Source organism: Cornus florida, unplaced genomic scaffold, assembly GCF_030987335.1.
Source record: "Cornus florida cultivar Cherokee Brave unplaced genomic scaffold, ASM3098733v1 CherokeeBrave_3.0.0_Hap2_Chr07, whole genome shotgun sequence".
In the NCBI taxonomy this organism is placed as follows: Eukaryota; Viridiplantae; Streptophyta; class Magnoliopsida; order Cornales; family Cornaceae; genus Cornus; species Cornus florida.
Window position 1 is genome coordinate 39,808,017 of NW_026775577.1, and position 72,089 is coordinate 39,880,105.

Genomic DNA, 72,089 nt, shown 5'->3' on the forward strand with positions numbered 1-72,089 from the left:
CATCTTGATGAGTTCCTTGAAATCTGTTCGACCATCCGGTTGAGAGGTTTTCCGGATAATGCACTCCATCTCCATCTTTTCCCAATCTCCCTAAAGGATAGGGCAAAATATTGGTTGAACTCCCTCGCTCCCAACTCTATTACTTCTTGGGCTCAATTGCAACAAGAATTTCTTAAGAAGTATTATCCGGTGAGTAAAACCAACCAAATGAGGCGTTCCATTCTAAGCTTTTCTCAAGTTGATGGAGAACAACTCCACAAGACTTGGGAAAGGTTACAAGATCTTCTTCGGAAGTGTCCTCATCATTTGATCCCAAAATGGCAATTAGTGCAAGCTTTCTATGCCGGCTTGACCAAAACCCATAGATTCAAGGTTGATTCTTCTTGTGGTGGGATGTTCATGTCCAAGAATGCGGATGAGGCTTGGACCCTACTTGAGAATTTAAGCGAAAATTCACTTCAACATAATTCTCGTAGGGCTCCGACCTCAACCATTGCAAAGAACACCAACCCTTGTCAACCAAAATTAATAAGGGAGGAATCATCTCAAGTGGATGCCATCGCTCATAAATTCTACCAATTGATGGCACCACGTCTTCCTCCTTCATTGTCTCAAAATTCGGCAAGTTCAGTTTGTACTTCATGTACTAGTCCATTCCATCTCTCGGAAGATTGCCCCATACCGGAGCAATTTCCCAATCACAACCAAGAGCAAGCTAATGCCATGTTCTCACGGCCCGGGAACAATCCATATTCCAACACCTACAATCCGGGTTGGCGAGATCATCCGAATTTCTCGTGGCGACAACAAGCCCCACAAAATTCCCAATTTCAAAACCAAGGGCAGCAAAATCAGCCCTCTTCTTAATATCAAGGTAGACCATTTCAAGCCTCTTTAAGCTACCGTCCTCCTTACAATCCAAATGTTTCCAATCAACCTCCTGTGTGTCCAACTAACGAGATAGTAGCTGCAAACAAGCAAATGATGGAATCATTGAACAAGCAAATCATGGATTCCAATAAGCAACTCTTGACATCTTTGCAGCCAACTCTCCAAATGGTTCACTCTCATACTCAATCCATAGCTAATCTCGAAAATCAAGTGGGCCAAATAGCTAACTCGGTGAATCAATTGCTTCAAAAGGACAAGGGCAAGCTTCTCTCTCAACCTTTTGAAAATCCTAGAGGAATGCATGTGATTGATGAAACCCCTCCTCCGAGTGGGCCGACTCATGAACAAGTTCAAGCTATCAACACCTTTCGGAGTGGTAGAGTGGTTGACAACAAGGTCGATAGAGACAAAAGTGAGGAAGTTTCTCCTTTGAAAAATCCAAATCCAAGCTCTTCTAATCCAAATCCAAGCCCTTCCAATCCACATTCTTGTCCAAATACCATTCACGGAAATCCCACACATGTCACCCCAAATGTGGAAACTACTTATGAGCCAAAAGCTCCATTTCCTCAACGTCTTCAAGAGTCGACACATTTTGGGAACAAGAATTGTAAAATTCAAGACATGTGGGAAGTTCTCAAGCAAGTGAAGATTAACTTGCCCCTCTTGGATGCTATCAAGCAAATCCCTCCCTATGCAAAATTTCTCAAAGATTTGTGCACTCAAAAGCGCACTTCTAAAAATCATTTTCCAAAAAAGGTGAGGTTGACTGAAAATGTTAGTGCTATCATTCAGCACAGCACTCCTCCGAAGTATAAGGATCCAGGTGCCCCCACAATCTCTTGCGTCATTGGTGACAGAAAAATCGAGAGGGCCCTCCTTGACTTAGGAGCTAGTGTGAATTTAATTCCATATTCAGTCTACCTACAACTTGGTTTGGGAGATCTTAAGCCGACTTCCGTGGTTTTGCAACTTGCCGATAGATCGGTCAAGCATCCACGAGGCATTCTTGAGGATGTTATCATCAAAGTGGACAAATTGTGGTTCTTGATACGGAACCGGTCCATGACCCAAAAAAGCACATTCCCGTAATCCTTGGTAGGCCATTTTTAGCCATGGCTAATGCATTAATTAATTGCCAAACCTGGGTGATGGACATTGCTTTTAGAAACATGCAAGTCAAACTCCACATCTTTCATGCAACTCAACATCCCTCCAATGAGGATGATTGTTTTCTTGTGGATGTCATTGATGAAGTGGTCGAAGAATCTCTCCCCTTCATTCTAAGCAAAGATCCTCTTGAAACTTGCATGTCCCATTTTGACTTCTCAAACTTTGATATTGATCAAGCCATTCAAGAAGTCAATTCCTTGCTTGATATTAATGCTATCATGGATGTAACTCCTTGGAAAATTCCAAAAGAACCACTTCCCCAACTTTCCACTACTCCTCCGTTCCCATCATTGTTATCTCCGCCACAACTTGAGCTTAAGCTGCTCCCGGCCCATCTCAAGTATGTGTTCCTTGGTCCAAAGCAAACCCTTCCGGTCATCATTGCCTCGGACCTTCAAAAAGACCAAGAGACCAACCTTTTAGCGGTGCTTCAAGAGCATAAAGAAGCTATTGGTTGGACAGTGGCAGATTTGAAAGGAATTGACCCCCTATTTGTATGCACCGCATTCATATGGAGGATGACGCAAAGCCTACTAGAGAGGTCCAGCGCCGGTTAAATCCAAATATAAAGGAAGTGGTCATGAAAGAGGTGATCAAATTGCTAGATACGGGAATCATCTACCCTATCTCTGATAGCAAGTGGGTGAGCCCCACACAAGTTGTTCCCAAGAAATCCGGTCTCACCATTGTTGAAAATTCAGCGGGTGAGCTCGTGCCACAACGGACTACTACCGGGTGGCGTGTGTGCATTGATTACCAGAAACTCAATTCGTCAACTAGGAAGGGTCATTTTCCACTTCCATTCATAGATCAAATCCTAGAAAGGTTAGCCGGCCAAAGCTTCTATTGTTTTCTTGATGGTTATTCCGGCTATAACCAAGTGGCAATCGCCCCCCAAGATCAAGAGAAAACAACATTCACATGTCGCTTTGGTACTTTTGCCTATCGACGCATGCCTTTTGGGCTTTGCAATGCGCCGGCAACGTTCCAAAGGTGCATGATGTCTATATTCTCCGATATGGTTGAAAAGTTCTTGGAAGTTTTCATGGACTATTTTTCCGTATTTGTCTCCTCCTTTGACTCGTGTCTCAAAAATTTGTCTCTGGTGCTCCAAAGATGCAAAGAGACGAATCTCATTCTAAGTTGGGAGAAAAGTCACTTCATGGTCCAAGAAGGCATTGTTCTAGGACATGTCATTTCTAAACGGGGGATCGAGGTAGACAAGGCAAAAGTTGAGTTAATCTCTAATCTTCCTCCTCCGAATTCCGTCCGTCAAATCCGTTCTTTTCTTGGCCATGCCGGATTCTATCGTCGCTTCATCAAAGATTTTAGCAAAATCTCATGGCCCTTGTGTAATCTTTTAGCCAAGGATGTTCCGTTTAATTTTGATGACGCTTGCATGGAAGCTTTCATTAAACTTCGCACTCTCCTCTCATCCGCCCCAATCATGAAACCCCCTAATTGGTCTCTTCCCTTTGAGATCATGTGTGATGCATCCGACTATGCATTACGGGTGGTTTTGGGCCAACGTGTGGATAAACTTCCGCATGTCATTTATTATGCTAGCAAAACTCTCTGCGATGCCCAATTGAACTACACCACCACTGAAAAAGAATTGCTAGCTGTGGTGTAAGCCTTGGATAAATTTCGCTCTTATCTTCTTGGCTCCAAGGTAATCGTCTTTTCGGATCATGCCGCTCTTAGGCATTTGTTAGCGAAAAAATAGACAAAACCCCGTTTAATTCGATGGATCCTCTTACTTCAAGAGTTTGACATTGAAATCCGGGATAAAAAAGGGACCGACAATGTTGTCGCCGATCATCTCTCTCGCTTGCTTATTGAGAAATCTTCAGAATTCGCAGCCATCCGTGATTCCTTTCCGGATGAGCAACTTCTTCAAGTTTCACATTCTACTCTTCCATGGTTTATGGATTTGTCAATTATCTTGCGGTTGGCAAAATTCCAGCTCATTGGTCCAAACAAGAGAGGGACCGGTTTTTCTCCCAAGTCAAGCATTTCTTTTGGGAAGATCCGGAACTATTCAAGTATTGCCCGGACCAAATCATCCGGCGATGCATTCCTGAAACCGAGGCCACAAGCATTCTAAATTTTTGCCATACTCTTGCTTATGGAGGCCATTTCAGTGCCAAAAAGACAGCTAGTAAAGTTCTTCAAAGCGGATTCTTTTGGCCTACCTTGTTTCGGGATGCATACAATTTTTGCAAATCGTGTGAACGATGTCAAAAACTTGGATCCATGTCCCGAAGAGACATAATGCCCCTCACCAACATTTTAATTGTTGAAATTTTTGATGTGTGGGGGATTGACTTCATGGGACCATTTCCATCTTCTTATAGCTATGAGTACATCCTTGTAGCGGTGGATTATGTGTCTAAATGGGTTGAAGCCGAGGCTACCAAAACCAATGATCATAAAGTCGTGATCCAATTCATTCAATCTCATATCTTTAGTCGTTTTGGTACGCCCCGAGCAATCATTAGTGATGGCAGATCTCATTTTCAAAATCGTTATCTCAAATCCGTCATTGCTAAGTATTCCGTCATTCATAAGGTTGCTACACCTTACCACCCTCAAACGAGTGGTCAAGTAGAGATTTTTAACCGGGAAATTAAGCACATTTTAAAAAAAACGGTTAAACCGGACCGCAAAGATTGGTCATTAAGGCTAAACGATGCGCTTTGGGCTTACCGGACAGCTTATAAGACACCCATTGGCATGTCGCCATATCGACTTGTCTTTGGCAAAGCATGTCATCTCCCGGTAGAATTAGAGCACCGTGCTTATTGGGCCATAAAAAGGTTCCATTTTGATCTCAAACAAGCCGGCTCTAATTGTGCGTTGCAATTAAATGAACTTGAGGAATTGCATAATGACGCATATGAAAGTGCAAAAATCTACAAGGCAAAGACTAAAGCTTTTCATGACAAACACATCGTCAAGAAGTCTTTTGCCCCCAGACAAAAGGTTTGGCTTTTCAATTCTCGCTTGAAACTCTTTCCCGGTAAACTCCGGTCAAGATAGGATGGTCCATACATTGTCACTACTGTCTTTCCTCATGGAGCAATCGAACTTCATGATCCTGCAAAAGGATCACTCTTCAAGGTTAATGGCCAACGGCTTAAGCCTTGCATTGATGGCACAATCCCAACCCGAAAAGTTGAGGAAGTCCTCTTGACGGACCCAATTTATGAGGATTAGTGCTAACTCTAACTTCGTCTAGCTATCGACATTAAATTTAGCAAAGGAAGGGAAGAAATTCTTTCGATGTTCCAAGCTTCCCTACCTTCTCAAATTGCTCGTGCCTTGAAATTTTCTGGGAAATGGTTTAGAAATGCCAAAAATTTGATTTTTCTGAAATGGTCTTCAGTTGTGTTCCGCAATTTTAGACTGGCCTCTTAGACCTTCTCAGCTCTAATTTTCATTCCCGGAAATTTCCATCGCTTTCTAGCAATTTCATAGGATCTTTGGCATGCAACTCATGTGCACAACCTCTCATTTTCAATGCATTGTTGGATCATGGTTCCCCAAAATTTCCCATGTATTGAAATGGAATGAATTTGCAAAGTTTAAAAATTTTTCTCCAGAAATTTCATTCATCCATGCTCTGTGTGATGTTGTAAAAGTTGGAAATTTTTCCATGCAATTGACATTCATACATGCATCATTAAAGAAAAAAATTTCAATGAAAAAAATTTTCTATGAAAAATTTCCATGAAATTTTTTTATTTTCCATGAAAAATTTCAATTTTTCCATCCATGCAAAATTTCAATTTTTCCATCCATGCATATTTCTTAAAATTCAATCCATGCATAGGAAAAATGCATGCATTCCATGCATTTCTATATTGCATGCCTTCTTTCATATCCGAGCCATTGTGGGTTGCATGTATTCCTTCATCTTGCTTGCATGGCCTCACATTGCAACATTCATTTTCCATGTTGCCTTATGTTGAATAATGATGCCCATTGTCAACTAAGCTCTTCTCATAATGTTGCTCACACTGCATAATTCGAGTGCTCGCAGCTGCTCGAAGCTTCATCCAACTCTTCTCACCTCACAGCCGAGCTCTCTGTCAACACTTTGAGCACTCCCATTTCCAGTTTGAGTGCTCGAAAATCCCTCCCATCATTCGGTTGCTTCTGCCTCCAGTTCGAGCAATCACAACTACCCTTTGGAGTGCTCGCGGTCCATGCGAGCACCCCAAACCCACACCTCAACTTCCCATGCAACCATCTCTCTCTCGGCCACACAAACCCACACCTCAACTTCCCATGCAAACCTCTCCTCTCGGCAACCCAACTACACCCACACCACCCCACCATTCCAAACCCACAACCACCCTCCACTCTCATCCACTTCCCCAAACCATCTTCTTCTTTCTCTCACCACTCAACACTCCACCCTCTCGGCACTTCCACAAACCCACCACCAACCTTCAATCACCCCCACCCAACGAGCAACAACCCATGCAAATCAACCTCAAACCATGCAAACCAATGCTTGCTCCCTCTCGGCTTCCTTTATCCCCCAACTTCACTCACCTCCTTCAACATCTATCTTCTCCACTCTCCAACACCAACGCACCACCACACTAACTCTCTCTCTCTCTCGGTAACTTCAAGCCCCATCAACCAAACCCAACACCATCCTCAACCTCAACCCATAACCCAACACCACCATGCTCGAAGCTTCACCACCATACAAACCTCCACTCTTGGCCATCACAACTCACAACACCATGCACCTCAACCCCACACAACTAACCTCATCCCTCTCGGCATCTCACCAAACCAACCCTCACCCTTCTCCTTCAACCCACAACCCATCCCCCAGACATGCATGCAAGCTCCATGCATGCGTGCAACTTCAGCACCAAACCAAACCATGAAACCACCACCTTTACCTCACCACCTCTCCCATTCTCGGCAACCCAACTCACCAACCTTACCCCCCCTTCCTCCCTCATCCACAAAACCATAAACCATACACCATCCCAACAAATAACTTCCTGCATGCATCAACCTCAAATCACCCTCAACCCCATCAACCATCTCGGCTACCTCACCCACAAGCCAACCAAACCATGCAAACCACAAACCCACACTCTGCCAACCTAGCAACCAACCACCTTCTCTCACAAACCCAACCACCATGCCACCCTCATCCCTCTCGGCATCTCACCAAACCAACCCTCACCCTTCTCCTTCAACCCACAACCCATCCCCCAAACATGCATGCATGCATGCAAGCTCCATGCAGGCATGCAACTTCAGCACCAAACCAAACCATGAAACCATCACCTTCACCTCACCACCTCTCCCATTCTCGGCAACCCAACTCACCAACCTTACCCCCCTCCTCCCTCATCCACAAAACCATAAACCATACACCATCCCAACAAACAACTTCCTGCATGCATCAACCTTAAATCACCCTCAACCCCATCAACCATCTCGACTACCTCACCCACAAGCCAACCAAACCATGCAAACCACAAACCCACACTCTGCCAACCTAGCAACCAACCACCTTCTCTCACAAACCCAACCACCATGCCACCCTCGTTTCCCTCTCTCGGCATCTCACAATACACACCTCCTCCGCATCTCACAACCAACCCACTTCCTCACTCATGCATGCCCATCAACCATGCATGACCATACAAACCCTTTATAAACCCCTCATCACTCTAAAATGACTTTAGATAATTAGGTTTCCTTAAGACTAGCGCAATCCCAGTGGTTCGAATTACCCGTCCAATAGCCCTATTTTACAATGATTCGTGCTATTACGAAGAGGGTTGATTTATAATTGATTTCGACCGTCGATCAATTTTTGGCGCCGTTGCCCACTGCCGGATTTTCGAGCACTCGAAGACACACTTCGAGTGCTCGAACCAAGCCTACCTCTCTCTTTTAAAACCAACCCACCTCACTCTCACTCACCCCTCTCGGCACCATCCCAACAACCACCTTACTCCCCTTGCATGCAAGCCCCATGCATGCATGCACCTCCATCTTCCCTCATCTCAAATCATCCACCCTCACCATCTCTCGGTTTTTCACCATTCCAACACCCATAATGCATGAACCACCCCATGCATGCCCATCTCGGTTCTCTCTCTTCAACATCAACCACCTCAACCATTTTCTCAACCCACATCATCAACATTCAAACCAAACCACCCCTTCTCTCTCTCATCCCCACCACCCCATCATCTCACCTCCCTCTTCCTGCCTTCCTTCTTGCTCTCGGATACACTAAAATTCAGGTCTGTGTCCTCTTTATTTGTTTTTCTTTTCCTTTATTCATTCATGGTGTTTTACAAAGAGGATGGGCTTATAATGTTGGAGTTTGGTTCTGTTGATGCTTTGTTGTTGATTTGTTGATGATAGAGCTTGATTAGCTTGTCAAAAATTTTGGGTTTCATCATCCACCCCACTCATTTTCACCTTCTCCTTTTTGTGGTGCACGCCAGGTGTTTGCTGAAATTCCTTAACCAAGTCCACCTCTCTAAATGTCTCGTGCCGGTCCTTCTCGCCCTCCTAGACCCTCTGCGGGTGCTCGTGCTGTCAATCGTGAGCGACCACGTGATCCTTGGGATTGCAAACAACTCAACTACGAGCTTTCTTTTCCGCTCACGGATGCTTTTGACATTCTACCCACTACTTCGTGGGCTGTAACCGAATTGACTAACCGGCGTCTGCAGCACATTTGCGCGCCCCTTGCCAGGGTTGCCTACCCCCGTGTAGTGCGCCTGTTCTACCAGAATCTCCAATGCCCTGAAGAGCCACCTATTTCTCTCACTACATCCATTGATGGTACCACCTATGCTTTCACTATGACTGACATCATTCAGGTTTCTGGTTGCCCCATTGAGTGCCCCGATGACATTGTCAATTGTGAGAATCTCCCTTTATATGAGGAGCCGGATACATTAACTGTAGAGCAGATTATCGCTGCCATTGGCAATGTTGACGATCCTAATAGGCCCCGGTCTTTTATCCGCAAAACCAATCTTTCGGAACGCCTCTGGTTCATTGGCACTATTTTCAAGCACAATGTCTGCCCTTTGGTGCATAGCACCGAGCGTAGGGGCCTCCTTTTGCAAGCCTTATATGCCATGGACCAAGGCCAATGGTTCTCCATCCCGGAGCTCATTTGGACCACATTTATGAAGTTTTGGCATGACGCTCATAATGCACGGGCTCCGCGAGTTGAAAATCGAAAATTGCCTTTGCCGTTTTTCATCACTCGGCTCCTAAAGCACAAAGGTTTCATTGTTCCTCCCCATGAACCAAAAGGTGAAAAGATTAAAAATTTTACCAAGCGCTGGTGGATCAATGTTCTTAGCCATTCTAGTACCTCTCAGCCTGCTGCCCCCCTGTTCATCCAAGCTCCACCTCCTCCTCTTTCTGAGGATGCTTCCACGGTAGCAGCCGCTGCAAGGGTAAAGCCTCTGGTCGACTCTCAGCAGGACCAGGCTTTCATCCGGGCTAGCATTGCTGGTATTCATGAGCGGATGGATCGTTTTGAGAATTCTTTGTCCGCGTACACTCGGACTATGTGTGAGACTTCTTCACGTGCCGAAGAAGATCGTTGTCTTGCTGCTGAAGACCACCGTATCGCAGCTGAGGAACGTCGTTTAGCTTACGCCGAACGGCGTAAGACTCAATCTTTCCTCCATTCCATCCTCGCCCGTTTACCCTCTGGCCCGTAGCTTGTTGCGAGTGTTGGACCTTATCTTTTTGTTCATATGTAAATATTTCTCTTGTATCTTTTGTTTTACTTTTGAACTTTCAAAATTTGCTATGTATAGGTTGCTCTAGTAAACATGATCTATGTACAGCTCTTTTGTAATCATGTAAACTTCCTTTTGAATGCAAATTCTCTCTTTTCTGTTAACTTTTTGTTCATTATTTTTTTTGTATTTATGCTTGTGCTATTAATGCTTTTTGTAGTTGTCTCTCTCTGTTTTTCATTATGCTCTCCAGGTTGCGCAGTCCAATTCAAGTTTGGGGGTTCTTCTCACCATGCCGTTTCCTCCCCCTGGGTATTTTTGTTCCTTTTTATACTCTTTGTCATTTTTGTCTTTAACTTACCTCCATATCCCACATTGAGGACACTGTGTATTTCAAGTTTGGGGGTGCAATATTGCATTTTTGGCATAATTTTGGTATCACTATTTTGTAAAGCAATGATAGTATAGCTTAAAACTTGTCGAAGACAAAGCATATGTTTAATACCTTGTGTATAGAAGCAATTGAGAATTTTTGAAAATAAAGAAATTTAAATTTGAAGTAATCATGTAAAATACAATGTAGTCTGTATAAATGCCTCAATTAGATTCTTGCTAGATTTACACTCTTTTAAGCTTCACAATGCACAGATGCACATTGAAAACTTAATTGTGAGGCATGCAACTTAATCAACCTTGACCTTGGCCTAGTTAATCTGATTTGATGAACCTAATAGATGAATATCTTTGGCATGATTCTTAAAAAAAAAAAAAAAAAAAAAAAAAAAAAAAAAAAAAAAAAAAAAAAAAATTGTGAAAGAAAGAAAATAATGACCAGTTAAAGTTCGTAGCCTTTTCAACTCGAGCTATTAAGCCCTATGGAGTGTCGCTACACTTAACACCCTAAAGCCATCTGGTTTGGGAGTTGTTGGCCTAACACTTGCTACATGGGTTGGTTAGAAAGCTTAAAGGACTTAAACATTGCACGGTCATTCAAAAAAATGTGTGTAATAAACATGGTTTGTTGGAATTCGTAGCCTTTCCAACTTAAGCTATTAAGCCCTAGGAGTGTCTTTACACTTAGCACCCTAAAGCCGTCTGGTTTGGGAGTTGTTAGCCTAACGCTCGCTATATAGGTTGGTTAGAAAGCTTAAAGGATTTCAACACTGCACAACCATTTTATGTTTCACTTTTGAGTTATAATAAATTCTTAACAGGCAACAAAAGTTGTCTTGAAAATAAAATCATGCCTTAGGGACTTCATGTAAAGGGGAATTCATTGATTTGAAAACTTGTGCCTTGCAATTAGAAAAGAAAGTAAAAGCCGCATGTTAAGAATTCAATTCACTTTCACTGGAGTTTAAGTTATTTCCATTTAAGAGATGACAATTGAGTTATTTATATGGACTATGATGTTGATGCATGCATGTTGAAATGGTTTTTGCCACTTGTTGTATCAATGCTTCATATATGCAAGGTAGTCTTCCCAATGATCCTGTCTCCAGCTCTTTATCTGTTTCAAGTTGTATTTGAGCTATGTTTATGTTTATTTTTGCCATGGTGGATATTTTTGTAATAGCATTCCCATATTTTTCATTCCATTGAGCTTTGCATTTTGGTTTTGCTAAGGGACTAGCAAAATGTAAGTTTGGGGGTGTGATAAGCGCTGAATACTGTATATTCAAGCGCCCTAAATTACATTAACAAAGTCCATTAATTGATTATTTTATGTAGATTATCTCCATTTGCATGTTCTTGTACATTTTCAGGTTAAAGTGCAAAAAGGAAGCAAAAATGATGCCTTGTGGAATTTTGAACAAAAAGGGTGCCAATTCTGAAATTCTGGCAGCAATAGAACCTGACTTTTGTCGCCATTTTTGACCTAGAAACCTCAAAAACTGGACTTCCATCATAACATGAAAGATTTAGAGCTATGAATCAGCTTTCCAAATCTTCAAGCGGTTTGTCATTCAGAGTTTGGAGCAGAGAGTTATGATCTTCTTAACAGAGGTGCGCAGAACTGCCTGGCAGCACTGAAGTACTGCTTTTCTCCCCATTTTAGACCAACCAGACTTAAGAATTGGGTCTTTATCAAAACATGAAGTTTTTAAAGCTCTGAATCAGCTCTCCAAATCTTCAAACAGATCATCATTCGGAGTTCGGAGCAAAAATTTATAGTCATTCTTCCACAGTGGGTCAGAGATGGGCAAGAATTGCATGTTGCTCATTACACTAATTTAGAGTGCTCGAGACCACCCTTCGAGTGCTCGAAATTCTGGCAGATTGCACTCGGAAATGGCTCAATTTCAGCCACTTGCACATTGGTTTCCTCAATTCCATCTTCCTTCTTTATGAAGTGGTTGGAGGTGTTCCTTGGAGGAGAGAGAGCCTTGACTTGAGCTTGATAAGAGAGAGGGAGGACCACACAAAAGGAGGATCCTTCATTCTACAAGATTAGAGGAGAGAGAAGAGAGCAAGGAAGAGGGTGTTCTTGAGTGCTACAGTAGGAGCTCGAAAATGGAGATGGATCCCTCTTCTTCTTCTTCCATTTTTGTATCAATGGAGAGCTAAACCTCCATCTAGGGAGGTGAAGAAGCTCCTCCCTTGTAAGCATGTGCTAGTGTAGATTTTATTTTGGGGAGAACAATGTATAGTTTTTGGTTATTTTATGATCTAGAGCATAATATTTGTTGTAATGAACTTTAATGTCTATACATGATTATTTTGAGTTATTCCTCTTGTCTTAGATGATTGCTTCTCTTAATCATAATGCTTACACTTTCACAGTGACAATGGAAGTTAGATCATGAAATGGTTTTATTGACATGAAGTTGGAGAACTTAGATAGTCCATTGCTTAGGATCCCCCTTTGATGGTCTATGCTTAATTCCTAATTTTATGTGCTTTCATCATTCCATTAAGGACTTGATAATCTTGGGCTTAGGGAGCATGTGAAGGCTACACCCTAGTTTAGGTGGCTTGAGTATGTGAACCTTTGATGGATTATTCTTGTTGTTGATTTAATGAACTTCTTGAAAATACTATAGCAACCAAGTGTTGCCATGTATCATGACCATCATTTGTGTTGTTTTTCCCCAATTTAATCTTAATCTAGCATGTGTATCGGGTTGGAGTGAATTCATCTCTCTAGTCTTTTCTACTTGTATCTCACTTCTTCAATTTCATTTCAATCTATTGTTTTATGCATTTTAATTTCTTAGTTTAGTGACAAACACACAAACCCTTTATAAACCCCTCATCACTCTAAAATGACTTTAGATACTTAGGTTGCCTTAAGACTAGCGCAGTCCCAGTGGTTCGACTTACCCGTCCAATAGCCCTATTTTACAATGATTCGTGCTATTGCGAAGAGGGTTGATTTATAATTGATTTCGACCATCGATCAACTCCCACATGGAGGGAGCCGGCTCTCAGCACCTTAGTGCTGGCTCCCAAGAGTGGGGAGCCGACTCCCAAGAGGGGAGAACTGGCTCTCAAAGTCCGGGAGCTTGCTCTCGCTCTGGAACGCGCAAAAATTGATTTTTAGAGTTCTGTTTGGCCGTCTAGGATATTCTTAAGTTGTTTAAATTGCAATAAATTAGTTAAATAACTGTTATGGACCTATAAAAATATTGGGAAGCATTATTACATTAATATGCTAAGGAATGGAACATCATGAAGTTAAACAGTAAACTTGCATGTAGAGTATTGGATAGTTGATTTAATTACTTACTGAAATTTAGCAATTCTTCTATACATGATTTAATATCATTTAATCATGTTTCAGCAGTGTTATAAGTGTAGTTGATTATCTGAAAATAACTATGCTTAGATTGGACTAATTGATATTTTAATTTATTGTAAATTGCATCAATTATTGGATTGTTTGGAAGATTTAAATGTTTAGTCTTATTCTAGCAATTTAAAGTACTGGAACATGATTTTAAAATCTTGTATTGGATGCATATTATGGTCATATACATATTAGACTTTATTTATGCTTATTTTGGGTTATGGTTGATGATTAAATTTATCATTTACTGCATCAATCATTTGCTTTGTGAATCGTATGCACCGGTATAGGACGGTGGCATACTAGGGACGGATTAGTTCAAAATACTAAATCCTACCTATTCTGAAATAAGTTGGGTTAACTATAAAAGTTAAGTCCTACTTATATATATGTATATGCACCGGTATGGGACGGTGGCATATTAGGGATGGATTAGTTCAAAACACTAAGTCTTACCTATTCTGGGGATGGATTAGTTCAAAATACTAAGTCCTACCTATTCTGAAATATGTTGGATTAACTATAAAAGTTAAGTCCTACTTATATATATATCAGGTCAATAAACAGTTGAATGACATACCTTGCTTTTGATAAATTAGCTATATATATGTTTATGCTACTGTGATATGAGCTTGAGTCTCAGGATCATGGTTAGGGTGCGTATATCACCTAGGATGAATAACTGGACCTAGTTGTTGTTCCCTAGTAGGTCTAGGTATACATGCCCACCATGATATGCGATTTGCATGTTACCTTCTACTCAGGCTGAGACAGACCTGTGGGTTAGTAAGCGTCCTATAGTGTGTATTTATATCTATATGGACTACTTTAGTTATTGCTGAGTTATCTATGATGTATCTGCATATCGGGTCTCTATATGGATTGTAGTAGAGTAGAGCTTGCTAGTGGGCCTGATCCACTCTTATTTTCAGGTGTTCATCAGTTCCAAGCTTAGAGTTTGATCGTGCTAAGCAGATACAGTCACTCACCCCTTCGACTACGTAGGATTTCCTTTCATGTTTTAGTTTTGGATTTTGTTTCTGTATTTTACTTTCATTTGGGATTTTATTAAGGGTCCACTAGATGGATTCCCAAGTTGTACGGATATTGAAAAGTTTGGATTTTATTAGTAATAACTTTTGAGGATTTTAATATTTAGAATTCTTTTCAGCCTTTATTATTTTATTCTTAATTCTTTTTGTATTCCTGTTTGTTTATATATGAATTGTCTTGTATCCCTCAAATCTGTACTCGGACTTGATCACCCGTGGCTCTAGAATCGAGGGGTATCACTCTTTACAAGGCCGATTTGGAGCCATCTTCAAGACAAATATCAATTCTGAGTTGCTACCATGGCATGGAGTCATCTGATCGCATGGGTGCTGAACCAGTGGTGGATTAGAAAATTACAAAGTTTAATTAACAAGCTCGTGTTGTCCACAACCATCTATCTTCTTTGGACTGAGCGCAATAATCGATCCTTCAAGGTCAAAGATGCTCTCAATTGATTGTTCTTAAACATATAATGGATATCGTCAGGCAAATATTCTCTTCCATGGAGCTGAAGGATTTTTCCTTCACAAAGAAAGTGAGAATTACCTGGGAACTACCGACCTCCTTCATCCGACCACTGGCGGAACCACAGGACTAGTTATTATGAGCCTATGCTCTGTGGCACTCCTTGTGTTACCTCTGTAACCAACGAATGCTTGGCTTAGACATCAATAGTCTAGGATGCCCTAGACAACAAATGTCTTGGTCCAATTGTTGAGCCGTTTGGGCTTGTTATCTGTATGGCTTTGGGCCTTTGTCTTTTGGCTTATGCAAGTTGTAAATTCTTTCATCCATACAAAATTTTACCTTCCTAAAAATATACATATTTATTAACACAAGATTTTTGTTTTTTGCTCTTTTTTTTATATAAGTAAAACAAAGTATAGCCCAATAATATATTGATTTGTGGCATATAGCCATTGGACAACATTCTGTAATTGTTGCTTAGCAAATAATTGTTCAGATAATCCAATACAGGGTTCGGAATGTTTCAACACCAACGTTTCCTTTTTCTCTCTAAGATTGAAACCCTTTTATTTCCCTAATCATTGTTCAAAGTTAGCTAGTTTAGATTCAGAAGAAGATGACACTGAGAGCACCCAAAGCAGTGTTAGGTATAGCTTCATTGCAGGTCCCATCTTCTAACAAGCTCAAGACACCATCTCTCAAAGCTTCTTTCTTTGGTCATCCATGGAGCTACTCAAAGAATTGTATTTTCTATGTGGATATATATACATATATAGATACACCATTGGTAGTTCTTACAATATTTTTTGTGGGTCTTTTGAAATCACCTAATTTGAACTTTTTATTCTTTAATCAGTTGGTCTATTACAATTAATTTCTTTAATTTTTGTTGAATTTAGAATATGGGTTTTCATAATATGCTATTATTTGAATGACTAAATTAATAAACTTGCAACTAATTGAAGAATTTAAAATATGATTTTTTTGAAAAACTAGCCATTGTGAGCAAGTTAACAAGTCACCGACTTAGCAGTTAAGCTATTACTCGTATTATAATTACTTGGGATTCAAGAAAAATGCTAATTAGGAAACTAGGACAATTTACTTATTTCCATCCAACCTCTAGTTGTTATAGTCGAGTACAATATTCATGTTGCATACGATTAATTACTTGAGGCAAAAACAGAGAGATTACTGAGAACTAGGGCAATCTAAGAATGAAAAAAATAGGAAAGTAAATAGCGCAATGAAAAAATAGGAAAGTAAATAGCGCAATCTAAGAACTGACGATTAATTCATCACAAAATTAAGAAAAATACAAATAAGAGAATGGAGAGATGGAAAGGGAGATATAGTGGAAGTGAGGAAAAAGATTGGGAATGGGTAGCTTTCGTGTCGTTTCATTAGCAGAGGCATATGATGAAGGTTGTTGCAATCCTCCATTGTTGATGGCTGTGAAAACTGCACAAGCGTCTCTCTCCGATTCACTTTGCAAAGAAAGAGAGCTTCTTTAGGAACTTGAAGGTTGTCCATATGTTCTTCACTATTTCGGGGATGAAGTTTCGACTGAAAATGGTGTCGAATATTGAAAGTATATTACATTCGTTTTCCTTTCTTTCCTAATTGATTTACTCCTTGTATAATATTGATTTACTCCTTGTATTATATATATTATACATATATATTATATTCGTTTTCCTTTCTTTCCTCCTTGATTTACTTATTGATTCTTTCCACCTTGATTTATTCCTTTTGTCTACAACTTTATTTCTTATATATTATGTGTATCAATACAATGTAAACATATCAAGAAATACAAGCAATAAGAGAAATGTAGCCTCAGTTGATGTAGGTCTTAGTGCCGAAACATTTATATGCTGCTATTATTAATCTTTCTCTGTTTTATCTTCCTATTTTACATCTTATATTTTCGCATCCTAAATTTAACATGCTATCAGAGCAACGATCCTAGATCGTTTCTTTTTTTTTTTCCTTTCCTTTACTAATTGCAGAGAGCAATGTAGGAGAAGACCTTTTTTTTTTTTTTCTTTCCTTTATTGATTGCAAAGAGCAATAAAGGAGAAGACAAGTAAAATCTGATCCGTTTCTAGTTCAGATTTCTCTTTGTTTTCCTTTTTCAATCAACCACGTGCTTCCAAGTGACTTCCCGCACCGTCACACACCGATGCTCCTGCGAAGTAGATCTGACTCACACATCACTGCCTACAGATCTAACTCGCGCTACTTGCACCGCACGCTCCTGTGGGTAGATCTCACTCGCGCTACGCGAGCCCATGCGCTCCTCGTTCACCGAAGGTAGTCAACCCTCCGAAGCGGTAACCGACTCACCATCATTTTAGTTTCTGGTCAGAGAGAGGTTGTTTGTGTTCTAACCGTTGCAAGGTATGTTATCTCTAGCACAGTTGGGTGGAATTCATGGAAGACTACGACTTTGAGTTGCAGTATCATCTTGGCCAATGTTGTGGATGCTTTGAGTAAGAAATCACGAGGTACTTTTACTAACATTTCCATTCATAGATGAAAGATGTTAGAAGAGCTTGCAGATCTTGGTTTACAGATATGTGAGGATGTTTCACCTGTTATTTTGTTTAGCTTTGTGGCTTAACCAGCTCTAGTTAGTAGGGTTATCGAAGCATAGCAGGAGGATAGGGAGATGAAGTCCATCCACGCACGGATTTCAAGTAGTGAGAATGTAGAGGGTTGGACCTTGCATTCAGGCAGTGGTCTCAGGTACAGGGGGATGATGTTCATTCCTTTGTCTTGTCGTGACGTTATTCTTAGGGATTTTCACCATTCTCAACTCATAGTTCATCTAAGTGGTACGAAAATGTATCACAATTTGAGACGACATTTTTGGTGGGAAGGGATGAAGCGGGATGTTTCTCAGTTTGTAGCTAAATGCCTTACTTGTCAGCAAGTGAAAATAGAGCATCAGAGACTGGCAGGGTTGTTGCAACCACTACCAATGGCAGGGTTGTTGCAACCACTACCAATGGCAGAGTGGAAGTGGGAGCACATAACTACGGATTTCGTGATAGTGCTTCTGAGATCCTAGGCAGGGAATGATGTCATTTGGGTCATAGTAGATAGGTTGACTAAGATGGCACACTTCTTGCCCATGGTAGTGACAGGTGACGCAGAGAGAATTAGTGGACTGTATGTGAGGCATATTGTTAGGCTTTATGGTTCCAGTATCCATTGTTTTGGATAGTAATCCTCAGTTCACGTCTCACTTTTGATAAGGTTTTCAGAAGGCTCTTAATACGGGACTTCATTTCAGCACGGCATTCCATCCTCAGACTAATGGTCAGTCAGAGCGTACCATTTAGATATTAGAGGATATGTTATAGGCTTGCATTTTGAATTTTAGCGGTAGTTAGGAGGACTACTTACCTTTGGTTGAGTTTGCCTACAACAACAGTTACCACGGCAGTATTGGCATGGCACTTTTTGAGGCGTTATATGGCAAACCTTATAGATCTCCAGTTTGTTGGACCAAGGTAGGTGATACAGTTGCCTTAGGTCCTGATATAGTCATTGAGACTATAGAGAATATCAAGTTGATTCGACAGCTATTGATTACAGCTCAGAGTAGACAAAAGAGTTATACTGATAGGATGAGGAGATTCTTGTCTTTTGAGGTAAGAGACCATGTCTTTCTCAAGACTTCTCTACACAAGGGGCTTATGAGATTTCGACGAACTGGCAAGTTGTCTCCTAGGTTCATTGGACCGCGTTGGTGAGGTTGTTTATTGGTTGGCATTGCCGCCACATTTGGACAGAGTTCACGACATTTTTCATGTTTCTATGTTGAGGAAGTACGAGCCAGATCCATCACATGTTTTACGGTAGACAGATGTTATTGTTAACGAGGACGCAACCTACAAGGAGGGTCCAGTCCAGATTCTTGACTCCAGAGAGCAAGTCTTACAGACTAAGACCATTAGGTTTTGTGGAGACATCATGGGGTCGAGGAGGCTACTTGGGAGCTCGAGCAGGAGGTTCGCTCTCAGTATCCTAGATTGTTCATGATCTTAGGTACGACTTGATTTCAAGGACGAAATCATTTTAAGGAGGGAAGGTTATGAAAACCGAGTCTTCTTTTTCCTTTTCTGATTTTTCGTCATTCATTTTTTTTTTTAATTGTTTAATTCTTTTTCACGTAACCTTAAGGTTTTGAGACCCAAGGTAGGGTTTTGAGTTCGGATTTGATTCCCGGCATCGCATGCACTCACCTTATTTTATTTCCATGAAATGCGTAGTTTCACTTTTGTAGAAAAACATTCTAGCTTGTTCTTTCATTTTGAGGGGTATGGATGCATAGTTTCTTCGGAAACGTTTTCGAACTTTGGGGTACTTTGTGTAATTATGTTTTTAAGATATTTTGTCTTAGGGACCATGTTGCAATTATTATTTGAGATATTTTGGGGAAGTACTATTTTGCAATTTTTGGAAAGTATGACAAGTGTCACACTCCTATTGGACCACTTGTTAGTTTTGTGGTGGAGACACTTGGAAGCCTTGTTTGGTGACAAGTGTATGATGGTGTAGATTCATCCATTTGTTGACCTTTGGTTGGTGCACTTGTTGGCTTTAAATTGTGACAAGTGTAGGCTTGAGATTAAGCCTTCTGAAGAGGCCTAGGATCTTTTTAAGTGTAGGCTTAGGATTAAACCTTGTGAGGGTGCTTAGGATTGTGACAAGTGGAAGGGTGAGATGAGAGTGTGTGTGTGTGTGAGGTAGTGCTAGTGTTGTGTAATGTGTGTGTTTATGCTTTAGTTAGCGGAAAATCTCTAGATTTTTCACTAACATCTCCTTCTTCCTCACAAAGCCTCCATTATTAACCTTAGAACCCTAACCTCTATTCCTTTGATTCAAGCTCTTTCCACTAAGCTTTGGGCCTAAGTCTGGAAGATAAAAGCTCCATCTCTACCCTCTCTACAACATCTTTGCTTGTTTTCCCCATTTGCTTGCATTTACTTTGGATTCTAGAGCTTCTATTCTCTAGTGAGGTAGAGGAAGTTTTATGTTTATACTATTAGTGTTTTAGTGTGTTATTTGAGGTTAATAAACATTGTATGCATGCTATTTAACTTCTATGGTTGCAAATAGATGAATTTTGTGTATAATTAACTTAGGGCTTCATATTGTTAAAGACATATTTATGAACTCATACTTGTATAAAAGTAAATTCATTTAGTGGTGATATGAATTCTTGTGATTTCTTGTTGTTGTGACTATGAGAATCATGTATATATCTTGTCAATGATATGTTGTGAATTTGATCCTATGTTGATGTTAATAGAGAACTTGAAACTTGCTATATAGTGGAATGGATGGATTTCATAAGCTGACAAGGTTATGGCTGGTTGTCAGGCAGTGATGATACTCATAAAATCCATTGGGTGGCGTGGGAGAAGCTAGTGGAGTCTAAAAAAGTTGGAGTACTTGGCTTTCGGGATCTGAGTCTTTCAATTTAGCTCTACTTGCAAAGTTAGGATGACGGTTGCAAGTAGAGCGAAGTGGCCTGTTTTATGAGCTTTTTAAAGGGAAGTATTTTCCTTTTTTTCAGATTTTATGCATGCTGAAAAATGTCACAATCCTTCTTCGGCGTGGAGTGGCATGCTTTCTTCTAGAAGTATTCTAGAGAGAGGTCTCTTTTGGAAAATTGGAACTGGGCGAAACCTTAATTATTGGAAGGATAATTGGATTCCTAGTTCACCACCTTTTAAGCCGCGTTCCTCTCAACCATTGACTTCAGTTTTGTGGGTTTCTCAGCTTATTGACCATAATCCAGTTAGATGGAATGAAGGACTGGTGCGGCAATGTTTTGCTCAAGAGGACTGTGATAAAATCTTATCAATTCAGTTGAATCAAACAGCTCAGGATGACAAGCAAATTTGGGGAATTCTCAAATGGGGGTTCATTCTTAGTAAAATCAGCATACTATGTGGCTTTGCAATCAAAATCAAAGTTCTACTGTTGTCCCCAATCAGGTCGAGAATAGTGCTGTGGGTGAAACGGCTGGGTTTTGGCCTAGAGTGTGGAAGATGTTGGTTCAACCAAAAATTAAACACTACATTTGGAGATGTATGCATGATAGAGTTGCAGTTTTAGATCAGCTAGCAAAGAGAGGTTTACGCCCTGATTGCCTTTGTAAGATATGTGGTTTGGGGGTGGAGATATTGAAGCATCTCCTTTGTGATTGTCCTATCGCGGTGAGGGCTTGGAAATGCAGTCCTTTACGTGTGGACGTGTTCTTAGTCAATGGATGCGCATGGGCAGAATGGTGGATGAATTTAATTCACTCGTAGGATGGGGTGAAGGATAGTGCGATTTTGGTTGGTATCGCTGCTTCTTTATGTTGGCACCTCTGGAAGTCTCGGAATGATTTTATGTTTGGAGTAGGGTGGCCGGAACATAGAATTGTTGAGGTAGCGGTGAGTCAATTTTGGGAGTTCTTTCAAGCCCAACCTTACTCTTTATCTTCTTCCCAGTCTGATGGTAATCAAGTTTCCTTAAATGAGCATTGGTTAAAAACTACTTGTGGTTGGGTAAAGGCTATTGTGGATGTAGCAGTTAACACCCACTCTCATGAAATTGCCGGTGGTCTAAGTAGATAGAGACCACGAGGGCGGTTTTTGCAATATATTTAGTTACTTACAAAATTCCATCTTATAATTAGAAGGTTAAGATAGAGAAACATAACGAGTGTCTGAGTATAAAAAAAAAAACATATATATATATATACACACACACACACACATACACATTCGTATATACATATATGTGTATATATAAATAATTGGGAAAATATTTATGTTGTATTTGAGATCACAGAAGATTTGAAATTTCAAAATTGGCTGAGCCAAGCAATTATGCGAAATTTTTATTTAAATTATTTATTCATGTGTGTTGCCTAGCGTCTCCTGGTTAGAGTAATTAATATAAATTGCACCAAATGACAGAAATTAAGGGGGAAAATAAAGCATGTTTCTGATTTTTTATTTGTAATGTTTTTCGGACAAAGGACTAGGGAATCACACAACTTTCATCCTTCAAATTCTCGTAAATTAATTTGTTTTCAAGGTTAGGTACTCATCCAATTTACCCTTCTTTTCTATGAAACATAAGATTGAAATTCTAAGAAAGGGTCTAAAACTTATTTAATAATTGAATTCCAGCATATTCAAAACATAGAAATATTTTAAATTTCTGTGAGAGCGGAAATAGGAGATGGAAAGTCAATTTTAAAAAACCGTTTTTGAGTGCTTTAATGACGTGTTTATATATTCGATTTTACTCAATTAAAATTATTGATTAATTAACAATTAGACAACAAAATAATAAGTGATTAAAGTTAGAGTGACACCGGATTTTAGCAAGGAAACCAATTGGGAAAACTTCGAGGATTTTTGCGCTGTCCCGAGCGTAGATCAATCCACTATGTATATAACAAAGTACACCGAACTTTGAATCAGACTCACACCCTTTCACTCTACCAAGACTCAATCCGCTGAATGTCCCTGGCTTTGCAACTTCCCGTTCAACAGTTCTCGACTTCAGACTTATGCCTCAAACCTTGTAGAATGATTGCTGGTAGATCAACAACACTCCCTAAGTGCCTTGATCCATTCAATATAACAAATTCAGATTTTGAAGAAAAAGATTTTCCATCAGAATTAGATTTTCCATCAGAATTTTGATGCAAAAATCCGTATCAACCTAAGTGAGAAAAATATATTTTTATAGACTTTACAAACCCTAATTGTATGGAAAACAAGTTAATTTCGTGCATAACCATTAATGTAAAAGTCTATGCAAAATAGGAAGTTGAAACAAAGTAGGAAAGTAAGTTACCAAAAACTGCTGAAGGTCTTGAACCGGTTTAAGTTTGTCCAGTTAATTTTTTAAAAACAATCTTTTGATATTTGACCCGGTTTAGCTATTCTTGAACCGGTTCAAGTTGGCAAGACCTAAACAAAAGGTTTTAACGCTTAGAAAACTTTTGGCCACACTCAATTTTCGAAAGCATGCAATTCATGCAAGTGTTTAACCTTTAAACCAAACTTCCTAAAGTGTTGTTCTTACCTTTTTTGAAGTCATTAAGTTATTGATCATGAACAACTCTTCAATTCCGCTTCCGATCATGAACTTGAAATTTGAACTAAAATTACAACTCGATCGGACTTGTTTTGACAACGAAATTTGACAATTACAAATTTTATATCTCACAGTTTCAAATTAAATCCAATTATTTATTTATTTATTTATTTTTTATGGAAATCAAAAACTTGATTCTTATAACTAGTCCAAGACCGCTCGGGAGAATGATGTTGTTCTTCATATAGAATTCCATGTTCATCGAGAATGGAGAAGCATACCTACGAGCATTCTTCTTGTAATAAAGAATCATGGTTCGCACAATAGTGGTCCAAGCTCAATGAGAACTCCTTTAGCCAGGAAATATAATATCTGAGCCCGTTCTAATTTTATCTCTTCCTTCTTCCCAAGAGACCCGAGATTAGCCATGGCAAAAAATTAAGGAGTGCAGCCTTATCGGTGAGATATTGGGATGGAATGAAGTGAGGATACTTCTGGGATCCTAGAAAACAAATTGCATCATGAATTTCCAGAAGTCTTGGTTCGGATTCTTCACATGGAACAACCTCCCTGTCACCGGCTGGATCTTATTCTATACCCAAAACATCATGAATGACACTCCTTTTAATGCTATAATCAATGCCAAAAATAGAAACCACAAATTTGTTGTCTTGCATAAAAGTAATGTACCATGTCGGGAGAGAAAATGCCTTCCATTCGTATGAAGAACAACCAAATGTTCTTCTCAATGTAATCTACAAGCTTCTTTCTTGCACTGTCTCAAAGCTTGTTTAGAAGCACATTCCTTTCAGTTTTGATCGGTCCATCCTTATAAACATCATTGAAAGTTTTCCAAGTGTGATTGTAACGACCCAAATCCATAAATCCGAATCGTAAACTGAATCTCAACCGGACCCAAGGGCATTAAGAGAAAAATGGTCATTATGTACCTTCCCATATTCTAGGAGTCATAATGATGACATACCTACCGTTTCTAACCAAATCGGTTCATGAAAGAGTGATATCCTTGACTATGGGCTCTTCTTGGTCCCTAGGGTTGATATAGGTAAAATGGTCATTTCATGTACAAATTATGGAATGAGACCCACACCATTAGAAATATGACTAAAAAACGTGCAAGATAGACTCAAGAACGACCTTATTTGGGTTTAAAACAAAAAAAGTTATGGCACTCAAAGTTCAAAGGCAATTTCTGAAAAAATGAAAATAAGGGATCGATCCCCCACCCTCGATAGAGCCCTATTTTGATTTGGAGGGGGAGATCGATCCCATTGATTTTTTTGAAAAAATGTGGGGTTGGACCCCCTTTTTGCCCCCTTTTCATCTCCGTTCCCCTCCCCAAGCTATAATTTGGTCTTTTTGACCAAAATACCCCTGTCCCAACTCACGAGCATGCATACGATGTGGAATATGAAATTAATACATCAATTTAAGTTCTTGAAATTATAAAATTTAGTCGATTCCATTTACATTTTCTATATTACATTAAAAGTGATCCAAATGAATAAACGTTACAATCTTAGACCCTTATGGTCGAAATTACAACACTTTACAAAGGAATACATAAATTAAGCATTGGTTACAAGAATAATAAAAGAAGATCCCGTCAACCCTAACTATACATGTGAAGGTCCGTCATTGATTACCTCTTTGTCATAACCTAAAAAATGTTAAAGGAATGGGTGAGCACGGAGGCATAGTAAAAGATGCCTAAGACGCCAACTTTGGACTCTATTGAGCCACACATCATACATTGGGGTTAAAAAGAAACCGGGATCATTCATTGGGAATTTTTCCGAATTTAAGCCATATTTTAATCAAATCAATAGCATAGATTCAACTTTGCATGCTACAAATGCGGATGTAATGCAATGCGAGTCCATCCTCACACTTGGTCTTAAACTGACGCTAATCCCCACCTACGCTAACTGACTTTACCGAACTAGGATTGACACTATCCCTGGCCTCTTGGCTATTTGGGGCCTAGTGTCAAATTTTTCACGTCCTACACTGGACCGTGCCCCCTCTAGCTCGAGTTAGCACTGGGTTCGTGATACGTGGTTCATTTCTAAAATTTCTTCTTTTTCCCGCTTATCCCAAAATGGCTAACTTGTTAATCTCCTACAACTTTTCCACCATTCTAAAATGGCCAAAATATCTTTCTCATTTAGTTCCCCCACCATGCCATGCACGTGAATGCAATTTCATCATTTTAACTTCAACTTCACTAATGTGGCAGTAATGGCATGAACATGGCACTATCAAAGACAAAGGTTATAAGCATGACATTTTCTCATGGAAATTAAGTATAACCATAACATCACCTTCCACAATGTAATCACAACAAAATATTTTCTACCCATATCCATAAACATGCTATTAATAAAGATTGATATCTTTTCAACATGTCAACACTTAACACTAAGCATAGAAAGGCCTCATATTATTCACTTTTAAGAATGCTTAGCTCACATTCAACACATCATCATCATTTAGCTAGTAATGAAATCATAATCTCACATTTTGTTAGAAAACAATTATAGAGCAAAATAATTTCTCAATGAAAGGCAAAGAATGAGGACTTAAAAAACTCCTACCTCAATTCCTTCTAGCCAGACAAGCCCTAAGGCCAAGGCCAAAATTGAAATCCTCCTAGCTTATGCAATATTGGTGCCAAATGAAAGCCCTCTTCGAGCACTCCAACATCTCTTTCTTGATAATATTCAAATTCCCACTCCAAACCTCTAAAATCTAAGCTTAAAACATTATGTATATATGTATATGTGTAGATATAGAAAGAGAAAGAGAAGAGTTAGAGAGAGAAGGGAAAATGTCGAGAATGAGAGGAAGAAGAGGTTGATGGCTTAGTCTTGCATTGCATACTTAGCCCATAATGTGCCACTTGTTAAGCTTAGAATGGTTACTAACTTTAGTCAAGTTACTAACATGCCCTTACCCTTCCTTTACAAAGCCATCCAAGTCCTTAAAATATCTCCTCAATGTATACTTACATATATATATGTCTATGTATGTGAAAAGACCACAACACTCCTCAATGCAAATGACAAAACCGAGAGAAGTTTCCGAGCCCGAAAATCTTTCCGACTTCCAAAAAATTCTAAAAATGATCATGTCAACTCTAATTGACTTAAAATAAATAAAAGGATAAAGTGCAATAAACCCCCCTGAATTATTAAGGTATTGCAACAAACCCCCCTGAACTACAAAAAATCCCCCTAACCTATATTTTGTTGCAATTTATCCCACCACGTCATCTACTGGTGCTAGAAAAAAAAAACAAAAAAAACAAAAAAAAACAAAAAAAAAAAAAAAAAAATACCAATGTACCCTTAGCAAAGACTGCGTCGTTTAACCTTTTTTCCCCAAAAATAAAAAATCAGAAGTTATTCTCACTCGATATATTAAGATATATTGTTTTATATATATCAAAATAAAAAAATTTAAAAATAGCAGTTGCCATTGATAGGCACATGGTGGCCAAGGAGAGAATCAACGGTGGCGATGTCATCGTCTCCACATCTTACGTATTGGTCATAAACCTCCACCAAATCTCTACTTCGCCCATGAACATGGAAGAGGTCAAAGAGATCCTCAACCAGTCCGTAGGCACTTCCATATTGTCTAATTTACGAACCATGAGGTCAAGCTATTCCTTTGAAACCAACGGATCTAAAGTCCTAGCAAACTAATCAATCTTAACCTTCTGTAGCTTCATAAAATAGTCCAATGCCTCATTAACAACTGGTGTTGGTACCGATGCTGGTGCCAGTACCGGTGCGGGTGTAGGAATCTGTATCCCCACAAACTGTCGGCAAAACAACTCCTGAATGGACTCAGACATCCCAAGAGCCACTCCCTGTGCAATCTACTCCTCATACATAGGTGCCCGTAGTGGATTAGTATCTACTCCATGAGGTTGAGCTCTGGGCCTCTCTGGACCCTTTGTGAGCTCGGTGTCAAAAACCTGCTCCTTATTAACACGTACTCAAGGTGGATTAGCATCCACACCTTGAGCGTGAGCCCTAACCCTCCTAGGAAGGTTTCTGATAAGCTCTGTGTCATCTACCTATTCGTCCTCAATGTGATGCAAAGACTCGCCACGTGTCAAAACCATGATGCTATATGCACGAAGAACGAGGTCAATAACAACATAAGTTATTATGACCGAATGTAACTCACTTAGTGAATGCATGAAACACGAAGCACAAAGATGCACGCAACTTACAGTCATGCTAAAATAGTTAAGGAAAGCCTTTAAACAATCAAACACTTAAGTATGTAATCATGTGAACAGATCAAAGCATATCAGCAAGAAACATGAATGAACCCAAGAAAACTCGTCGTCCTAAGGTTTTCGAACCTTAAGCTCTAATACCACTTATAAAAACACAAGTTTTACAAAACCCGGTGCGCCAGTGAGTGACTCGAAACTGACCCGACAAAGGATCCCAAATGCTAAAGCTAGGTTTTAAAACAGATAAGGCACTTGACTAGGGGTAAAGTGGTCTTTTCAAATGAAGTTCAATACAACCATGTAGACCATTAGATAGATAACGAAAAATTAATAAAGTTAGATTCAAGAATCACATGATTTAGAGTTCGGATAAAGAAGATATGGAACCTCGAAGTTTTATAAAAATTAACCAAACTGTGCTCAGGTGCGATCGTTCACAGAATTCTGCGATCGATCGCAGAATCCACGAATGATTGGTACAATAGCCAAATTACAATTTTAAAAACTTGAAGTGCCCAGTGCGATCGATCGCCACCTCTGCGATCAGTCGCCGAATTTGCGAACGATAAAAAGTGACCAAAAGTACATATGCGATCCATCACAAACATCTGCGATCCATCGCAGATGTCACGATGGATCCTGACTAGTTAGGCTGCGACCATGAAATTTTCAAAGACACCAGTTTTTTGAAACTAAAACGAAGTTTTTTGGAAGAAGTCTATGAAGTAACCTACCCTAAAATCACCATGTTCCAAACCAAGGTTGGAAAACAAAACAAAATGATGAAAATGCCCCCCACCGAAACTATGTCATAGTAAATAAAATAAGCTAAAAATTTGTATACACTCCATTACGTAAAAGTGAATGGCCCTGGGCCTCATCACATGTTATGTTAAAGTACTTCAAAAGGAAGGTGTCAAGGTACATATTACACAAAATAAGGGAAGCTAAACATGCTTCTAAGTACTATACATCCATGATATACAAAATGTGGATCATAAAGCATGCTAAACAATTACATGCTAGTAAAACCGAAAGTGTCCTCAACACCAAAGCTACACGAGTTTAAGATTGATGTCCATCCACTAATAGAACTTCTTTACCTGAAAAAGACCCAATCAACTAGGGTGAGTAACTTACATTACTTGTAGGAAAAACGTATGCGTATAACCTAAAGTTGTAATAGATTTGCAAGCACAATATAAACCGGATACACACGGATCATGCCACCTAACATCTAAGTTCAATGTGGAACTAAGGGAGCATCCTAAGGCTACCTTTGTAACATGGTAAATACAATCCACCACAAGTGAATACAATAAAGTAAGAATGAAACCATCAACGTCTACAGTAAGTTATAACTATAAAAGTCATCAAATTGAAATGAAATGCGAAATCAAACAAAATGGATATACTTGGACATCTTCATCGAATCAAATCCAAACGCAATTCGTTATTATGGGTTACTAACCCACAAGGAAATACCTAGTGCGCACTATATAGGGAAAACTCGTACCTCCTGCACTAAAGCCGTGCTCTAGCCATGCCACAAGATTGACGCCCCAAGTTTCCAAAATCAACAATCAATGCAACAACTTATATACATAAATAAACAATGCATTTAACCACTTTCCATGCACAATCAACATGTGAAAACATACAATCCATGCCCTAAGTCCTCAATTACTATAGCATTTGTAAAGAATGCAAGTCCACCATGTCAATCAATTAAGCTAGTATTGAGCCATACGTTGATTCAGAGAATTACATATACCTTTGGGCAGCTTGAAGCACGCCTTGGCGAAGGCTGGGATAGCCGTCAAAACCGCTTTTAACAACACCTCTCTACCCGCTGTAGAAAGAAAATTCCCTTTCCAACCCGAAATTTTGTAAAGCATCTTTTGTCCCACAAATTTGAAGACGTCTTTCTTAGATCTACCAATAATCGCTGGGAGTCCCAAATACCGTTCCTGGGCACCTTCTCTAGGAATATTAAGCAAATCTCTAATAGTCACCCTGTCATTGTGAGGGCTATTCTTACTAAAAAGGTAGAAGACTTGTCAAAATTAATGATTTGACCAGAAGCTTCAGCATAAATGTTAAGCAGCAAAAGAATTCTTTGAACCTCCTCCAAGTCAGCTTTGCAGAAAAGTATGCAATCATCCTCAAAAAATAAATGAGAAAAAACTGGAGCTCGTCTTCCAATTTTTAGACTGGTAATGTGACCAGCCGTTAAGTCATTAACTAAAAGAGAAGACAAACCTTCGGCGCAGAGGAGGGGGAACCATTAAGCATAATAGAGTAGCTGACTGAGCTAATGCAAGTAAGCATCAGAGATACCCATTGAGGATCAAAGCCTAAACGACTCAACACAGCCCCTACATAACTCCATTCAACTCTGTCATAGGCCTTGGACATGTCTAATTTAATGGCCATAGAGAATTCCGCTCCTGACTTAGTTTTCAAATGATGCATAAGCTCGTGAGCAACAAGAATGCTGTCATGAATTAACCTGCATGGGATAAACGCACTTTGATGAAAGCTAATGATCGAGATTGTTCAGCAACGGCTTCATCCTATTTGCCAAGACTTTGGAAAATATCTTATAAACAACATTGCAAAGGGCAATGGGTCAGAATTGAGAGATAGTGGAAGCATTCTTAACCTTGGGAATCAAAACAAGGTTAGCATGGTTTAAACTATTCAAAAGATGACCGGAAATAAGAAAATCATTAAAAGCACACGCTAAAATGTTTTTCACAACATCCCAGTGTTTTTGAAAAAAATAAACGAGTAAAACCGTCGGGCCCAAGGGTCTTACAAGGACCCCATATCAAAAAGAGCTGCTTTCAATTCTTCCTCTGATCCCTTTTGCAACAAAATGGAATTTTGTTCAGGTGTGACCTTTGGGATAAGAAGATTAACTACCTAAGCTAACCTTTCAGGAATAGGATTAGAAGAAGTGAAGATACCTCAAATCAGAAAAGAAAAAAGAAAAAAGTGCATCTCATGATATTTTGAAAAAATAATTTATTTGTTAGTAAACTAAAATGATACCAGAAGTAGTACTTTATACGAGGAGTGCTAAATACAGTCACACATCTGATTGGTTGAAAAACTCAATTATAGAAGTTGTAATTAATCTCTTTCCTATTTTTTGAAACTATAAAACTTCAACATTTAAGACCAAATTATCCGTTTATATTTTTTCTTTCTATTTTATCCTACTTGTACGTGTGTGTGTATATATAAAACCTTCATTCTTCTTTACTTACCTATCTTATTCTTTTTTCTCTCTCTTCTTTGCTTACCTACCCTATTCTTTCTTCTCCCTCTTTTTTTTCAATTTTTTTTTAACTATATATATATATATATATATATATATATATATATATATATTTTCAATTCTTTCATTTTATATATATATAGATATATAAATATATATAGTAATTAACCATACTGTGAATAAATTGGGAAACCATACTTCTCTTATTTCATATATTAACTAAAACTCAAATTTTATAATATTACTTCAATTAAAACTCAATCTCATACCATTATTTCAATTAAATTACATAAAATCCAATAAAAAATCCATCAAGGTGGAATATATATATATATACATATATATATATATATAAGACAAGTGAACAAAAAAAGAAAGAAAGTAAAGAATGAAGTATAGCCACATATATCCAATCACGAAAGAAAGCAAAAAAATAAGACAAAGGAAAGAAAGGTTATTAGGTATAAAGAAAAAGGAAATAATTTAAAAGGGTAATTTGGTCTTAAAGTTGAAGTTTTATAGTTTCAAAAAATAAGGAGGAGGCATTAATTACAACTTCTATAATTGGGTTTTTCAACCAATTAAATGTAATACTGTGTTTAACCCTCCTCACTTTATACATCAAAGTTACAGGGAATGATTTTAATTTTTTCTTCATTCATTCAATTTAGATGAGGTTAAATTATATAGCCACATAGCCACAGCCTAAGTATCAAATTTAAAAAATAAAATAAAATAAAAAATAGAAACCAAAGTGACATAAAAAAGGAAATTATTAAAGTGACGGTCAACATCCTCTCCTTTCACTTCCCCTCTCTTTTATTAGTCTCACATACATTCTCCTTTTTTAGGGGAAAAAATATATATTTAGAATAAGTAAAGATGGTAAAAACAAAAAGTGTACAGTGAAAAAAGATAATTATGTTATTATAAAACAAGGATGCATGGACTAATGAGTTTAGGGACTTTTTTGTCATCTGTCTTAACTCTTAACGAAAAAAGAAAAGTGGAGTGCAAATATTGATTCCCTATTTTTTAACAAATAAGCATTAGGTGGCATTGTGTGAATAAAAGCACATCATCATATTCAAAAAAAATTTAAAAAGAAACCATTTAATGTCTTTCCTTTAAGAACACAATTACACAATTTTTAAATCCATCATAAATACTCCCTCTGTCCCAATTTAGTTGTTCATCTTTCCTTTTTGAGTTGTCCTACCAAGTTTAAACAACATATTTCACATCTTACCCAAAAATACCCTTAAAATTTAAATAAAAAAAAATAAAATAAAAAAAATATATATTAAACTTGATTTTTTATATATTTAAACTTGAAAGGGTAGCTTTGTAATTTTTAAAATTACATTGTCCCCTTAAAAAGTTCTACTCCCCAAAAAGAACATCTAATATGGGGTAGAGGGAGTAAAACTTTATAATATCAAATTCCAAATCAAAATTTTCTAATGGAACATTAATTTCATTGCCTTAGATTGGAGGGATATGATTTCAAGTGGATGATAGCAACTAACAGTCCATATTCAATAAGGCCCTTTATTAAACATTATAAATAGATAAGATGTATCAAATATTTGCCCATGTATAAGATATATCAAATTTTGTGATACTTTATTCTCTTATTTTTAGCCTTTTTCCATTGACAGTCATTTCGGCCCATATACGTGGATTGCCTTCAACTTGTCAAAATAATTTCCCTTTGTATTGATTTTTTTTACCCACTTGATGTTATGAAATCAGTTTTGTTTCTTACCACGAGTTGGAATTTTAGTGGTGATTTCCTTTTACACATTGTAAAGAGAGAATATTGATTTGCATGTTTAGATTATTATTTTGTAGTTTAGTGTGCCTGCCTTATAAGATTTTCTCGATATTCATAAGATATTTAAATTATTATTTTTCTTTACGAGCTATCAAGATGATACTCTTATGCTCCATTTGGTGTGGAGGAATGAAATGGAATGTCCATTCTAACAATTCCTTTGTTTGGTAATTTCAAGTGGAAATGGGCATTCTATTGGAATGAAAATTCATTCCCAAGTAATTTTTTTAAAAAAATTAAGTTCTCAAAAAACTCTCATTTTCTAAGTCCAAAAACAATCACCACCATCGCCGCCGCCACCACTGCCTTCCGCCGCCGCCACTACCTTCCACCACCGTCGTCGTCGCCACCACCACCACAACTACAACTACTGTTTTTCACCACAACTGCCACCGCCACCTCCATTGCCTTCCACCATCGTTATTGTCATCGCCATCATTGTTGTCTCCTTCAACAAACCACACCGCTGCCGCCTCCATTGCCTTCCACCACCATCACCGACTTTCACCACTACCACCGTCACCTCCATTGTCTTCTACCACCGTCATTATCACCACCACCATCGCCATTATCGCCATCACTACCGCTGCCGTCACCACCACCGCATTCCACCATCGCCACCTTCCACCACCACCACTACTGCCTTCCACCACCATCGTCACTGCCACCACTGTCGTTACCTTCCACCACCACACCGCCGCCTCTTTCAATGTCTTCCACCATCACCGCCGCCTCCACTTCCTTCCACCACCACCACCATCGTCACATCTACTGCCTTCTACCGTCACCACCTACACCACATACGCCTTCCACCACCACCACTACCATTGCCACCGCTTTCCACCAACACCACTACCACCTTCCGCCGCCTTGCAATACCACTACTGTTTTCCACCTCCAATTCCATCGTCACCGCCATCTACCACCGCCGGCATTTCTTTTTAAAAAAATTATAAAATAATGTTTATTTTGTTAGTTTAATTTAATTGTCAGTAACAAGAGTATTTTGGAGACTTCAATTTAAAATTCATTCCATTCTAAATTTAAAATTAGTCCAACCAAACAATATAATGGTTATTATTATTCCATTCTTACATGATTCATATTTGCAACCAAACAATAGAATGAGAATGGGCATTTCATTCTATTCACATTCTCATTCCATTCCCACTTGCATTTTATTCAATTCCTACACACCAAACGTAGCATTACATAAATGTAAAGATATGGATCGCAAAATACTTTAACTACCGAATGTTTAAAGTACTTTATGTAAAAAATACGAAGTTGAAAGTTCAAAACTCTATAAAAACAAAGGCCCTGTTTGGCGTGGCTTCCTGGGCTTCAAAACAAGCTTCTAAGCCCAGAAAGGCATTCCACTAAAAACATGTGTTTGGTAAATATTTTTAAACGGGCTTCTTTAAAACACCCAGCCCCTCAAAAGCCAGTTTGACCAAAGCTACAAAAACATGCTTCTGAAATTCACTTTTCGGGGAGCGGATGAGAGTTTTAAGTGATAAATATAGCAGATATCAGCTTTTGTTTTCCAATAGAATTTAATTCAAAATCTAAAAAGAAATTCATTATGATTTTATTAGTTAAAGTAAACAACTACGAGCTTTTAACCAAAAGAGTACAAATATACCTGACATTCTATTACATCTATTGGACCCCGGAAGACAAGAGATGCCTTTGTTATCATTGTTCTAGCGATAAAGAGATCCGTCAACATCGATAACACCTAGTAACAATGTTAAACAAAATTAGGGATGAACAATTATGTTTATTGTACCTCTGACAGGCCCCAAAAAAAAAAAAAAAAAAAAACCCACCTCTGCATCCAGATCACTGCCGAAAAGTACTGTAAAATCTGAAACTTGGGTTAAATATGGATCTTTTGAAGAGCCTACATTTATGCATTTAACAGCATACACGTAAAGATGAAAGAATTTGGAGGTATTGCCACCGTCTCTCCCAGATAAAATCCATTCTCCCTGCAGGGCCAAGGGGAGTTCAAGCAAGATGCATAATGAACCTTAAACGTTATTAGTGATTTCTATCAACTAGTTGGAAAAAAAAAATATTAACAATAACAAAAAGGAAGAGAATCTCAAATACACAAATAGCAAGTGTAATATGTTTTACAGATTATATAATCATAATAGTAGTTATGTTGGTGAGTCGTCGCACAATACGCATATTATATGTGTATATACTTTTAAAAGTGCTTCCATTTTCCATGTCATTGTGACTAATATGGTATTAAACCCGTCTTTTCGCTTTTGTCCTTGTGGTCACATTTTATTCGACTACCGTATTACACAGGAACGGAAGAATGGCTAAATTAGAAATTTGAGACATAAGTCAAAGAACTGTACCCTAGCTGATTACACCTTTTGTTGGAAATAAAAACTAAAAACAGAAAAGTAAAAGACTGAATATATGCTACTCCTATATGGTAACACGGTATATGCTACTATACCGTGTTACCATTGACTAAAGAATTGATCTTTCATTTTTAAATGAAACACAATAAATGCGTTAGCAAATATAACAACATAATTAATAACTATATTTTGTCATTTTGTTTATATTTTTTTTTTTATCAGTATGATTTTTTTTTTTTTTTTTTTTTTTTTTTTTTTTTTTTTTTGATAAGTATTATCAGTATGATATTATGATATATGAAAACAAAAAGAATACATATACAGCTGGGGAAATTTTGCTTTTCAAGTCAAAGGAGTCTATAACGAAGTATTTGTATATTACAAGGTATCATGGTTTCACTTCCATTTATGAAATGTTATTAGTCTTAGCTAATCAGTACTCCTAGTGTGCAATGGAGCCCCTGATCGCTTGTTTGATGAATCTTTTATTCAATAAAAGGGGAAAACAAATGAAAACGAAAAGGCTACACCAGTATTCACATTGCCAAACGAAAGGTATAGCACTGAAATTCATTTTGTCACAAATAGGAAGAAGGTAGCACCAGAGATTGGGGGGAACTTGTTGGTGAATGGGTGGGTGTTGTTTTATTTTCTTGTCTTTATTTCTTTTAAAATTTGTTTATGTTATGCTGGTTCACAATATTCTCAAATACTGCAAGCAGATAGTGTAATCCATGGGACAAAAGGGTTGAACTAACCTGGAGAACATTAGCTACACCCTCAAAATAGAATTCCCTATGCCTAGAAGGTTCCAGGGAGTGGATCTCCTTCATCATTCTGGTCAAGTTTTTCCTCTTCGCCCCCACTTCCCTTGTCTGGCAAGAGCATGTCAGTAAATGCTCCCATCTCATGAAGCTTCTTGCAAGCAGCCAAACAAACAGCCTGCACATGAAAGATATTAATGAATTTTCTCGTTTGAATGTTAGATGAAGTTCATATCACCGACAACAAAAAGCTGGCATGCCTGTTGTGCAAGACGAATTGAACTACATACTGGTCCCTCCAGTCCTTCAAACGGTGCATTACAGGGGAGTTGAAGCCTGCAAGAATATTCTGTAGAACCCCCTGGCTTCTCATGGCACTCCATGATAAACTCGGGACGAAGTATTGAATACCTGATAATAGTTGCAAGACAACTGACTAAGAAGCTAAAACCCACTAAGAAGTCCAATAGTAATAACAAATAAATAAATAAATAACAAATAGGAATATAATCTATCATATAGAAACAGAAACTGCACCTGTCAGTTGAAAGTTGAGAGCAATACATATGAACAAGTCCAACAGCAGAATTTAAGCTCACAATAGCACCAGTTGATTCCACCTGATACACCGTACCTGGTGTTGGATCCACTGAAATTAGCCTTGAAGTACCCTTAAGATGACTAAGGACAGTTCGCTCAATTGCTTCTTTCTGCAAGGTCTCTTCACTATTCCTAGCATTCCTTAAAAGTTAAAAATGCTCAATGCGACAAATTTCCCCAAGAGAGAATTTTCAATCCAAAATTGGCTGAAATATCATAGATACATTGCCAAGGTACGAGTTAATGCTCACAACTGTTCCAAGTATGGTGTCTTCCCACGCTAGGGGAAGAATCAAGGGAAGTTCACGCTAGGGGGAGAATCAAGGGAAGTTCAAGTAGTAATCTCAATACATTCATGTCTCATTTCGCTTCATTATACAATAATAAATTCTGTGTCTCTGACAGCGTTATAGCATTAGTTCTGGCTGAGTCAGATTTCAATTATTGCATCATCCAAACCAGTATGAACATGCCCATTAGCAAAGAAATTACAGCTGGAAAACACAAGAAACCAAATGAAAAAAAATACATATTGTAGAAAAGGCTACATATTTGATAAGGAACTATATTGAAAATTCTAGAAGAAACTCTTACTGAACAGATGCATAAATGTATATTGCAACAGCAAAATATCCCAACTACTTCTTCATCAGATACCAGTGCCTGCATCAAATGAGTCGAGCCATTCGGATTTTGCGGCCTTTCTCAGTTACCACTTAGATATCAAGATCAGAGACAGGCATAAGCGTAAATGAAAATCATTAGAGATGGAAGTGATACTCAACAGGCTTTTTTAAGTGCATAGACTTAAAATAATGAAAGATCTCAATTCAAAAGAAATCCAGCAAAATAAGCAAAGATTTCTTAATAAGTACAAAATGAGCAAATATTAGAATAAAAACTTTAGAAGAAACAGAGCTCCTAAAATTGGTACATTTCAAGTATTGATATACTTGCCTCCCTTCCAATATAAGATTAGAAATCAACTCCAAAACAAAGAAAGCGAGAAGAGAATAGAAATCACAAACTATATAAACAGGAACTACAATTTGAGAGCAGCAATTGCTTCAGGTCTAAAATCAACCCTCAGGCCCAACACTCTCCTCACCTCAGCAGGAGTTAGTCTCCAGGTCATGGGTCCTGAGTTCTCACCCCAGAAATCCAGAATCTCAGAAACCTTTTCCAAGTTTAGGATAGTTGCCATCTGGGTAAGACGAGCGAACTTGTCTCTAACAGTCCTTTGACTCATGCTGGAAAAGTGGCTTACCAGTGCCCTAGCATCTCTGTCAAGCTGGAGACCTCCAAGCTGACTGAATCTTTTTTGCATCATGATTACTTCAAGCCTCTTTACAATGAAGTCAACAACCAGATGAACAAAGGAGTCATAATTGTTGGCAGTCATTAGTGGTTGGAGCCATGCCACATTGGTCTCAACAGAGTGGAGAAGCCTCTGGACCCATGGGTCATTCACCTCGTTGTCTGCATATTCAGCCTCAGACAGTTCATAGCTGATGGTTGCCACACTATCTAATACTGGACGGATTCTGGGTGTTATGATTGCTACAAGTTGCTCCATTCCAAAAGTTAAAGCTTTCTTGAAACTGTTACTCATCTCACCCAACTCAGACAAGCAAGATTTTACTCTCTCTCTATCCACTGGTGCAGGAAATACCTGATAAAGATGTATAATTTTACAACTTGAGTTATAATCTCACACAGGAAAAAACAAAGAACAGAATGTTGGAAACCAAGCATATAAATGGTAATCTAGACAGTAAAGATCACAAATCTATGAAAAAGTCATATATATATATATATACCCTCAACTAACATCTAATACAACAATGGGGAAATTTCAAAAATATTGGAAAATAGAAGACAATGGCAAATTTTATTATATGCTCAAAGTCAAATCACAGTATGTTGCTCATTTGGAACCCAATATAAGAACCAAAAACAAGTAAAATATCTAATGAATGAGTAAGGAGGAGAACCTTGTCCAATACAATAAAATGGACTGGACATCGGGACAGCGTGAGCATCCAAGATAATCATATCTAAGGAGACAAAAGGGCTATCAAAAGAAGGCAGTCCATAAAATATCCCTCTACTTTGGCAAGAATCCATTCAAACTCATAGCATATATATTTTAAATGCATTGGAGTTCAAAGGTACATTTCTTCTGATCAAAAGATAGGGATTTGCAGGATGAAATAAGAATATCTAATATCTATCTTTTTAAATTATATTGCTCTTTCTATATCATATTAATTATTAATTATTATTATCTAAACGGTAATGACTACTTGGTTAGGGTCTTCTGTTTCTTCCATTTGCCACGAATCTCAGTAACTTATGACACATTTCAGAATTTTCTGAAAATAGTATGAGAATTGTGGCACTGCAAGCCTCAGGGAAAGGCATCTGAGTGCATGCCAGTACTGGAAACTTTTCTCCGGAGCGTATTTTTCCATATGAGGGATGCTAGTACAAATTACTTTTCTCTAATGACATTGGTGTTGGTAGACACTGTGCTTCGTTTTAGGTTTTCTATAGCTATAAAACTACTAAATTACATTGTAGTCAACCACTGCAACACCCAGTAACGCCATGGAACATATATTTTAGTAAAGTAAGAAGATTTATCAACAAACATGCTCTTCCTTGGCACTATCCTCCGAGTAGACCTCAATTAGTTTGATTGAAAAGCTTGGATTGGCAGATGAATTTCCATTAGAGCACCTACTAAAAATATATTAAGGTTGATCCATCTAACTAAAATTTTACGCCAAATTCGATTTCCCTCTGCATTTAATCTGACAAGATCCAAAGACGAACGCCAATCCAAGTATCAAGCTGATCAAACTGGGCTCAGCTGAAAATGATCCCCTTCAGGCTCAGCTCTAGCTTGTATCAAGCTTGGAGGCCTTTCTTTAAAGGTGGTGAGTTCAAAAGCCATTTGAGCTCAGCAGGTTAAAGTTTCTAATGTGTTTTAAATTCAGCCCAACAATTATTGCAAGCTCCTTGGTATTGTATTTATAAAAGGTAGACCAGATTGATTATATTGTGACATCAGTGACACAGCATATTGTAAGAAGCATCCCTCTTGGGACAACTTGTGTTCCATGTTCTTATTTTTTTTCTCTTCCAATATAACTTACATAAGGAACCAAATAAAAGCATTTGTTATTTATTAATGAAAAGACAACTTACTAAATAAATGGATATGGAACTCAAAGAAAACTGTAGACTACCCACTGTAGCAACTGTGCCTTTTCTAGTGGTATCTCCTCCACTTTCCAACTGGAAGGTCAAGAGTTCAAGTACAGGCAATTGTAGGTGAATGTATCTTACCAAAAACAAAAAACAAAATAAATAAAAGATTTGGAAATGGACTTGTACAGGCTCCACTTGATTAATAAATGAGCTTCAACTTCAAGCTCGATGGTTCATTTAGTTTTTCTTCTCTCTTTTTTCTTTTTTTATCCTCCGAAGTTTAAGCAAAAGGACACACACCCACAATATTGCCCCACAGGGCTCATGGTTTATTTAGTTAAAGCAACAAATCGATTACTTAGTCGAGATTGAGCTGCTCATGAACCGCTTGATTCTAACTACAACACTAAATCAAACATATACAAGATTAATATCAACTTGTCTTTGAGGAACATCACCTCAAACATAAGCAAAATTCGATGCACAGGCAATTGCATAAAGAAAACAAAAAGAGGGGGGAAAAAAAAAGGAAAAATTAGCACTTACCTCTGCACATTGCTCTTCAATCTCATGTCGTAGTTTCAGTGCATACTCACTACTCACGTCCATGTTGTTCAAAGCCGTAGCAATCTCTGTCCCAGTCTTTTGCACACCGACACCACCCAAAAACAGCTTTGCTCCAAGGTTAGGCTCCCTCATTTTCTGCTGCAATGCTTCATTGTACTCACTGCCTAACAAACTAACTGCACTGCTCAGAACTGCAATCACAGAGTTAATGTTTGAAGTGGATATTGACCTCCGGCAGCAACTCTGCAAAACATAGAACACGTCGTCCACCATAGAAGTTGTGAGGCTGTCAGGTACATGTTCATCAATGTTGATAGCCTTTCTTACGTTTTCCACCATGAAGAATCCCTCTAAAATCACATAATAACCAGTGATATCTTGCACAACTTTACTGAAATTTCCGCTTCTGAAGGCTCTTGTGGCTCGCGGGCCTAACTCACGATCCACAGAAGTCAGAGCCTTAATCTTTGACACCATGTATTCTGTGTAGTCCTCACCCAACTGTGTCAGTGACAGTATTTCTTCCAAATACAACTCAATCTCTCTTGGGTCCGGACCTTCAACTTCAACAGAAAGCAAATTGTTCTTGTAAGAATTGATGTCAGAGGTTAATCTGGCCAATTTTCGGTAGTCCATGTACTTGTTTAGAATGAGAGACCCCCTAGAATCGCACTCTTCTTGAAGCTCGCAAATGGCATACACAATGGCATCTTCGCCGCACAGACTCATCAAAATTTCCTCATTTTCTTCTATAGCCAAAACAATGTCTTTAAATAAATTGGTCAAGCAAGTGACGAAATTCACCTCATTCTGATTTTTTTTTTGGTCCATTAATTCCACCATCTGCTCAAATTCAAGTCTGGATCGCATTGCAATGACTTTCTTCAAATAGTTAACGTACACTTGCAAACCTTCTTCCTCCAAACCGAGGGGCGAGTAGAGCCTGGTGAAGCGGAGGATCTTGGGGTGATCCCGCTGATCAACGGCAGCCGCTAATCTCTTCCGAACGATTCCTTCAAGCTGTTTCTTGGATGCGAGGAGATGTTCCCTCTGATCGGAACCGGAACTCGAACTGGAAGCAGAATCCTTGTAGTACTTGGCATCGATTTGGAGAAATGTCTGAACATATTTAGCGGCAGACTCAAAATCCTCTGCGTCCAGAGCTTTCTTGACTCCATCAATGCAGTTGGCCCTGTCGACGATGGCATCAATCCAGAGGAGTGTATCGTTGACTCGGGACTGCGCCAGATCGAGCTCCCGGACTTTGGCGCTGACCTGATCCGCGAGAAGAGAGGTGGAGCGTACGTTGGACAGCATGTAATCAGAATCGCCCTTGACAATCTGTAGAACGTCGGCGGATTTCTGTAAGTTGGAGAGCTGTTTGTCGACGTCTATTCGTTGGGAGAGGACATTGTCGAGATCCAGATCTAGGGCACGCTGATACGCAATGCACTCGTGGAGGAGCCTAGTCATCGCACCAACGTCGGTAAGCTTGCGGACGTAATCCAGTGCCTCTGGACTTCCGAATTTCACAGAATTGGACCCACACTCTTCATCTTCTTCCGCCGTAGATCCGTTGGGCATCGTCGACGGCATCTTCTTCTTTCTTTCAAAATGCAAAGAGGGTTTGATTTGGGCCGAATCCGCCGGACAATGATCTAGGTTTTGCTCCGATTCGAAATTAAAGAAAAGATTGGTGAAGGCTTAAGAGAAAATCAGAAGAAAAAAAAGATGAATTTTCCTCCTCTCTGTTACTGTGGGAAGGAAAGAGGAGAAATAAAAATGCTAACGAATTGCTACAGTGAACGCTACAGTAGGGAAGTAATTACTAGTTGATCTTTTTCTATGCATTTTTAGTTGTATTTTCTTTCTTTACTTGAAACTTACAAGTTACAATGGGTGTCAATCAATGTCATTTATCAAACAAATTTATATACATTTTTTTTTTATTAAAACTATCGTGCTAGTCAATTATTTTTTTGTATTAACTACTTTCTGTATTTTACTTTTAAATTTTGAGAATAGTCTTGAGTTACCAAACATAATTTTACTTTTTATTTCATTTATAACAAATAAAAATTGTAATTTTATTTTTGAAGATAGCAAAACTTAAAACAAATAAAAATTGTAATTTTATTTTTGAAGATAGCAAAACTTTAAAAGCAAGGGTAATTATTGAATCACATATTACTTACAATGTAATATTTTCTTTCTTCACTTGAAACTTACAATGGGTGTCATCAATGTCATTTATCAAACAAATTTATATACATTTTTTTGTCCTATCTATTGTGATCAATTCAAGAACTAAAAGCAAAAAAAGAATTTGGTAACAAAAAATGTTTTCTATTTTTTTGTTGTCAGCTCCAAAACAAAAAACAAAAATCTTGTTTAATAATATGTTTTTATTTTTCTATAATAAAAAAAAAAAAAAATTCTTTTTGTGAAAAAAAGAGGAAACATAAAAATAAAAATAAAAAAAAAGGTGTTTCCCATTTTTTCGATATTGTTGAGAAAAAATGTTTTCACTATTATTTTATTACATATGCACGGTTCATTTCAAATAAAATGTGTGTTATTCATGTTATATATTAATGCTACATATTAAATACTAATAAAAGTTATATTTTTAATCTATAATTATATTATATATTAGTGTAAATTATTTTTTATTTAACAAAAATATATTTTTAAAACATAATATATTATATTTATGTGTAAATTATTTTTTGGGACAATTTTTATTATTTACTTTATATAATATTATTAAATTATTGTGCAACAGATATAATGTATTATTATATACTATATCTATATTATATTATAGATATATTCTTTAATATTTATTATTTATTATAATATACTATATGTTAAAAAATTATATATTATATAATAAATGTATAGATAATGTACATGCATGCACTTATATATATAAGTGGTGAGATTTTTTTGTCCTAATATATCTTATTGTCTACTTATGTATTTGGTATTTTTAATATTTGTGAAATAATTGAATTACATACATATTTAAGGCTTTTTGGTATTGATGAAAAAAAGAAAAATAAAATAAAATAATAAAAAAATGTTATGTACATTGGTAACAAATATTTATTATTAAACACTGTTATTATTTTTTACTTTCAAAATTATGACAACAACAAGTGTTAATAAATGTCATTTTTGTTTTTTATTGTCACTCAAGAAAATAAAATTATGTTTGTGCTTTCTTAAAACTGCAAAAACAGAAAACGAAATTATTACTAAACGCAGTCTTGTTTTAAACTTGCTTTCTGTTTTTTACTTTCAAAATTTAAGAATAGTCTGGAGTTACTAAATATAATTTTGCTTTTTGTTTCATCTATAACAAATCAAAATCGTAATTTTACTTTTGGAGAAAGCAAAAATTAAAAAGTAAAAGTATGAAGAGGCCTTATTGAATCATATATAATAATGGTTTGATTTAAAGAGGAATGATTAGTAGAATTTTTGCCTTTTAAGTTAGTTTCATGCACCATGTAATGTTGTTGAGTACTTGAGTTATTGCATTTGTTCTCTCAATTTAAACTAGTTGCATTAATCCTCTTTTCTTTCCTTTTTTTTTTCTAGTTGGTACTCACACGCACATGTCTCTTCTGGGATTTGAACTCCTGACCTCTTTTTAATAATTAAGAGGTTGATACCGCTAGACCTAATGGATCAGATTTTGATTCGAATCTCATAACCAATTAGCGATATGAATTGATGATATGTTAGCTAAACAAATCGGTCATGAATTATGATCGACAGTCCGATAATAATCAGCTCTGATGTAATATACGATAAATATATTATCTAACACTATAAAATATAATAGGGTAAATTACACAGACACCCCCTGAGGTTAGGTTATTTTTTATGTAAATGAAGATTTTATTTTTAACTTTCACTTACATCCCAATTTACTTTTTGGCCTCAAACACACGCAAATTGACTCTTTTACCCACAATTTTTTAATATAAAAATATCTTTAATCTTAAATGACATAAATGCCTCTCAACAATTTTGAGTTTTTCATCATATCCAACCTCATCTGCTCCATTGACATCCATAAGCTCTCTGTCACCAAGGATTTTGATGATTCTTATTACCCTAACCTCTCCATTGTTGCTGAAATGGGCAGGTTAACCTCATTCAACCCTCTTTCTCTCTTTACAATATATACTCACACATAGATATGCATGATAAGGAGCATTAATGGATTCTGAAAATGGGTTGACATCAAATTTCTCAGATTATCTCTCTTTTTTTATTTTTCAAATTTCTATTCAAATTTGGTGTAATGATGAATTGATGATGATGAACAGGGGACTTTTGCTCATATTGAACCCATCTAATTAATGCTTTGTTTTTTGTATGATTAGATGCATGAAACCAAACCTACTTAATATGGGTTTTCCTTAGATTATGCTTCATTTTTTTTTTCCTTAATGATGTAAATGATTGTAGATTGCGTGTAGAGATTACCCACATTCAAGGCAAGTATGTGTCAAATTTCCCTTTGAGAAGATGCATCACGAGAGTTACTGTGAACTATGACCTTCTAATTTCGACGAGCGTGATACCGCCGGTGGTGCCCGAACTGGGTTCGCAATCTTGGCATCGAGATCGAGCATCTAGTTTCTCCAAGGCCACCATCGCCGTTGATTCGCAGCCGCTGTTCCGAACTCACCCGGCCACCGCCACCTCTAATCCACAACCCAAAACGATCCGACCAACGTACCCTGATTCGCACTTCGCAACCGTCGTGTGTATATATATATGTATGATTGAGATTGATGGGTGTGTGTGTGTGTGTGTGTGTGTGTGTGTGTATATGGATGCAATTAATGGGTGGAGTTGGAGGAGGAGGAAGAGGAAATGTGTATGTTGGGGGTAGTTTGGTCATAAAAATAGTCAACAACAAGTCAAAGGGTAGCATAGTCATTTAACACTTCAAAAGTATTATAACCCCACCAAAAATTGACATTTGGGGTGTAAGTGAAATACTAAATCGTTAATTCAAATATAAGTGAAAGTTAAAAACAAAATTTTCATCTACATGAGATATGACCTAACCTAAGGGGGTCTAAGTGTAATTTACCCAATATAATATTTACATATCATTAATATGTTTTTATCATTATTTCCTTCTTCTTTTCCCCTCTCAGTATCTTGTCTCTCTTATTATTTTTTTCGTTAAGAAAAGGTTAAATATCTACTCTTTTACTATTTTTTGTCTATATTTTATTTTTCTTCTTTGACTTCTCCCTATTTTTCCTAATTATTGTTTGCTAATCTCTTTTGACATTATTTTTTTTAACAAAAAATTATATTCCTGGTGGATCTGATATCTGATTAATAACAAATCAGATATAGATACAATCATAAATAATCCGTTGGGCTTTCAGATCGGATCAAATTGAATATAACTCTTATTAGAGTCAAATTCGGACATGTCTAATCCTGTTCGAATCTGATTCATTACAGACCTAAGTTGCGTACGTGATGTAATCTTGTTGCATCATTAATTTTCAGCAATTGTAAACCAGGTGTAGTGTAGTCGACGTACAATTTTCGAATTGACGGTGTATTTTGTTGCATATTGATTTAGTTAATTTATAAATGTGAATGTAATTATATAATTAATTATTTATATTATTTAATGTTATATATACTTATATTTTGTGTTAAATATAAATTTTAGCATTATTTAACATTATATAATTAAATGTTACTTAATTATATAATATTATTTATATATATATATATATATATATATATATATATATATCTATATAAAGAGAGTAAGAGAGTTAGGGATTATAAATGTATGAGCTTAGAGAAAAAGTTATTGAGCAACAAAAGGTTGCAAGCAAGCCATCATTTGTTGTGCCTTAAAATTTGGTACTACTTAGTAATATTATTTATAATTATATATAATTAATTATTTAATATTATTCTTTAGAATTATATAATGCTACTTAAACAACTATCTGATGAGTTATCTCTCATCAATCACCAATGACTCCAAAAGACATTGTTGGATGTGTTCTAGATGGGTTTCATCTCGATGTTGAGGTCAATTCAATTAAGACAATAAAGGAACCTCCATCATTTGAAGAATTATACAATATACTTCTAAATTGAGAAAAACATTTGGAACTTTACCACCAGTCAACAACAAATCAAAATGCTACAACATTCATGGCTTTTCAAGGATGTGGATGGAGGTGGACGAGGAAATTGTGGTCATGGACGTAGTAATAATTCAGGGAGAGGAAATAATCGTGGTCGAGGTTACAACTCCAATAGTGATAATTCTTCTTCCAACACCATGGTGCTAAACCTACTATCTTATGTCAAATTTGCAACAAGCCAAGTAATGGTGCTCTCAAATGTTATCGACAAAACTATGCATATCAGTCAGATGATCTTCCTACTGCTTTTTTAGCCTTAAATATTTCGAATGATTCTTATGACTGTTAGAAATTTATCACTTTAGTAGCCTTTACATGATCATACATATGATATTATGATATACTAAATACTTCCATAAAGAGTGTTATAAGAAATTAATTGGAAGGTGATCCAATATTAAGTGCTCATAGTGTGTTGAAGACCAATAGTGTAAAGTTTTATAAACACTTATAACGCCATTTTTTGAGTTACATATGCTTTAATAAAATTAAGTGATACTAATGAAATTAAAGTTAATGTTCACTTAATGAAGAGTTAATAAAGAGTTAAGATTTCTTGTAACTCTTGGTGTTCTTACGAAAATATAAAGGTCTTTGATGGAAAGACTAACTTTAATGAACTAATGTTATATAAAAGGGTCCCAAACTATACTCTCTCATTACGTGATTTGTGAAATGAAATACCACCATTAGTACCCATTAACTATAAAAAGAGAAGTGGTTTGAAGATCTTATAATTTTACATTGGTTATTCAGAATAGACAGAACCTAGCTTTTGGCTCAATTTGAAGTTTAATCAGCATTAATAACTAAGGTTCAAAATTTCTTACTCATAACGGATCAAGGTAAGATATGTACCACTTCTAAATTTTATAACTTATGGTGTGTTTGTGCATCAAAGTTGAATCTTAATAGGCTAATTATTGTTAAAGTATTTCTTATTATGTCTAACAAGTGGTATCAGAGCCATGGTTCTCAATTTTGATGCATAAAACTTATATGAATTTCTTGAGTATGTCTATAGATTATTTTGATATTTGATTATGTATAACCCAATTAATGCTCAATATTGATGATTATATATTATAAAATTGCTCTTGGTTCGCATTATGAAGTATTCAATTTTGAAGTAATATTGATAAGCCCAATGGATGGTCAATACTATCAATAGTTAGACGTTGTGAAATAATTAAATCATAAATAGTTATGATCATCCCAATGGTAAATCACTATGGTTAAATGAATGTTACGATTAATGTAAAACATATTTGTAGTTTTTCTGCCCAAAGGTGATATAATTCTATTAGGAATATGATATGCATTACATCTTTGTCAACCTCATTTATGGTGACATAGGTAAGGATGATTTTAATGTCTTATATATATATATATATATATATATATATACTAATAATATATTGTAGTTATGCGCAACGAAAGAATTACAATTGCATTATTAGTTTCTTATGATGATATGGTAAATCTATTAATTTTATATCTAAATACTTATGATTTTAATTAGATTTATTGAAAGCGTAGTGTTAATTTGCATGTATGACATATTGTTAATTAGATTATTTCTTTGCAGCTATGAATCCTACTGCAATTACTAGTTACTTGTATGGTATTGAGGCTTTAAGTGGAACAATTTTTAAGAAATTGAAGGAACATATTGGAATTGTTCTCGATCGGTTGTATGGATTTAGACTATGTATTATGGGAGCCTACACCTATAAAGCCTACTGTTGAAAGTACTATAGAACAAAAAGCTTTATATGAAAAATGGGAGTACTCTAATTGTAATGACCCGGTCATTTTCCTCCATATCCTTTTTCAGTGATTTTCTTTTTTCGTCCTTTTCCTTTTTTGTCGTTTCCTTATTTCGTCTTTTTCCCGTTTATCGTTTTTCTTTGCATAACCTCACTTTTTGTGCTCGGATTTGATTCCAGTTTTGCATGCATCCACGATATTTGATTTCCATGATATTTGTATTTTTACTTTTGTAGAAAAGTATGCTGGTTGCTTTCACTTTTCGTAAAGGCATAGATGCATACTTTCTTTGAAATGTTCTTGATTTTTGGGGTTTTAATGTAATTATGTAAAATAATTAATTTTCATCTTAGAGACCTTTTTGCAATTTAATTTGGAAGATATTTTGAAAAAGGATTTTTTTGCAATTTTTGAAATGTGTGACAAGTGTCACACTCTCATAGTGCCATTTGTTGGCAATGGGGTGGAGTGACTTGGATACATAATCTTTTGACATTTGGAGGGTGGAGATTCACCCACTTGTTGGCCTAAGATAGGTGCACTTGTTGGCTTAGATGGTTGACAAGTGTAGGCTTAGGATTAAGCCTAGGAAGGAGCCTTGGATTTATGACAAGTGTAGGCACCAAAATAAGTCTTGCATTAGTATGTGTGTGAGAGGTAGTGTAAGAGCACATAATGAGTGGAGGAATACTAGATTCTCCACTCGCCATTTTCATTTCATTTTTTTCATTTACACTTGTTCTTCAAAACCCTAACCTAGCCACCATTGGAGGAAAGCTTGGTTAATAGCTTATTTCTTCATTTTGGCTTCCTTCCACTCACCTTAGACCATAAACCTTGGGAAGCAAAAGTTTCCTTTCACTCTCCTCTTCAAAAACCCTAGAATTGTTTTCCATTTTTAAACTTGGTTGCTTGGATTATAGAGATTCAATTCTCTATTGAGGTAAGGGTGGTAGTATGATTATACTTTAAGTGTTTTATAATCCTTTGGAGTTTAATATATATTGCGTACATGCTTTTAATATGATAATCTTGCATATTATAGGAAACCCTCACTTCTTGACTTAAGGTTTATTGATTTAAGCATGTATGATATGTATATACCATGCGTAGAAGGATTATATAATTTAGTAGTATGCTAAATTCTAGTATTTTTACATGCGGTAGTGATATAGAACTCTTGTAGAATTATAAATGTTATATACAATTTCTTTTGGCTTGAATTGTTATATTATGGTGATGATAATTCTACATTCTAGTTGATTACTATTGGTAATTGTAATTATTTTAGAAGCTTAATACTATAATGTTGTAATCTAGTATATAAAGCTTATCATTGAGGCATTATTTAAATTGATAAGTTGGTGGTATTGTATTGCACATTATATCATGTTAAAGACTTGTCATTTATTATGCTATTATAGACTTGGAATCCTAGGACATGGTTTGTGTGGTTTCAAAATACTTATGCATGAAAGGTGGTATATATGCCTTAATATTTATGTATGAGTTTTGAACTTGCTACATTTTGAATTCTCTTGGGACATTGTTACAATTAACACGGCTAGAGTTTGGCTCTAGTGCGGGAGGTATGAGTTCTGTAATACCCCTAATTTTAAAAGGATAGTCTCGGCATTTTAATAATTATTTTATTGCATTTTTATTTGTTTATTTGTTTATTTGCTTATTTATTTGAATTAATTGCTTAATTGTTTTATTTAAGTGAGTTATTTGTTTAACTCGTTTATTTAATTGTATTTTTATTTTTCTTTAATTGAATTAATTGTATTATTATTTTCTTTAATTGAAGTAATGGTTTTAATTATTTAAATGAGTTAATTGGGTTAAATTAGGGTTTTATTAATGTTTAAATTATGTTTGTTATTCTTTTATGATTCACGTTGTGGCCGACTAGGATTTAATTAGGGTTTTTTCGTCTCTAATTTTAAGTGGACTAGGGTTTTATATTAGCCTATATATATACTGTGATAAGTCTGCAAGGGGGTTGTACAACCTATTCACGATTGGAGTTATAGAGAGAAACAGAGAGGGAATTGGGAGAAAAACAGAGAGTTTACAATCGGGGTTTTGGCTGGGAATTTAAAGGACGGACCTAGGAGGAGGGATGGTTGAGCAGTAGGAGGTTAACAGTGAATGGACGTCGTTAGAAAACTTAGGTAGACGGCAACGAAGTTTTTGATTCAAAAATCTCAAAGGCAAGTCTCTATTCTAACTCCTTCCGTTAAACCTGTATTCTGTGCATGCCTAGGTAGACTCAAGGGTTTAAATAAATGTTAAAACATATCTTTATGCATGTTTAAACTGTATTTGATCTCGTTGAATCAAACTGGTTTGGGTTGATTGAAGTTGAAATTAAATCTTACTGCCGTTGGTTTAAAAGCTTGTGTTTAATTCATGTTCGTTGTTGTATAATAATGTTTTATGATTAATCTAGGACTGAGATTGAACTCCAATAACATAAATATAAGCAGTACAGAAGGTTTGGATATCGCCGGAGGCGAAGAAGATGATCATAATAGGTGAAACGGCTCGTAGGGAGAGAGAGACGGCTCCCTGAATGAGGGAGCCAGCTCCCTTAATGATAGAACCGGCTCCCAGGAGTGTGGAGCTGGCTCCCAACTTCTTAGAGCAGGCTCCCATTGTTTTGGAGCAGGCTCTCAACTTGTGAGAGCCTGCTTTCCCCTAGAAACGCGTAGTAACTGTTTTTAAGGTTTTGTTTGGGCTGTACAGGGTATTGTTAAGCTGTTTAAATTACATTAAATGTTGTAAATAATTGCTATGGACCTGTAAAAATATTGGAAAACATTATTTCATTGATGAATTAAGGAATGGAGTAACATGAATTTAAGGAAAAACCTATATGTTGCACACTGTTTTGTTAATTAATTTACTTACTGAAACTTAGCAAGTCTTTTGGATATGATTTAATAATATTTATTATATTTCAACAGTGTTATAATGGAAATGGATTTTCTGAAAATAACTATGATTGGATTGGATTAAATTGATATTTAATTTATTGTAATCTGTATCGATTTATGGACTGTTTGGAGGATTTAAATGCTTAGCTTTATTTTAGCATTTCAAAGGATTGAAACATGATTTTTAGGCCTTATAATGAATGCCTAATATGGTCATATATGTATTAGACACTATTTATGCATATCTTGGAGTATGGTTGGTGAGTACTTATTACTATTTTATCAATTATGCTATTTGGAGGATTGTACGCATCGATATGGGACGGTGGCATACTAGGGATGGATTAGTTTAAACACTAAGTCCTACCTAATCTGGATTGAGGTATAGATTAACTTTAAAGGTTAAGTCCTACTCATATTTGTGTCAGGTCAATAAATAAGTGAATGACATACTTTGGAGGATTGTATGCACCAGTATGGGATGGTGGCATACTAGGGATGGATTAGTTGAAACACTAAGTCCTACCTATTCTGGATTAAGGTAAGGATTAACCATAATGGTTAAGTCCTACTCATATTTGTGTCAGGTCAATAAATAATTGAATGACATACTTTGGTTTCTGGATGGATGTTTATACATATGTTAGGCCACTATACCAGATGGATGATATTTTGTATTAGGTTTATATGGACCTTATATATTTATGATTATGGTGCTGTGATGTAAGCTTGAGTCTTAGAATCATGGTTAAGGTGCGTATATCGCCTAAGATAGATAACTGGACATAGTTGCTGTTCCCTGGTAGGTCTAGGTACACATGACCACGTTATGTTCGATTTGCATGGTATCTCTACTCAGGCTGAGACAGACCTATTGGGCTAGTGAGCGTCCTATAGTGTGTATTTGTACATATATGGACTATTCTAGTTATTGGTGAGCTATTTAGGATGTATCTGCGTATCGGATTTCTATATGGATTGTAGTAGGATAGAATTTGTATGTGGGCCTGACCCACTCTTATTTTTCAGGTGTCCGTCAGTTCCAGGGTTAGAGCTTGATCATGTAAATTAGATACAGTCACTCACTCCTCCGATTACATAGGATTGCTTTCTATGTTTAGCTTTATATTTTGTTTCAGTTGTTTCCTTTTCAGTTTGGGATTTTATTAGGGGTCCACTAGATGGATTCCCGAGTTGTTAAATTAATGAAGATTTTGGATTATTGGATTTTAATAATAGTATTTTGAGAATTTTTAATTTAGAATTCTTTCAGCCTATTATTTTATTATTATTTCATTTTTATATTCTGTGCTTATTTACATATTAATTGTTTGGTATCTCTCGGATCTGTGCTCGGACTTGATCACCCGTGACTCTAGAATCGAGGGGTATCACAGTAGGTATCAGAGCACTCCAGGTTCAGTGTCTCTAGGATTATATCGTATAAGACTTCCGCGTAGTGTATTCTCTTGTCTAGAGCTTAAGTTTAGGATTCGTTATATTCCTTTATGGTTCGCTTAGAATGTACTGATGTCAATCTTATTCTATAATTTTAGAATGTTTGGCACTAGGAAAAGGATGTGGTCTGTGATGAAAGCAAAGAAGGACCCAAGGAAGAAAAATGTTACTCCGATGATTCCTCTGCGACGGCCGACCAAGAAGGCAGAATTGGAGACCAAAGAATTAGTTCCAATAGGTGTTGTTTCGGAGTACAAGTTAAGGAAAGTTTCTAGTGTGCGAGATTGGCCACCATACTATGGACCTAACACAACTTCGGTGGTGCTCGAAGCTGAGCCAAGTGGAGAGGAGGACCCCGAAGAAGATTATGATGGATGAGATACCGGAGCATCCAAGCTGGAGGGTACAGGAGTTCAAGGATGAGTGCTCTTTTAAGAGTAATTTTAATACTAGTAGTAGTGGAGATATTAATAAAAGCATAGTACGGATTTAAACACATACACTAGTAGTATGTTGAAGAATATTTGATAATTATTCTTTCGGAGTTTTATGATTTAAAGAAGTTCTTAATAAAGTGAACTAATGATTTTGGCTATCTTTATTGTGTTTTATGATAGCATTTTTGTGATTTATACCCATATGATTTTATTAAACTGTATTGGAATATGTATGTTGCGATAATAAATGATTATCACAGTGGAGTGATTGCTTTTTGGACAGGCAAATAAATATTTGCTTGTAAGTACATTGTGTTGAGACGGGATGGTTACCAAGGAGTTTATAAAAGAATTTGTGTAAATCAATATGATATGTTTGATTTTGAAGGAGGAATTCCCAGGATAGAACGATAATCTAAAAGTGGGTAGATTTCGGAATATTTTGTTTACTTTGCGTGTTTTGCTCTACGGAATATTCTGAACATTTGGGATATAGTTTAGTGGTGACACAAGTATGCGATAGACCTCAGGGTATATCTACACCTTTAGGCGATCCTGCCATTTTACATAAGAGTGATGGGCCTGTGACACTAGATATTGGTAGACTCAGATTTCTAGCCAATCTATTGGTCCTGGACATGCACACTTATGCTGTGTATTTGGGATGAATTAGTTATTTCACTACCATGCCCAAGTTAATTGTTTTGATAAGTTTATTGTATTCACCATACCTGGTCAGGATATGTACGTTGTCGCTATGCCACGTTCTAACGGGGTACTAGCACTTCTTTGTTCTATTTGGAGGAGGAAACGAAGGAGGAAATTACTGTGTCATTGGATAGTATACCAATTGTATAGGAATTTTCGGATGTTTTTGAGATTCCAGGGTTGCCACCTAGTCGAGAGATAGACTTTGTGGAGATACGAGAGTTGAGGGATCAGATTCAGCAATTACTCAGCTAGGGTTTTATTTGCAGGAGTACTTCACCCTGGAGAGCACCAGTTCTGTTTGTGAAGAAGAAGGATGGTTCACTTTGCCTGTGTATAGATTACAGGGAGTTGAATAAGGTTACAATTCGTAACAAGTACCCTTTGCTCAAGATTGATGATCCTTTTGATCAGTTGAAGGGACCTACATACTTCTCTAAGATTGATCTGCGTTCTGGATATCATCAACTTCGGGTTAGGGAACAAGACGTTCCGAGGACAGCGTTTCTCACTAGATATGGGTCTTATGAGTTTCGTGTTATGCCTTTCGAATTGACTAACGCACCAGCAATTTTCATGGACTTAATGAACAAAGTCTTCAGGGCTTACTTAGATCAATTTGTCATTGTCTTCATAGATGACATTTTGATTTATTCAAAGTCAAAGGACGATCATGCTAGACATCTTCGCATAGTCTTACAGACGCTTCGTGAGCACCAGTTATATGCCAAGTTTGAGAAACGTGAATTTTGGTAGCGGGAAGTGAAGTTTCTGGGTCACGTGGTGTCAAAAAGAGAAATAGCGGTAGATCCAGCCAAGGTTTCAACAGTGGTTGGGTGGGGACAACCTACTTCACCTACCGAGATTCGGAGTTTTCTCGGATTGGCAGGATATTATCGTAGGTTCATCTAGGGGTTCTCAAAGATAGCGGGACTACTCACTCATCTGACTAAAAAGGGTGTACGGTTTGTGTGGGATGAACACTGTCAGAAAGCTTTTGATGAGCTTAAGCGCAAGTTGACTTCTGCACCGATTCTATCTACTCCACAGAGCGGGATTGAGTATCTTGTCTACACAGATGCTTCGTTGCAAGGTCTTGGGTGTGTTTTGATGCAAGAGGAACAGCCAATTTCATATGGATCTCTAAAGCTTAAGCCTCATGAGCTTAATTATCCAATTCATGATTTGGAGTTGGCAGCTGTGGTCTTTGCCTTACGCATTTAGAGTCATTATCTATTGGGAGAATTCTTCAAAATATTTAGTGGTCACAAGAGTTTGCAGTATTTGTTCACTCAGCGAGAGCTGAATATGAGACATCGCCGATGGTTAGAGTTTGTGAAAGACTATCATTTCTCTATTCAGTACCATCCAGGAAAAGCAAATGTGGTGGCAGATGCACTCAGTTGCCGACCCGCTGCTAGTGTTTTTGCTTTATTCACCACTGAATGGAATGTTTTGAAGACGGTGGATGAGTTGTCGGATGCTTTTATGGCTTGCATGGTAGTTACACCTTCTATTATTCACAAGGTTCTTCTAGCACAACTCACGGATCAGCAGTGCATTGACAAAATTGCAGAGATAACCTCTAGGGAGGTCCCATTTTACTATGTTGGGACTGATGGAGGTTTGAGGTACAAGGTACGTTTAGTGGTACCTTCTGCTGACGATTTGAGGAATGAGGTGATGACTAAAACTCATCATTCTGAGTTTTCTGTACATCCAGGAGGAGACAAGATGTATCAGGATATGAAGTGGCAGTTTTGGTGGGCAGGTATGAAAAAGGACATTGCTATGTTTGTCTCTCGATGTAATACTTGTCAGATGGTCAAGATTAATTATCAGAGGCCGCCAGGAGCTCTACAACCACTACCTATACCGGAGTGGAAATGGGAGAGCATTTCTATGGATTTTGTGGAGGGATTGCCTAATTCTTTTAAGGATCACAATTCCATTTGGGTCATCATTGATAGATTGACTAAATCAGCTCATTTCTTGCCTATTCGCATTGACTTTACTTCGGAGCAATTGGCGAGACTTTACATTACAGAGATTATGAAGTTGCATGGCATTCTGTTGTCTAGGGGTGAACAAAAAATCCATCAATTTGTCAATCCGATTGAACCAATTTGATTCGTGTGGTTTGGTTCGGTGATGATTTGAAAAATTTGTAATCCGATGTTCGCGGTTCGGTTAACGGATTGGCCCCTGAAAAAACTGATCCAAACCGTTAACCGATCCGAACTAAACCGTTGCCCATCCGAACCGTTAGTCAATCCGAACCGAACAGTGAATAATATTATATATATATATATATATATATATATATATATATCCAATATTGAATATACAGTATACTTATTGCCTTATTTATTTTCTTTTTTTAATTCATTATTCTAACCCTAGCAACCAAATAACTCAGTACTCTGATCTGGCATCTCATTTCATTAGCCGCGCCTATCTCGCCTCTTCTCTCCACCCTCTTCTCTCTTCACCCTATTATTTAGACGTTATCTTTGCCTATGTGACAGTCTTAACCCTTCACTCTTCACTCTTCACTCTTCACCTTTGCTTTTGTTCACTCTTCGCCTCCCAATCTCTCGCCTCTCAATCCATCACCTCTTAATCCATCGTCCACTATATTCGAAGCAACGGCGACCTTTGCGTATCGAAGCAACGGCGACCTCTTCAAGCGGATCTACCTCTTTTCCGGTGAATTCATAAAATTTTTGCATGGATCTTCTTATTCTCCTCTTCTCTGAAATTTTTTTGTAAATAACATCAATATTTTCTGTTAATCACCATAACACAGTGATGGATCTTCTTATTCTGGAAGACGACGCCGCCGACGGCCATCCTGTGGCTGAACTGTAACTGTGTGGCTTCGGGCTCCACTGTGTATGCCATCACATAGGGCTCCATTGCCCTAACCCTTCCCAAGATGTAAATTTAAAGTTTTTCATTGGAAAATAGACCCATATGAAACTCTATCTCGGATTAAGGAGGTGTTTTGCATGTTCTGAAATTTTGATTCTTTGTGTTTTTTTCTTTTAAGGTTTCCTTACTGCCATGGACTCTTCTTTTTCCCTGTAAATACCATTGATTTTGTATTCATATTTTTTTAAAAAAAATGAACAAGATTGACAAAGCCCAATCAGCCGAATCCGCAGAAACCGATCCAATCCGATCCGTTACTTCACGGATCGGTTTGGTTCAGATTGAAGGCCCTCGCGGATCAGTTCGGTTTCATTTTTGCCAATCTGTGGGGACCAATTCGGCTTGATCTTTATCCCCAAACCGAACCGATCCGAACCGTGATTAGGCCTACTGTTGCCTATTATATTGAATAAGGATTCGAGCTTTGTGTCAAGGTTTTGGAAGAGTTTTCAGCAGGCTATGGGTACAGAGTTGCATCTTAGCACTGCTTATCATCCTCAGACTGATGGACAGATTGAGAGGGTTAATCAGATCATGGAGGATATGCTTCGTTCGTGTATTCTTGATTTTAAGGGCTACTAGGAGAATTATTTGCCACTTGTGGAGTTTGCATGTAACAATAGTTTTCGGAAGACTATTGGTATGGCATCATTTGAAGCATTGTATGGCCGACCGTGTCGATCGCCTGTTTGTTGGATGGAGGTTGGCGAAAACAGATTTTTGGGTCCTGAATTCATTAAAGATAAGAAGATTGCTCTTATTAGGGATCGCATACGCACTACCTAGAGTCGGTAGAAGAGTTACGTAGATCGTCGTACTCGTGTATTGGAGTTTCAGGTTGGGGATCAAGTTTCACTCAAAGTGTCTCCTATGAAAGGAGTAATGCGCTTTGGGAAGAAAGGGAAGTTGTCACCGCGGTTTGTCGGTCCATTCATGATTACAAATCGAGTTGGCGCTGTAGCATATCGGTTGGCACTTCTGGATAATTTGGTTCGCGTACACAATGTGTTCCATGTTTCCATGTTGTAGAAATTTCTGCAAGATGAGGATCGGTATTAGCATATCGATGTTCGGGAGATTGAGTTGTAGCCGGATGCAACATATTTGGAGCCACCGTATCGTATTATCGACCGTCGGGATCAAATTCTTCGTAATAATGTTATCCCTTTAGTGCGTGTTCAGTGGAGTCATCACAATGAGGCTGAGTCTACTTGGGAATGGGAGGATGTCATTCGCTCGCAGTTTCCTGAAATATGGGAAGAAGGTAAGAGCGAATTCCGAGGACGGAATTCCTTTTGTTAGGGGGGAAGAATGTAATACACTTAATTTTAAAAGGATAATCTCAGCATTTTAATAATTATTTTATTGCATTTTTATTTGTTTATTTGTTTATTTGCCTATTTATTTGAATTAATTGCTTAATTGTTTTATTTAAGTGAGTTATTTGTTTAACTCGTTTATTTAATTGTATTTTTATTTTTCTTTAATTGAATTAATTGTATTGTTATTTTCTTTAATTGAAGTAATGGTTTTAATATTTAAATGAGTTAATTGGGTTAAATTAGGGTTTTATTAATGTTTAAATTATGTTTGTTATTCTTTTATGATTCACGTTGTGGCCGACTAGGATTTAATTAGGGTTTTTTCGTCTCTAATTTTAAGTGGACTAGGGTTTTATATTAGCCTATATATATACTATGATAAGTCTGCAAGGGGGTTGTACAACCTATTCACGATTGGAGTTATAGAGAGAAACAGAGAGGGAATTGGGAGAAAAACAAAGAGTTTACAATCAGGGTTTCAACTGGGAATTTAAAGGACGGACCTAGGAGGAGGGAAGGTTGAGCAGTAGGAGGTTGACAGTGAACGGATGTCATTGAAACACTTAGGAAGATGGCAATGAGGTTTTTGATTCAAAAATCTTAAAGGCAAGTCTTTATTCTAACTCCTTCCCTTAAACCTGTGTTTTGTGCATGCCTAGGTAGACTCCAGGGTTTAAATAAATGTTAAAACATATCTTTACGCATGTTTAAACTGTATTTGATCTCGTTGAATCAAACTGGTTTGGGTTGATTGAAGTTGAAATTAAATCTTGCTGCCGTTGGTTTAAAAACTTGTGTTTAATTCATGTTCGTTGTTGTATAATAATGTTTTATGATTAATCTGGGACTGAGATTGAACTCTAATAACATAAATATAAGCAGTACAGAGGGTTTGGATATCGTCGAAGGCAAAAAAGATGATCAGAATAGGTGAAACAGCTCGTAGGGAGAGAGAGACGGCCCCCTGAATGAGGGAGCCAGCTCCCTCAATGATAGAGCCAGCTCCCAGGAGTGTGGAGCCGGTTCCCAACTCCTTAGAGCAGGCTCTCATTATTTTGGAGCAGGCTCCCATTGTTTTGGAGCAGGCTCTCAACTTGTGAGAGCCTGCTCTCGCCTAGAAATGTGAAGTAACTGTTTTTAAGTTTTTGTTTGGGCTGTACAGGGTATTGTTAAGCCATTTAAATTGCATTAAATGTTGTAAATAATTGTAATGGACCTGTAAAAATATTGGGAAGCATCATTTCATTGATGGATTAAGGAATGGAGTAACATGAATTCATGGAAAAACCTACATGTTGCACACTGTTTTGTTAATTAATTTATTTAATGAAACTTAGCAAGTCTTTTATATATGATTTAATAATATTTAATCATATTTCAACAGTGTTAGAAGGGTATTGGATTATCTGAAAATAACTATGATTGGATTGGATTAAATTGTTATTTAATTTGTTGTAATTTGTATCTATTTATAGACTGTTTGGAGGATTTAAATGCTTAGCTTTATTTTAGCATTTAGGTTTTATAATGAATCCTAATATGGTCATATATGTATTAGACACTATTTATGCATATCTTGGAGTATGGTTGGTGAGTACTTATTACTATTTTATCAATTATGCTATTTGGAGGATTGTACGCACCGATATGGGACGGTGGCATACTAGGGATGGATTAGTTTAAACACTAAGTCCTACCTAATCTGGATTGAGGTATAGATTAACTTTAAAGTTTAAGTCCTACTCATATTTGTGTCAGGTTAATAAATAAGTGAATGACATACTTTGGAGGATTGTATGCACCGGTATGGGATGGTGGCATACTAGGGATGGATTAGTTGAAACACTAAGTCTTACCTATTCTGGATTGAGGTAAAGATTAACCATAATGGTTAAGTCCTTCTCATATTTGTGTCAGGTCAATAAACAATTGAATGACATACTTTATTTTTTGGATGGATGTTTACACATATGTTAGGCCACTATACCAGATGGATGATATTTTGTATTAGGCTCATATGGACCTTATATATTTATGATTATGGTGCTGTGATATGAGCTTGAGTCTCAAGATCATGGTTAGGGTGTGTATATCGCCTAGAATGGATAACTGGACATAGTTGCTGTTCCTGGTAGGTCTTGGTACACATGACCACGTTATGTGTGATTTGCATGGTATCTGTACTCAGGCTGAAACAGACCTATTGGGCTAGTGAGCATCCTATAGTGTGTATTTATACATATATGGACTATTCTAGTTATTTTTGAGCTATTTAGGATGTATCTACGTATCGAGTTTCTTGATGGATTGTAGTAGGATAGAAGTTGCATGTGGGCCTAACCCACTCTAATTTTTCAGGTGTCCGTCAGTTCCAAGGTTAGAGCTTGATCGTGCAGAGCAGATACAGTCATTTACTCCTCCGACTACGTAGGACTATTTTCCATGTTAAGCTTTATATTTTGTTTCAGTTGTTTCCTTTTCAGTTTTGGATTTTATTTGGGGTCCATTAGATGGATTCTCGAGTTGTTAAATTAATGGAGGTTTTGGATTATTGGATTTTAATAATAGTATTTTGAGGATTTTTAATTTAGAATTTTTTTAGCCTATTATTTTATTCTTATTTTATTTTTGTATTTCGTGTTTATTTACATATTAATTGTTTGGTATCCCTCGGATCAGTGCTCGGACTTGATCACCCGTGGCTCTAGAATCGAGGGGTATCACAAGTTTTCCCCAATTGAGATAGTATGCACTAAGGTGGTCTTCCCAGCGGGTTAATGCCAGGAATAACCATTGAGGTCTCGGCAGAATTTTGAGCTTAAATGTCCAAGGTTCCACTTTTTGATTTCTCATGCAATTCCAAGTTGACAATCAATGTTTAAATTGTATCTTGTAATTTTTGTTTCATGCGATTTGATGTTGTTAAGTGCATCCACATTGATATTGTGTTGCTAAGAAACATTTAAGTTAGCTTAAGATGATCCCTTAGAACACCTTGAATATAGACATTAAGTCGAATGCTCCCTTGTATTCATCTATATTGATCTTGCAATGATATTGAAACTTTAGGGTATACGCATATGTTTCTTCCTATGAGTAACTTGATTACTCACCCTAGTGGTTTAGGTTGTTTTACAGGTAAGGATACTATGTTCTTGGATGCTCATCATTCTTAGTGGCTTATGAGCAATTTGAAACATTTTTGTATATTAACATGCAAGTGTTTAGCATGCTTTACATTTGATGTCATATTTTGTATACCATGGGTGTATGGTATTTTAGAAGCCAATGTAGCTTCCTTGATGTGTAATGATACTTGAATGATTACTTTTGACACTATAAGCATATATGTAATGAGGCCAAGGGCCACACATGTTTACTTTAGTACATGTATTCATTTGGTACTAAATTTTGCTTCAAAAATGTATTTTAACCAACTTTGGAGTTTTGGTATATGAAATTCTTATAATTGACATGTATGACGCCATGAGCCATTGTTTTACATTCAATTATTCATATTAAGGTTGTTGACATGTCCACATATTCTCATCTCCTTGAAAATCAACTTTTAATCATTATTTTTGAACAAATTCATAAGGGGATTTGAGGCTTGGGTTAAACCTCAATGTTCTTGGCATGTAACATGTCATTTAGTAGCTTTTTGAGCCATTTCGGTCGCCCGAAATGTTGGTTCGGTTGACCGATGGCTCTTGGGAACTTCATTGCACAGCAAAAACTCATTTCCAGTAGCCTTTTTCACTGTTCAGGGTCATTTCGGTCGACTGAAACTTTATTTTGGTATACCGAAACAACTTTCCCTTAAAAACATGTTTTTAGGAAATTCCTGTCCAGTTCAGTCGTCCAAAACTCCATTTCGGTCGACTGAAATAGCCCTCATGCACCTACCTTCCAGATTTTGTTTCAACTTTGATGTTCCAACTTTAAAGGGTCATAACTTCTTCATTTCTAATCCAAATGGGGTAATTCTTGAGCCTAAACTCAAGGATTTTGAGTCAGCTTTCCAATGGTGTGAATGTTATTCTCAGATTCAAACACTGTGGGAGTTATTTATATTTTAGTGAGATAGTGTCAGTTTTCGCTTAAATTGGGAAAAAGGGTGATTTTGTGGGATTCTTGGCCAAAGTTCTTAGAACCTGTTGGAATGTTATGAAATGATTAGATTATGTTGTATTCACCTTGTTTGACTTGTTTAGAGTCAATTTTCTCTTCTTATTTGTGAATTGACCATTTTACCCTTAATTGATGGATTTAGCCTGTTTTGACTCTCGTTTACTCATTCGCTTTTCTTGGGTTCTGTGACTTCATGAAATGTCTCATTGGTGTCTTAGAGATGATTTATATCTCAAAGGACTATGGTTTTATCTTTTACTTCCGCATTTCAGATCCGTTATCGGGTCAACTTTCGGGTCATCACTGACGTACCGGGTTGAAAAACTTAGGCCGTCACAAGTGGTATCAGAGAGCTCCTAGGTTTGAATACCTTAGGATGACGGGTTTTGGGTGCATATCATACTTTTGTTGATCTACTTTGATATCTTCACATGCTTTTGATAACATGTTTCAGCGTTATAACATGTTTATGTGTTTCTTGATAACAAGTTTAGTAGTATGACATGTCTTTATGCTTATACGCCTATATGGTTAAGAGCATCTTTGTTTGACATGTATGTTTATTTGCTTAAGTGCTTAACTGTTTAAACAACTTTCTTTGATTGCTTTAGCATGACCGTATGTTGCATACCTTGTCTTGCTTCGTGTTTCGTGCATTCATAGTGTGAGTTGCATTCGGTCATAATAACTTATGTTATTATTGACCTCCTTTTTTTTTTCGCACATTTAGCATCATGGTTGTCATGTGTGGAGTATCTTCACATCAGGGCATTGAGGAGCAGGTGGCTGACACCGAGTTCACGAGGGGTCCGGGGAGGCCCAGGATTCCAGTTCATGGCATGGATGCCAATCTGCTGAGGGCATCGACTTATGAGGAGCGAGTGGCTCAGGGAATCAATCAGGGGATCGCAGAATCCCTACAAGAATTGATATGCAGGTAGGTAGTAGGGATACAGATTCTGGCACCGGCACCGGCACCGATAGTCAATGAGGTAATGGAGTACTTTATGCGACTACAGAGGGTTAAGATTGATCCATTTGCGGGGAGTTCAGATCCGTTAGTCTCAGAAGCTTGGTTGGACCTTATGGTTCGCAAGCTAGACAGTATGGCGGTACCCACAGACAGGTGGAGGATTTCCTTAACTACTTTTATGTACATGGGGGATGCAGATATCTGGTGGAGGTCTATGACCAATGTCCACAACGTTGAGTTGATGATTTGGAATGAGTTCAGAGATTTGTTCTTCGAGCGCTTCTTTCCTAGGGCTAAGAGGCGGGAGATGAGGATACATTTCACAGGTCTTTATTAGGGCACTATAAGTGTCATTGAGTATGAGACACGATTTACTTCTCTCTCTCATTATGCTGAGGATATGGTAGCGATAAATGAGGCCAGGGCAATGAAATTTCAGGATGGGTTACATCTTGACATCAGGCCACGGGTCTAAATTCTTGATTTGAGGATTTACAGAGAGGTAGTCTAGAGGGCTATGCTAGCTGAGGCAGAGGAACGGGATTAGTTACGGATCAGGGGTTCACACAACCAGCCTCGCGGAGATAATCCATCATCTTTTGGGAGTCAGTGGAAGAAGGCCAAGGTAGGGAACAGTACACACTCACAAGGGGCACAGCAGTAGATTAGTTCTGCATCCACAATTCATGTATCTTCGAGATCAGCCCAGGGTGTGGTTTGTTACCATTGTTAGCAGTTGGGGCACATCAAGCCTCGTTGCCCATAACTTCGACCACAGGCCAGTCAGACATCAATTTCTATGAAAACAGGGTAGGGAGCTTGCTTCTATTGTAAGTAACCAGGTCATCTCAAGAAGGATTGTCCAAAGTTGTTGAATAAGTCACGTGGTGGCAGAGATTCACAAATGGTATTGGCATAGTCTGCAGTGGTTTAGTCTGGTTTTAGAGTTCCTCAGGCACCACAGCCAGTGGCACCAGTTGGCACTTATCCAGCCAGAGGTTCTACACCTACTGCTTCTTCACATCAGTTAGGCTATCATGGAAGTTCGCAGTAGGGCTCAGGGACGAGCCTATGCTCTTCCATAGGCAGATGCTTCCACAAGCACTTCTTCAGTTCGAGATATCTTTCCAGTTTTCAGTTCTTAGGCCCGAGTTCTTGTTGACACGAGTGCATCACATTCTTTTATTTCTGCATTATTTGCACATTCATTGGGTTTGGAAGTCACACTTTGGGATAGTCTTCTTTGTGTTGACACACCAGTTGGGGTCCAGTGTCTTTGGATCGTGTTTGTCGGGGTTGTGCTATTGAGATAGCTGGGTGGACCTTAGAGTTCGATTTCGTTGTTCTCGACATGAAGGGTTTTGACGTCATTCTCAGGATGGATTGGTTGTTATTCTTTCGGGCTACAATCGATTGTTTTTACGGGAGGGTGTCCATTTTCACTCTCGAGGGAGATTGTTTCCATTTTGTGGGAGATTGGAGCGATTCCCACCCGGCGATGGTTTTTAGCATTGGTGACTGGAGTCACCATAGATCCTACTTGGCTAGTTTGCTAGTTGACGAGGATAGCAGCTAGGGCCGTGTTCTTTCGAGAGTTGTTGAGGAGTTTGTTGATGTTTTTCCAGAGGAATTGATAGAGTTACCTCCTTTAAGGGAAGTTATTTTTGCCATTGATGTCATTCCCAGTACAGCACTCATCTCTATGGCACCGTACCGTATGGCACCGGCAGAGCTTGATGAGCTGAAATGTCAGTTGGATGATTTGAAAACTAAGGGCTTTATTTGTCCTAGTGCTTCACCATGGGGAGCACAAGTTCTTTTTGTGAAAAAGAAGGATGGGTCTTTGAGACTTTGCATCGATTATCGCAAGTTGAATCATGCTACAATCAAGAACATGTATCATTTGCCTAAGATTGATGACTTGTTTGATCAATTGAAGGGAGCGACGTGCTTTTTGAAGATTGATTTGAGATCAGGTTACTATCAGTTGAGGGTTAAGGATGAGGATATATCCAAGACCGTTTTTCGTACACGGTATGACCATTATGAGTTTCTGGTGATGCCATTTGGTTTGACCAATACTCCAACAGCTTTCATGGATTTGATGAACCGTGTATTCAGTGACTATCTTGACAGATTTGTAGTGGTGTTCGTTGATGACATTTTGGTGTACTCAGCTTCGGTAGAGGAGCATGAGTATCATTTGAGGATAGTGTTGCAGATCCTTAGGCTATGTTTGGTATGGTGGTTTTGAAAGGGGATGATAACATTAGTTATGAGGGAAGTGGAAGGGAAGGATAATTTTAACCCCCGATTATGTTTGGTTGATTAATGAAGGAAAAGAAAGGTAAGGATAATAATCATATTTGGGAAAAAAAGGGAAGGGAATTATTTTAATAAATTGACTATTATACACTTTTATATTTAATATATATATATATATATATATAGTCTCCTATACCTGCAGAAGAGAAGAAAAAAAAAATTAGGGCAAATCATTTCAGCCTCCCCAATCTCGCTTCCATCTCTATTGTGTGTGTGTGTGTGTGTGTGTGTGTGTGTGTATAGTCTCCTATAGGCCACAAGAAAAGAAAAGAAAAGAAAAAATTAAGGCAAATCATTTCAGCCTCCCCAATCTCGCCTCCATCTCTATTATATAGTCTCCTATAGGCCACAAGAAAAGAAAAAAAAAAAAAAATTAGGGCAAATCATTTTAGCCTCCCCAATCTCGCCTCCATCTTTATTCTCGTTCTCAACTCTAAACTTGCCCTCTCTCTCTTTCTCCCCCTCTGCACTACAAGAATCAGAAGTTCAAAACCTATATATTTCAGTTTATCTATATGTCTGCAAGAATAAAAAGTTCAAAACCCGTATCGGTATATCATTTCAGATTGTTTAGAAAATCAAAACCCATATCTTTCAGTTTCCATCGCCATTGTTCCAGTTCAGGTTCGCCATTTGCAAGCTTCAGCCACTGGCCTGCCGTCTCTCATTCTCTCTGTAACTGCTAACTTGTATGTATATTGTTTTGCAAACTTGCATGGGTAAAATTGGCATCACAACTCCTCCATCAGCCCTTACCTGCCCTTTCCTTCCGTTTCCTCCTATTTTTGGGAGGATAAGCAAATTACTATACAAAGCTATATATAACCCTCCAAACTCTTCCCTCTCATTTCCTTTCCTTCCACCCATTTTACCCAAATACAATTTTTTTAATCACCCTCCATCACCTTCCCTTCCATTTCCTCCCATTTCCTCTCTACCAAACTGAGCCTTAGGGATAATCAGTTGTATGCCAAGTTCGAGGAATGCGAATTTTGGCTACCGGAGGTGAAGTTCCTTGGACATGTCGTGTCAAGGGGCTGTATTGCAGTGGACCTATCGAAGATAGAGTCTGTGATGGATTAGGAGCGTCTGAAGATAGTGTTTGAAGTTTGGAGTTTTCTTGGCCTAGCCGGCTACTACAGGAGATTTGTTCAGGATTTCTCTAGTCTAGCGGCACCTATGACTCAACTTACTCGCAGAGGAGTCAAGTTCATATGGAATGAGGCTTGTAATTTTGCTTTTTAGGAGTTGAAGGTCAGATTGACATCGGTTCAAGTTTTGATCATACCTGAACGTGGTTTGGGTTACGTTGTCTATTATGATGCTTTACAAGAAGGATTGGGTTATGTCCTAATGTAGACAGAACAAGTGGTTGCTTATGGGTCTCGATAGTTGAAGACTAATGAGTTGAACTATCTGACACATAATTTGGAATTGGCAGCAGTTATATTTGCTCTGAAGGGGTGGAGACATTATTTGTACGGGGAGAAGTTTGAGGTTTTCTCCTATCACAAGAGTCTCAAATATTTTTTCTCTTAGAAGGATTTGAATTTAAGACAGCACATATAGGTTGAGTTCATGGAGGACTACAACTTTGAGTTACAGTATCATCTGGGGAAGGCCAATGTGGTGGCCAATGCATTGAGTAGGAAGTCACAGAGTACTCTTGCTAGTATTTTCGTCCACAGATGGAAAATGCTAGAAGAGCTTGCAGATCTTGGTTTACGGGTGTATGAGAATGTTTCACTGGCTATTTTGTTTAGCCTTCTGGCTCAACCGGCTCTTTTTAGCAGAGTTATTGAGGCACAACAGGAGGATGGGGACATGAAGTCCATCCATGTTCGGATTTCAGGCGGCGAGAATATAGAGGGTTGGACCTTGCATTCAGACAGTGGTCTCAGATACACAGGGAAGATGGTTGTTCCTTTGTCTTGTCATGACGTTGTTCTTCAAAATTTTCACATTTCTCGACTTGCAGTTCATCCTGGTGGTATGAAGATGTATCACAATTTGCGGAGACAGTTTTGGTGGAAAGGCATGAAACGAGATGTTTCTCAGTTCGTGGCTAAATGTGTAATACCCCTAGTTTTCAAAAGGATAAAAAAGGGAATTTAATTTTGTTTTTATCGCATTTTGATTTAATTATGTGACTTGTGTGGTTTAATTGCGTAGTTGATTTAGTGTGAATTTATTTTAAATTAATTAGTTAATTATTATTATGTGTTTATCTTATTTAATTGGTTAATTAAAATTATTTGTTGGTTGGTTTTATTTAATTATTTAATTGTGATTAAATTTACTTCTTTGATTTATTGGTTTTAATTGACGTCTCTTTGGTAGATTATATTTGGTAGCTTTTATAAGTTGTTTGTGTCGTAGGGTTTTATTGATTATGTATAATTAGGTCGCCGACTTATATTAGGGTTTAATTAAAGCCTATAGAGATATGGTTATAATCAGACTTAAGATTGGGATGCCTATATATATATATCCTGATACATTTGCTAGGGTTGGGAAGAACTTTATTCACGTAATAAGGTTTTGAGAGGAAACTAAAGAGAGGTCTTGAGAGGAAAACTAGAGAGAAGCTTAAGGGGAAACAGAGAAGGTTTTGATGATAGTTTTTGAGGCTAAAGGAGAATGAAGGGGTTGGTTCTGGATAGAATCAAGAAGTCACAGAGAAGGGGAACGGTGGCCAGAGGAGGAGAACAGTGTTGGGGTTGCCGGAATTTATAAACCCGGCGTTGAAAGGTTTCAAACCAAAACCTAAAGGCAAGTTTCATTCTATCTCCTTCCTGTAAACTTGTGTTCTGTGCATTTTATATAGTCTCCAGGAATTTAATTTAACTATTAAAACGGATGTTTTATGCATGATAGAGTCTCTGTACAATTTTATACCCCTGTTCGTGTTTGAAACTATGAACTGTTGTGTTTTTGTTTTAAATTTTTGTCATAAATTTCACAAGAGAATATGAGGAGTTCTAGGATTGAATGAACTTGAATTGAACCCTAGGAATGTAAGAAAAATTCTGGAACGGAGGGTTGAACTTCGTCGGTCGTGAAGAAGACAAACGGAGAAAACATAAATTGTTACGTTCGTGGTTTAAGCTTTTGCTAAGTAATTCATGCTGGAATTAAAGACATTTCTAGGCTTGTTAGGACTTAATTTGAACCTTAAGAATCTTGAACAAAGTTGGGGCAGAGGATTGAGACTTGGCCGGATGCGAAAAAAGCAAAACAGAGGAAGCAGAGAAGGAAAAACGAAGGCTGGAGAAATGGAGGCAGCTCCACCCTTCAATAGAGGCGGCTCCATTGAAGTGGAGCCAGCTCCATAAAGTGTTGAGGCGGCTCAACCTAAAATTGAAGCCGGCTCAACCTAAAATTGGAGGCGGCTCCAATTTTTGTAAATGCCCAGTACGTGGATTTTTGAGATTTTTGTTACTTCAGGGGCTAAAAGGCAATGCTGAACTTTGATGGGGGTTCTTAAATGATGTTTATAACACATTAAAGACCTAGGATTGTTGGTGTAGGCTATGGGAATGGACATCATGAAATATAGAAAAAATAATATTCGTGCTGTCAAAGAAGGAGGAAGATTTAATTGCTAGTTGTTTTAGCAAATTAAATAGACTGAATTGAAAGGTAATTTTGGGATTTTATATCAATGATTTATATAACATTATTGAGTCCCAGGAATGTTGGTTTCTACTATAGTTATAGACATCATGAAATTTAGATACTAAATTATATGCTGTCAGGAGTAGTGGAAGTTGTAATTGCTAGTCTCGCTTTAGAAAACTAAATGGACTAGCATGGAGGTGGTTTTCGCATTCAAATAAAATGTGTTCAGTTTATACTTCTGTGTCTCAATATATTATGCTCTGGATTTATATTTGAGGATTAATAGACTTCGTGAAATTTTAAATACTAATTTGCATGTCGTCACGGAATATGGAAGGGTTAATGCTAGCGGCTATTTTAGCAAAGTAAACGGACTAATTGGAGTGTGGTTATAAAATCTGAGTGGGTGTGCTCAGTTTTTATATCTGAGTATCATTAGATCATACTCCGGACTTATAGTTGGGGATTAAATAGTCGCCATGAGAATTAAATATTAATTTACATGCCGACATGGATTGAGGAGGATTTAAATGCTAGTCTTCATTTTAATAATGTAAATGAACTAGTATGGATGTATTGGTTGGGAATTCTAGTATAATGTGCAGTTTATAATTCTGATATTCATTGTATTATGTTATGGATGATAATTGCTGAACTGTCATAATTTCTGTTCTGTCAAGTATATGGAAATGGATGGCTTAAATTGTTTATCAGTACTTTAACAATTTAAAAGGAGGATCTATGATTATAATCATTTACTGGATGCATAATAGGATCTTGTCTATATTTAATTGCTATTATGTTTGTTATTGGATATATTTGATGTTCATTTGAATGTGCATCATCTGTGGATCATATGCATGTATGTACCGGTATGGGACGGTGACATACTGAGGGTCGGATTAGATTCCAACCTAATCATACATACGAAATGGATTAACTAAAACAGTTAACTCTTATATGGATGCATGTCCTGTCAACTGTAACAGTTGAATGACATAATGGATGGTTGCTTTATTTTTCAATCTTAGGAAGGAATTTATATATATATTTATGGTACCGTGGTATTAGCTTGAGTCTCCTGATCACGGTTAGGGTGCGTATATCTCCTAGGATGGATAAGTGGACATAGGTGTTGTTCCCTGGTAGGTCTAGGTACACATGACCACATTATATGTGATTTGCTTGGTATCTCTACTTAGGCTGAGACGACCTACTGGACTAGCGAACGTCCTATAATGTGTACTTATATCTATATAGACTACTTTAGCTATTGTTGAGCTATTTAGGATGTATTTGCGTATTGGGTTTATGTACGGATTATAGTAGATTGGAACTTGCATGTGGGCCTGACCCACTCTTATTTTTCAGGTGTTCTTCAGTACCAGGTTTAGAGCTTGATCGTGTTGATGCAGATACAGACTCTCACTCTTCCGACTACATAGGATTTTCTTTATTATTTTAGTTTTGGATCTTAATTTTGTAAACGTTTTATCAGTTGGAATTATTAGGGGTCCACTAGATGGATTCCCGAGTTGTATGGATTTGAAGGATTTAAATTATATTAATTTATTATTTAAAGTTTGAGGATTTTTATTTTAGATTTCTTTCAGCGTATTATTAATTTATTCTTAATTCAGTTTTTATTCCTGCTTGTTTACATATTGACAGTTGATATCCCTCGGATCTGTGCTCGGACTTGATCACCTGTGGCTTTAGAATCAAGGGGTATCACAGTTGGTATCAGAGCACTCCAGGTTCTAGTGTCCTTAGGAGTGTCTTTCGTTAGAAGTCTTCCGCGTTGCGTCTCTTAAACAAACTTAGAGCCATATTAGGATTCGTAGTACTCTTTTACGGTTCGTTAGGAGGAGCAGCTGATGTCAATTATATTCCATAATTATGGAATGGTTGACACTAGAAGGAGGATGGGGTCCAAGGCGACGGCGAATCAGACCCGACGGAGTAGAGGAGTACGTTATTGAGTTCTTTATCAGAAGCAGAACTTGGAATCGAAGGTTTAGTTCCGGTTGACACTACTTTTAAAAGTATAAGCCAAGGAGGAATTTAGGAGTGTGGTTTAGGTCACCGTATAAAGGGACCAACACGATTTTAGTTGTTTTCATAAAGGAGACAAACGAGGATTAGGAGTCCAAAAAGGATTCTAGTGGAGGAAATTTTAGTATACCCAAGAAGGAGGGTATTGAATTCTTGAAAATCAAGGATCGTACAAGGGTGTTTTAGTTCGCTAATAGTATAGTGAACGATACTGGTAAAGTTGGCGTGGATCGACCTATATATAATTAAAGTTTTGTGTTCCCTTAAAAGAGGTAGATAAAGGAACTTTTCAGGGGTTCAGGAATTGGATGGAGTTCTTCTCAGAACGAGGCAATAATTTTATATCACGTTCCGGGGAGTATGGGAATTAGGTTGTGAGGGTCTAAGTGGTTCCCTTAAAGCTACATTAGACGGTTTGCATTCCGCGTATAAGGAGGGTGAAGGTTAAGCCTTTGGAATTTACTGAGGCAAATGGATGTTGTTTTGAGCTATAGTTTGAGCTTAGGTTTCAAGGTTGGATGATTACCTCTAGAACTGGAAAAGAAGATTGTGAACCAATCTGGTACAGTTGATTTCCAAAAGAAATTTTCTTTGCCAGGAGGAACGATGTTTTATGTAAATTTTTATTGTGTGTGCATTATGTGTTTCCTTTTTGTTAATTGGTCAGGATCGGAAAAACGGTTTAGTTGGGGATACAAGTGAGTGGTCAGTCAACTACCATTTTGGAGGAATAGCGTTAATTACGCTAGGATTTTGGGTATGTGGTCATGGGATTTGGTAGGCATACCAACTTTTAGCCAATCTGATGAACCGAGTCATGTGAGGTTATAGTACGCTTTCAGGATGGGGTAAGTAGACCAGCAGTTCGAGTCAAATGATATAAAATCATTTGATAAACTGTAAAGCCACGATGATTTATCGGAGGAACTGACTTTGTTGAATAGCTTCTCGGGAATTTTAAAAGGTATTCCCAAGTCAGTAGGAGGATCTTGTAATGGTTTAG

General features: G+C 37.4%; 2 protein-coding genes across 3 annotated transcripts; both read right to left on the bottom strand.

The window, feature by feature from the left end:
* Positions 1-28,390: 28,390 nt before the first annotated feature.
* On the bottom strand, positions 28,391-37,150 carry LOC132267073 (endoribonuclease Dicer homolog 1-like). Of its 2 annotated transcripts, XM_059768125.1 has the most exons (5): positions 35,807-37,150; positions 34,494-34,655; positions 34,307-34,402; positions 29,313-30,050; positions 28,391-28,641 (listed from the first exon to the last, which is right to left on the bottom strand). In XM_059768125.1, the coding sequence occupies exons 1-4, from the start codon at positions 35,996-35,998 to the stop codon at positions 30,039-30,041; spliced, it is 462 nt and encodes a 153-aa protein (XP_059624108.1). In that variant the 5' UTR covers positions 35,999-37,150; the 3' UTR covers positions 28,391-28,641; positions 29,313-30,038. The 2 variants fall into 2 exon arrangements, with proteins under 2 accessions (XP_059624108.1, XP_059624107.1); XM_059768124.1 differs by lacking the exons at positions 28,391-28,641; positions 29,313-30,050 and having other exon boundaries at positions 33,429-34,402.
* A 69-nt stretch (positions 37,151-37,219) lies between these two features.
* LOC132267072 (conserved oligomeric Golgi complex subunit 4) lies at positions 37,220-42,032 on the bottom strand. Its single transcript, XM_059768123.1, has 2 exons — positions 40,175-42,032; positions 37,220-38,084 (listed from the first exon to the last, which is right to left on the bottom strand). The coding sequence occupies exons 1-2, from the start codon at positions 41,789-41,791 to the stop codon at positions 37,455-37,457; spliced, it is 2,247 nt and encodes a 748-aa protein (XP_059624106.1). The 5' UTR covers positions 41,792-42,032; the 3' UTR covers positions 37,220-37,454.
* Positions 42,033-72,089: the final 30,057 nt, after the last annotated feature.

What these genes read in the sequence shown, in the direction of transcription:
- LOC132267073 (XM_059768124.1), bottom strand. Translation starts at nt 35,998, where the DNA reads ATGTGCAGGCTGTTTGTTTGGCTGCTTGCAAGAAGCTTCATGAGATGG. An exon ending in GTGTAGCTAATGTTCTCCAG is followed by an intron (nt 34,656 to 35,806) that starts GTTAGTTCAACC and finishes TTGGCCCTGCAG; the next exon opens with GGAGAATGGATTTTATCTGG. An exon ending in GCAGTGATCTGGATGCAGAG is followed by an intron (nt 34,403 to 34,493) that starts GTGGGTTTTTTT and finishes CATTGTTACTAG; the next exon opens with GTGTTATCGATGTTGACGGA.
- LOC132267072 (XM_059768123.1), bottom strand. Translation starts at nt 41,791, where the DNA reads ATGCCGTCGACGATGCCCAACGGATCTACGGCGGAAGAAGATGAAGAG. An exon ending in TTGAAGAGCAATGTGCAGAG is followed by an intron (nt 38,085 to 40,174) that starts GTAAGTGCTAAT and finishes CATCTTTATCAG; the next exon opens with GTATTTCCTGCACCAGTGGA.